This window comes from Cyprinodon tularosa, unplaced genomic scaffold, assembly GCF_016077235.1.
Source record: "Cyprinodon tularosa strain WSP-4 unplaced genomic scaffold, ASM1607723v1 ctg233, whole genome shotgun sequence".
NCBI classification, from domain to species: domain Eukaryota; kingdom Metazoa; phylum Chordata; class Actinopteri; order Cyprinodontiformes; family Cyprinodontidae; genus Cyprinodon; species Cyprinodon tularosa.
Genome location: NW_024038871.1, coordinates 832,178 through 903,791, shown reverse-complemented (window position 1 = coordinate 903,791; position 71,614 = coordinate 832,178). Strand labels below are relative to the sequence as shown.

The 71,614-nt window shown below is 43.3% G+C and overlaps 3 protein-coding genes across 3 annotated transcripts in view; 1 reads left to right on the top strand and 2 right to left on the bottom strand.

Annotated features, from left to right (window-relative positions):
* Positions 1-43,411: 43,411 nt before the first annotated feature.
* LOC119784753 (zinc finger BED domain-containing protein 4-like) lies at positions 43,412-46,369 on the bottom strand. The gene is made up of 3 exons (XM_038286958.1): positions 46,263-46,369; positions 44,932-45,605; positions 43,412-44,685 (listed from the first exon to the last, which is right to left on the bottom strand). Exons 1-3 carry the CDS (start codon positions 46,326-46,328, stop codon positions 43,614-43,616), a joined length of 1,812 nt encoding a protein of 603 aa, XP_038142886.1. The 5' UTR covers positions 46,329-46,369; the 3' UTR covers positions 43,412-43,613.
* Positions 46,370-50,036: 3,667 nt separating this feature from the next.
* On the bottom strand, positions 50,037-63,898 carry LOC119784787 (ladderlectin-like). The gene is made up of 7 exons (XM_038287027.1): positions 63,816-63,898; positions 63,608-63,673; positions 63,380-63,398; positions 60,791-60,885; positions 60,509-60,640; positions 50,448-50,550; positions 50,037-50,246 (listed from the first exon to the last, which is right to left on the bottom strand). The coding sequence occupies exons 2-7, from the start codon at positions 63,671-63,673 to the stop codon at positions 50,179-50,181; spliced, it is 483 nt and encodes a 160-aa protein (XP_038142955.1). The 5' UTR covers positions 63,816-63,898; the 3' UTR covers positions 50,037-50,178.
* Positions 63,899-70,066: 6,168 nt separating this feature from the next.
* Positions 70,067-71,614, top strand: part of LOC119784788 (galactose-specific lectin nattectin-like) — a 6,974-nt gene continuing 5,426 nt past the window's right edge. The window contains exons 1-4 of the mRNA XM_038287028.1: positions 70,067-70,124; positions 70,269-70,312; positions 70,455-70,520; positions 70,730-70,748. Of these exons, the coding sequence (XP_038142956.1) occupies positions 70,455-70,520; positions 70,730-70,748 (85 nt within the window). The 5' untranslated portion in view covers positions 70,067-70,124; positions 70,269-70,312. The remainder of the gene's footprint in view (positions 70,125-70,268; positions 70,313-70,454; positions 70,521-70,729; positions 70,749-71,614) is intronic.

Sequence of the window (71,614 nt, the reverse complement as noted above, 5' to 3'; positions counted from 1 at the left end):
AGCCAGTAGTATCCAATACACAGTCCAGAGCCGATCATACTAATTGAGCAGACAGGGGCGAAGCAAAACTCGGGATCCACAAGACAGAAACAGGTCACCTAACAGAATAAACAGAAAAGTAGTTTGAACCCTAGAGTTACTCTCACTAGAACAGCTAGAATAATCTGGCACTGGAAGCTTGAAACCAAACAGTATATATAGGGGCTGGAACCAGGTGGAAGGGATAAGAAATGATGATAGAACAGGCAGAGCTAAGCAGGTGGGTGGAATAAGCAATCAAGCCACCAGTGCCAGGACCATGACACTGAGTGAAATACTACTATCAGTCCACTGGATCTCTCCATAAAGCTCAGCATACCGTCTCACTAACCAGCAGTTTATGGACTGACCAACTTCATCTATCTCCACCCCACCACCTGTTTCAAGCCTGGGGGGAAACATCCTGTTCTTTACTGCTGTTCATGCATATCAAACAAGGGCTTATCAAAGGGCTTTGCCGAGGTCTGAGCACCAAAGACTTAAGTAATTGTATCAATAAATTCTTCTAATTGTCTTTTTTATTCCGTGCGAGTTTTTCAGATTGAACTATAGGTTGGAGTCGCAATATGTTGGGATAACGAGCTATTTGGCTTGTAGAGCTCTGTGCTCTACAAGTGTTTTTCTAGTTAAAAATTTTGCTTACCCATAACTAAAGCTTAGTTGACTTCTACTAGCTTTGTAGATAGTTTTAAATTAAACATTTTGACCTAGGGTTGAATCATTTTTGTTAATAAGTTATTTATTTTAAATAGATGTTGTGAGCATATTCCATTTGTTTGCTAATTTAAATGTTTGACCCTGATTGGAGCTTGAATCATACTTTCATCTGTTGCCCTATCATACAGCTAGTTGGGTGTTTATTCAGAGCCCATCATTTTAATGACCTTTCTCTGCACTGTAAAAATGGTCAGTCTGCTTTCTCCCCACTCTGTTTCATGTTGGCCAAAGTGACATGAAGCTGGTGTTTTGAGTCATGGAAAAGACTCATATATTCTACGCTTTGAAGGAAATCTAAAATGTCCAAGCTGGAGGGACAGCTATCCATAAAGCTTTCATAAATGTCACAGCAAGAGAAACAGCCAATAGCAATTAGGTGTTTTTGAAAAGGCCAGTTCTTCACAACAGAGACCCTGGTTAATGACACACAGAGGGAGAGAAACAGTGGAGCTGATCTCCATATCAGAGATGTTCGCTCTGACATTTGATCTGGTTTCTGTTGCAATTTTTTATTCTGTTCTTCATACAAAAGGTAAAGATTCATAATAGTCACCTGATTTTTTTAGACAATGAAAGTTTTATCCAGTAGGAAGACATGGATTATTTTTGTGAATATAAATGTATGGATGAAGGCAAAGTGGCAGTGGGAATAATGTCAAAGACCAAAGTTTGTGAAGTTGTGCTTAACTTTTACAAAACTAAATAGGAAAAGAAAATGATTGTAATACCAATGCTAACTTTGCAGAAAAGCATATAGGAAAGGTATTCCTCTACATTTTATCATATTACAAACACAAATCTTTGTGTATTTCCCCCACTTTATAAGTGCTAGACCCCAACAAAACATGCTGTTACTGTTAAGTACAAAAAAGAATATTTTTTTTCAAGATTTCTTGCAAGCTAAAGGATGAAGATCATCTACAAACACCAGTTTTCAATTCTTGACACAGGTTTTACATTTGACTTTAGTTTTGACTGTAATTAGACCATTCTGACAAATGATCACATTTTGATCTAAACCTTTCCATGGCTGCTCTCCATCTATGTTGGGCCTTTATGTTAATGAGGGGAATCACCATCTCAGATGTTTTGCAATATTTTAAATGTTTTTCCCTCCCAGGATTTCTGTTTTTAGCTCCATCTATATCAGAATGATCCGAACTACTGACCAAAAGGACAAGATGACGAATATAAGAGGTCGTGATGAATTGCCTTCACAGAGCGGCTGGGCACATCCTTTAAGATATAGTGAGGAGCTCAGTTACCAGGGAGGACCTCGGAGTAGAGGTCGTTGCTCCTCCACGTTGAAAGGAGCCAGCTGAGCAGATGCCTCCTGGTTGCCTCCCTCAGGAGGTTGTCAGGCATGTCCTAATGGGAGGAGGCCTTGTAGAAGGCCCAGGACATGCTGGAGGGACTATATCCCTGAGCTGGCCTGGTGTCGCCTCAGGGTCCCCCCAGAGCAGCTGAAGGAGGTGTGAGTGGATCGGGAAGTCTGGTACCTCTGTAAATTCTTTCAGAAATAAACATTAATTGTTGCTTGGCCAGCGAGCCTAAAGTATGCTGTGTGTAATTCAGTCTGGTAAACTGCTGCTGACTCCTGCCAGATCTGGCTGGAGTTTCAATGCATGATTCTCAACGCCAAAATTACCCATAATGCAGCAGCACTTTACTACTAGCGTTACAACAAACTGCCAACCACAATGGAGCAATGTTGCAATGAAAATCAAGTAAATATTAGAGAGCAAACCTTATATAAAGGCATATATATATATATATATATATATATATATATATATATATATATATACATATATATATATATATATATATATATATATACATATACATAATGCTCTATCCCGTGTTTTGTGTCTGTGTTTGAAAAATATGGATCAGTTAGTGAAGGAAACTCCGATAATAAACACTGGATGTCATGATGCGTGGTTGGTTTGCTAGCCCAAGGATGCAGAACTCCACAGACTCAGAGGCAGGATAAAGTCCAATATTTATTTGTGAACAGCTCAGGGTTCTGCCCTGGAAGGCAGAGGAGACAGAGCACAGGTTAAACTCAAGGGGAAAATAAACAAACTTAAACTCACAGGCTCGAAGACTCAGATAGGCAGGATTAAACAGGCAAGAGACTCTGGTTAGCTTCCGCGGCAAGGACAAGGACAATGACCCACGATCCGGCTCAGAGTGAAGCTTTCAAACAGTTTATATAGTGAGAGGTTAATCAGCAGAGCTGATTGGAATCAGCTGAGTGCTGAGAACCAGCTCCCAGAAGGAACCACAGAATAGGATCCACACCGCCCTCTGGAGGGCAAACCTTGGATCCCAACACTGGAAATGCGTCCCCTGAAGTGGTCACCTCAGATTCTGACAAAAAACATTGGAAAATTCAGTGTGTAACCACTGAAGTGACCCTGAGTAAGGAGTAAGATGTCATTAAACATAAAGTAGTTTTTTAAAGGAGAATTCCGGTTTTTAACACTTTTAGCCCATTTTCTGTAGTGTCCAGGATGAAATCGAATGATCGACACCAAAATTTTGACAATTGGTCCTGTCTCTGCTTTTTGGCTCATGCAGAATCCCCCCCTCGCTGCTTTAGAATGGCTTCCATAGAGCATGTCAGATAATGTCCTTAAAACAACCTTAAACGTTCTTTTTTTAAAATATGCTACTCACCGGGTCGTCAGCACTGTTCAATGACGTTCCAAAAAAAGTTTCGTAAAGAAAAAACGTTCCTGTAGTGTTTTATTTAGTATTTTGTAAATCCCATTGAGTTCTGTTGGAATAGTCAATATTCCCCTGCCACCGGAAACGGAAATGGGGCCTGTTTACACTGTTGTAGTCTTTTCGCTTCACTCTGTGTACTCCGACGTCGAGGTGCTAACGTCTCTGTTAAACACTTTAAAAAACGCTGAAAATGGAATACGAAAGGTGGATTCTTGATTCTCGACGTCGGAGTACACAGAGTGAAGCGAAAAGACTACAACTGTGTAAACAGGCCCCATTTCCGTTTCCGGTCTTGTTCCGTTTCCCAGGTCTTGTTCTTTAGAGGCACGCAGTGCAGGGATCTTTCCCTGGGAGCCGTTGCTCTGCAGTAAATCTCGAGAGATGCTTTTTCACGGCGCGTTTCTCTGACTCTGTCCAAAGCCTTTTGATGGTTATGCTGCGTTTTGCTGGAAATGAAGTAGAGAAAAAAATTGGTTAGGTATCAATCTGTCTCCCACTCCCCAGCTGTGTCTCCTTCCTGACTTGTTTTTTCTCTTCATGACTCTGTCCCAATCCTCTAATAAGGTCTGACATTGACATGACACTCTGGTTTAAAAATCTACCTCACTTTTGTAATTTTATCTAGAAGCAGTTTAATCTAGAACCTACCTTTGGTTTTCACATGATGCCTCTTTTCCTTTCTCTTCTGTGGTGAGGCAGGGTGGCCAGTGGCTGGCTGGGTGTAATGTCCTCCTCTGTCACAGATAAACATCACTATTAATCCATGTCCACCCTTTTATATATTGAAGGAGAAACAGCACATTCTGGGTTTGCTGATTCATAAAACTGTATGTAAAGAACGCATCTACATCAGAGCTGTCCTCTTGGCAAGACTTGCTTTTCTTCCTTGACATATGTTCAGAAAAACCATCCATCTGAAAAACAAAAACAATTCAGAAGTTACAATTCAGCTTTCTATGCCTCCACCCTGTGTCTCCTTCTGTTGGGTCCACAGGATTGGGTGCTGAGCTGTGTTAGGGTTTTTTCTTACCCTATCCTCCTCAGAGACTCCAGCCCAGACAAGCTTCCAGCTGGTTCCTATTGGACGCAATCAAGGAGCAGTATTTAGAGGAGTGAATCCCTGGTATGGACGGCAGTCGGTTAAAATTCCACATAGTGGTAACCTACCTTCTAGCTCTACCTAAACTGAACATTGTGCTAAAAGACTCAAGCTTACCTTATGTCCTCCTTCTCTCCTAGAAGCCTTGCTGTCTTCAAGCCGGTTCTCCACTCAGTCCTCCTAAATCTATCTTAGAACGCTTACCTGCCTGCCTTCTGGAGCTCTCAAGTCTTAAACCCCATCTCAGCCAAGCTCAATCCCTGTGGGCTCACCAACCTCCCCGTCTGCTCCTCTCTCTAAGGAACTGTAAGAAATCAGCATCTTCTCTTAAAAACTCAGTTCCTCCTGCCAACGATCCAACCGATCTCTCTTCCCGTGCAGTTCCAGTCTGAGTCCCAGTTATCCGAACCACCATGCTGGACCAAACCTATCTCTCTGTAAAATCTCAAAATAAAGATCTTAAAATGCTTCCTGACTCAAATTGTGTCTGCACCAGAGTCTACTCTAGAATCATGTCACCTTCTCCCTGACTTTGTCTCTCCCCAACTACAGGACTGTCTCAGAAAATTAGAATATTGTGATAAAGTTCTTTATTTTCTGTAACGCAATTAAAAATCATGAAATGTCATACATTCTGGATTCATTACAAATCAACTGAAATATCGCAAGACTTTTATTGTTTTAATATAGCTGATTATGGTGTACAGCTGAAGAAAACTCAAAAATCCTATCTCAAAATATTAGAATATCGTGAAAAAGTATACTAGTAGGCTAAAAAACTAATCACTCTAATCGTCTAATTAACTCGAAACACCTGCAAGGGTTTCCTGAGCCTTGAAAAACACTCAGCTTGGTTCAGTAAACTAAATCACAAGTATGGGGAAGACTGCTGATCTGACTGCTGTCCAGAAGACCATCATTGACACCCTCCATCAGGAGGGTAAGACAGAAATAAATTTCTCAGCAGGCTGTTCACAGAGTGCAGTTTCAAAGCACATTCACAAAAAGTGTGTTGGAAGGGGGAAATGTGGCAGGAAACGCTGCACAGCCAAGAGAGGCGACCGCAGCCTTAACAGCATTGTGAAGAAGAGCCGCTTCCAGAATTTGGGGGAGCTTCAAAGACAGTGGACTGAAGCTGGAGTCCAGGTATCAAAAGCCACTGTTCACAGACGTGTCCGGGAAATGGGCTACAATAGCCGTATTCCCATGGTCAAGCCACTTCTGAATGCAAGACAACGGACTTGGGCTATGGAAAAAAAGCACTGGACAGTTGCAGAGTGGTCCAAAGTCCTCTTTTCAGACGAAAGCAAGCTTTGTTTGTCATTTGGTAGTCAAGCTGCCAGAGTCTGGAGAAAGGCTGGAGAGGCGCAAAATCCAAGTTGCTTGAAATCCAGTGTAAAGTTCCCACAGTCAGCGATGGTTTGGGGAGCCATGTCAGCTGCTGGTGTTGGTCCACTGTGTTTCATCAAGTCCAGAGTAAATGCAGCTGTGTACCAACAGATTTTAGAGCACTACATGCTTCCATCTGCTGAAAAGCTCTATGGAGATGATTTAATTTTCCAGCATGATCTGGCACCTGCCCACAGTGCCAAAACAACCAGTAACTGGTGTACTGACCATGGCATTCCTGTCCTTGATTGGCCTGCCAATTCCCCTGACCTGAACCCCATAGAGAATTTGTGGGGTATTGTGAAGAAGAAGCTGACAGACACCAGACCCAACAATGCAAATGAGCTAAAGGCCGCTATTGAAGCATCGTTGGCATCCATAACACCTCAGCAATGCCACAGGCTGATTGCCTCCATGCCACGCTGCATTGAGGCAGTAATCTGTGCAAAAGGATTCCCAACCAAGTACTGAGTGCATTAATGGACAATTTCAAATGTTTGATTTTGTTTTGCTGTCATAATTTATTTTTTTTTACTTGGTCTGAGGAAATATTCTAATATTTTGAGATAGGATTTTTGAGTTTTCTTCAGCTGTACGCCATAATCAGCGATATTAAAACAATAAAAGGCTGGCGATATTTCAGTTGATTTGTAATGAATCCAGAATGTATGACATTTCATGATTTTTAATTGTGTTACAGAAAATAAAGAACTTTATCACAATATTCTAATTTTCTGAGACAGTCCTGTATGTTTCTTTCTCTCCATGAAAGATTTTACACAAGCACCACAAGGGGGAAGCATAATGCCTGATGCTTGATACTTACAAGACAACCAACAACACTCTCAATAATAAGGACATTTATGAAACCTTGTCTCCATTAGAAAAAGAACTCAGCAAACTATTAACCTGTATAGAAATACAGGGCAAAAGAGGCAGGATAGTACCAGTCTTCTTGGCTGACCGAATGAAGGAATCAGTCAACTTGTTGAGAAAAAAAAAAAGTCCACCCCCTCAGACAGATTCTCAATCTGAGAATAAGCCTTTCATTATTTACATGACATTATCTCCACCTCCCCAAATAAAAATAAACTAATTCAAGTCTGACACCATCCTATAATATGCAAACTCGGTCCTAAGAAGTGCCGCCACCAGCCCTTTGAACATCAGCTCAACATCTACTGAACCTGCCTCCTTCATTTAATTTCTCCTGGTTGCGGCACCAGCGGTGCTCCCGGCTTCAGCAGGCTGGGCACCCTTGGCTCGCCAGCCGTTGGCTACTGGGATCCCTCATCAGGCATTCACACAGGTAGGACAACCTGTGGTTGTATATCAGGTTGTCCTGCCTGCACAAATGCAGGGAAGCGCCAGCCTCCACCAGGAACCCCCCAAAAAGAGGCCATATAACAGAACTGTACAGGGTAACACCTGCAAAAAATGTGGCCTCTTCCGTACAGCAGCGACTGGGCATAGCCACTACCGTGGGAGGGTTTACTCCCCGCAGTCTGAGGTCCTTCCAAAGGAGCAGTGGTTGGAGGAGATGAGGAGGGTGGGGAAAAAAGATTGAAACTAGGTGTTTCATTTATGTAAATAGTTTTATGCCTAAATATTTGGTTTTACTATGTTAAACCTTTACCTTTTGTATATTGTTTCATCTTTTATTGACATTGAACAGCACAAACATTTCTGTGAATAAACACTGACTTTTATTGCTCAACAGTTTTTATTGAAAATAAAGCCAGTTTATACATGCACTTAAAGTGTAATGATTGCAATCATTTTCTGAAGAAAAAAAAAGTAATTAATTAATTAATGGTACTTTTACACAGATAGATAGATAGATAGATAGATAGATAGATAGATAGATAGATAGATAGATAGATAGATAGATAGATAGATAGATAGATAGATAGATAGATAGATAGATAGATAGATAGATAGATAGATAGATAGATAGATAGATAGATAGATAGATAGATAGATAGATAGATAGATAGATAGATAGATAGATAGATAGATAGATACAGGTGCTGGTCATAAAATTAGAATATCATGAAAAAGTAGATTGATTTCAGTAATTCCATTTAAAAAGTGAAACTTGTATATTATATTCATACATTACATACAAACTCATATATTTCAGATGTTTATTTTGTTTAATTTTGATGATTACAAATGACAACAAATGAAAATCTCAAATTCATCATATCAGAAAATTAGAATATTACTGAAGACCAATAAAAACAAAGGATTTATAGAAATGTTGGCCAACTGAAAAGTATGAACATGAAAAGTATGAGCATGTACAGCACTCAGTATTTAGTTGGGACTCCTTTGGCCTGTATTACTGCAGCAATGCGGCGTGGCATGGAGTCGATCAGTCTGTGGCACTGCTCAGGTGTTATGATAGCCCAGGTTGCTCTAATAGTGGCTTTTAGCTCTTCTGAATTGTTGGGTCTGGTGTATTGCATCTTCTTCTTCACAATACCCCATAGATTTTCTATGGGGTTAAGGTCAGGAGAGTTTGCTGGCCAATTAAGAACAGGGATACCATGGTCCTTCAACCAGGTACTGGTAGCTTTGGCACTGTGTGCAGGTGCCAAGTCCTGTTGGAAAATGAAATCTGCATCTCCAAAAAGTTGGTCAGCTGCAGGAAGCATGAAGTGCTCTAAAACTTCCTGGTATGTGGCTGCGTTGACCCTGGACCTCAGAAAACACAATGGACCAACACCAGCAGATGACATGGCACCCCAAACCATCACTGACTGTGGAAACTTTACACTGGACTTCAAGCAACGTGGATGAAGTGCCTCTCTTCTTTTCCTCCAGACTCTGGGACCTTGATTTCCAAAGGAAATGCAAAATTTACTTTCATCAGAGAACATGACTTTGGACCACTCACCAGCAGTCCAGTCCTGTTTCTCTTTAGCCCAGGCAAGACGCTTCTGACGCTGTCTGTGGTTCAAGAGTGGCTTGACACAAGGAATGCGACAGCAGAAACCCATGTCTTTCATACGTCTGTGTGTGGTGGTTCTTGAAGCACTCACTCCAGCTGCAGTCCACTCTTTGTGAATCTCCCCCACATTTTTGAATGGGTTTTGTTTCACACTCCTCTCCAGGGTGCGGTTGTCTCTCTTGCTTGTACACTTTTTTCGACCACATCTTTTCCTTCCCTTCGCCTCTCTATTAATGTGCTTGGACACTGAGCTCTGTGAACAGCCAGCCTCTTTAGCGATGACCTTTTGTGTCTTGCCCTCCTTGTGCAAGGTGTCGATGGTCGTCTTTTGGACAACTGTCAAGTCAGCAGTCTTCCCCATGATTGTGTAGCCTATAGAACTAGACTGAAAGACCATTTAAAGGCTTTTGCAGGTGGTTTGAGTTAATTAGCTGATTAGAGTGTGGCACCAGGGGCCATCAATTTTGAACCTTTTCACAATATTCTAATTTTCTGATATGATGAATTTGAGATTTTCATTTGTTGTCATTTGTAATCATCAAAATTAAACAAAATAAACATCTGAAATATATGAGTTTGTATGTAATGTATGAATATAATATACAAGTTTCACTTTTTAGATGGAATTACTGAAATCAATCTACTTTTTCATGATATTCTAATTTTATGACCAGCACCTGTAGATAGATAGATAGACTGGGGTTGAGGTTTTGCAGGCTGGGTAAAACTGCAGAAAGTGAGGGAGGAGGAGGTTTTTGCAGCCTCGTTTAAACACTGCATATAGGGACTGAGGAGGTTTTGCAGGCTGGTTTAAACTTTGCAGAAAGGGACTGAGGTGGAATTTTTGCAGGCTGGTTTAAACTCTGCAAATGGAGACTGACATGTAATAATAGATGTAGATAATAGAAAGAAAAAAAATAACACTTGCAGCTATTCACATCACTCTTATTTCACCGTTAAACCAGAGTTCTTATAACCAGCACAGATTAAATCAGGATTAGATCAAGATTTCACTCTTATCTGTCTCTCACCCAAGCGCAGCACCTCATTAAAGCGTCAAATGAAAAGTGGATGGGTTTTACTTTTAGACGTCTTGCAGTCCGGGCAAGGAAGCGGGGGAGGGACGGGCGGTGGAGGGGATGCGCAGTTCGGCCTCAGCTCGGTGCGGGTCCGTTCGTTTCCGGAAGAATTTTAGATCAGTCTGATGCTACAGCAGAGGAACTTGATGGGCTTTTAAAAATGGAGGAAGGCTACTTACGGTTATCGAAAGCAAGGGTGTTCCCCTGCAGATAGTGATTGGTATCGAGGTCCTCACAAAAGGGGGAGAATCCACACAGCGTTCAGCTTCGAAGATCCCCATCTCATCCAGTTCAGCAGGCACTATGCACAATGGGGCACTGCGATTCGTGATTTTTGACACAGGAAAAGAAAGCTACTTCCAGCTAGCTTTCTTTAGCATTTCACGTGAAAATGCGCCTCTCCTCACAGGCGCCAAAACCCAGGGAAAGAGACCGATTTCCTTTCTGCGCTTGGATTTAAACCCTGAACGACATCGGGGTATTTCCTGCTGAGATTTCAGCCTTCTTATCAGCTGAGCATGCAGTGCCAGGGCTGGAATTTTCCACAACTTTCCAGCGTTGCTACAACAAAGTAACGTCTATAGCAATGAATTTCAGTTTGTTTTTCAATGATGCTAAAGTTTATATTGTTTTTTAAATTATGCCCCTAAAGAGGAGCCATAGCAACCATGGATTCCTCTGCGGTGTTAGCATATTTAGGAAAAAGGCTAATAGCCTGTTAGCACTCTTAGCACCTCAAACTGACTATGCAAGGAAAATAAATGCATAGATGGACTTGGTTTAGAAACCCAAAAGGACACATTACATGGTCTGTACTTCACATTAAGGAAATATCTGAAATTCTTTTTTTGTTTATTAACCTTCCAAATGTAGCCTTATATTTCAGATTTAGCTTCAGACTTCCAGTTTTTAAAGATAACAAAGCTTCAAGAAGTCTGTGTAGAAGGAGTTCAGATTCCAAAATGGCCTCCCTGTAATCTTTATCAATATAACAGGGCGTCACGTCTTGTTTGGATCAATAGTTGAGTTGATTTTTATACTTTGAAATGGATTTTTATGTGAAAACTCTCAAGCAATAGGTCATCTTGCTCTGTTATTGTGATGATTGATTTGCAATGTTTATTTTCAGAGAAGAGAGTGGTTTGCTGGTTTAAACTCGAGAAATGGCTGTGGGGGTTTTGCAGATAATTGAGGGATAATTTTCGGTGGTAGAACTGGGTTGCAGGTTTATGAGATACGAGTTTAAATTTGCAGGACTGGATGGTTGTGAGTCGTAATAACTGCAAGAGGAGGATTTTGAGGCTGTTAAAATGCTAGAGAGAGGTGAGGGTTTTCACTTCAATAAAGACTGAGTTGGGCTGGTTTTTGCGGCTGGTAAATTTGCGGAATGAAATGAGAAGGAGTTTTTGCGGTTTAAACTTTCAGAAGGACTGAGTGATTTGAGGTGTTAAATGAAAGAACAAGATGATTTTGCTGCATTTACACTATTACGAAACGAATTTATAAAGCAGATAAAGAAAATAAATCAGTTTCACTACTCTTTTCACCGAAACCAGAGACTATAAACGCAAATTAAAATGGATGGTAATTTTATTTCTTTCTACCAGGCAGAGCGCATAGCAAGAAAGTGGAGGGGATGCGTCTTGCTCGGCGGACGGGGGGGTCGGCCGGAGGAATTGATTGCTAGCTCGTGCGGGCGGTTGAGATTTTAAATGATGAAGCAAGGACTTATGTCTTAAAGGGGAGTCTCTTAGTTTGGAGCAGGTTCCTCAAAGGGGGATCCCCATCACCAAGGGATCCACACACGTTCAGTCGAAATCCCATGCACATGCGGCACTATCATGGTTTTTGCACGGAAAGACTCAGGAAAGAGCTTTCCATTCTTAAATTTCACAAGCGCCCCACAGGAAAACCGGGAAAGAACGATTTCCTTTCTGCGCTTGGATTTAAACCCTGAACGACATCGGGGTATTTCCTGCTGAGATTTCAGCCTTCTTATCAGCTGAGCATGCAGTGCCAGGGCTGGAATTTTCCACAACTTTCCAGCGTTGCTACAACAAAGTAACGTCTATAGCAATGAATTTCAGTTTGTTTTTCAATGATGCTAAAGTTTATATTGTTTTTTAAATTATGCCCCTAAAGAGGAGCCATAGCAACCATGGATTCCTCTGCGGTGTTAGCATATTTAGGAAAAAGGCTAATAGCCTGTTAGCACTCTTAGCACCTCAAACTGACTATGCAAGGAAAATAAATGCATAGATGGACTTGGTTTAGAAACCCAAAAGGACACATTACATGGTCTGTACTTCACATTAAGGAAATATCTGAAATTCTTTTTTTGTTTATTAACCTTCCAAATGTAGCCTTATATTTCAGATTTAGCTTCAGACTTCCAGTTTTTAAAGATAACAAAGCTTCAAGAAGTCTGTGTAGAAGGAGTTCAGATTCCAAAATGGCCTCCCTGTAATTCTGATTAGTGCCGAATAAATAAAAAGGAAGACAGTGGAAGGGTGGACAGGAAGAATTAAAGGATTTGTTGTCTGGAATTCTAAATAAAAAATTGAAAGACTTTTGAAGGGCTCCTTTTTTATTACTTTTTTTATAGGAATATGAAATGAAATTTATTTACCTGAGTTGAAAAAGCTTCCATCCAAATATGCCACAGGTCGCCCTCCACCCTCCTCTGCTCTCTTGGACTGCCATGATGTGTTGCAGTTAGATTTTATTAAACTCTGCAAATGCGGTTTTGCAGGCTGATTTAAACACTGCAGACGCAGACTTAGGTGGAGGTTTTGCAAGCTGGTTTAAACTCTGCAGAAATGGACTGAGGTGGAGGTTTTGCAGCATGATTTAAATTCTGCAGATGGAGACTGAGGAGTATGTTTTGCAGCTTGGTTTAAACGCTGCAGATAGGGACTGAGGCAGAGGTTTTGCAGGCTGGTTTAAACTCTGTGAATGCAGACTTAGGTGGAGGTTTTACAGCATCATTTTAAACTCTGCAGTAAGGGACTGGGATTGAGGTTTTGTAGGCTGGGTAAAACTGCAGAAAGTGAGGGAGGAGGAGGTTTTTGCAGCCTCGCTTAAACACTGCATATAGGGACTGAGGAGGTTTTGCCGGCTGGTTTAAACTTTGCGAATGGAGAATGACGTAGAGGTTTTGTTGGCAGGTTTAAACTTTGCAGAAAGGGACTGAGGTGGAATTTTTGCAGGCTGGTTTAAACTCTGCAAATGGAGACTAAGGAGGAGGTTTTGCTGGCAGGTTTAAACTCAGAAGACGGAGACTGACATGTAATAATAGATGTAGATAATAGAAAGAAAAAAAATAACACTTGCAGCTATTCACATCACTCTTATTTCACCGTTAAACCAGAGTTCTTATAACCAGCACAGATTAAATCAAGATTAGATCAAGATTTCACTCTTATCTGTCTCTCACCCAAGCGCAGCACCTCATTAAAGCGTCAAATGAAAAGTGGATGGGTTTTACTTTTAGACGTCTTGCAGTCCGGGCAAGGAAGCGGGGGAGGGACGGGCGGTGGAGGGGATGCGCAGTTCGGCCTCAGCTCGGTGCGGGTCCGTTCGTTTCCGGAAGAATTTTAGATCAGTCTGATGCTACAGCAGAGGAACTTGATGGGCTTTTAAAAATGGAGGAAGGCTACTTACGGTTATCGAAAGCAAGGGTGTTCCCCTGCAGATAGTGATTGGTATCGAGGTCCTCACAAAAGGGGGAGAATCCACACAGCGTTCAGCTTCGAAGATCCCCATCTCATCCAGTTCAGCAGGCACTATGCACAATGGGGCACTGCGATTCGTGATTTTTGACACAGGAAAAGAAAGCTACTTCCAGCTAGCTTTCTTTAGCATTTCACGTGAAAATGCGCCTCTCCTCACAGGCGCCAAAACCCAGGGAAAGAGACCGATTTCCTTTCTGCGCTTGGATTTAAACCCTGAACGACATCGGGGTATTTCCTGCTGAGATTTCAGCCTTCTTATCAGCTGAGCATGCAGTGCCAGGGCTGGAATTTTCCACAACTTTCCAGCGTTGCTACAACAAAGTAACGTCTATAGCAATGAATTTCAGTTTGTTTTTCAATGATGCTAAAGTTTATATTGTTTTTTAAATTATGCCCCTAAAGAGGAGCCATAGCAACCATGGATTCCTCTGCGGTGTTAGCATATTTAGGAAAAAGGCTAATAGCCTGTTAGCACTCTTAGCACCTCAAACTGACTATGCAAGGAAAATAAATGCATAGATGGACTTGGTTTAGAAACCCAAAAGGACACATTACATGGTCTGTACTTCACATTAAGGAAATATCTGAAATTCTTTTTTTGTTTATTAACCTTCCAAATGTAGCCTTATATTTCAGATTTAGCTTCAGACTTCCAGTTTTTAAAGATAACAAAGCTTCAAGAAGTCTGTGTAGAAGGAGTTCAGATTCCAAAATGGCCTCCCTGTAATTCTGATTAGTGCCGAATAAATAAAAAGGAAGACAGTGGAAGGGTGGACAGGAAGAATTAAAGGATTTGTTGTCTGGAATTCTAAATAAAAAATTGAAAGACTTTTGAAGGGCTCCTTTTTTATTACTTTTTTTATAGGAATATGAAATGAAATTTATTTACCTGAGTTGAAAAAGCTTCCATCCAAATATCCCACAGGTCGCCCTCCACCCTCCTCTGCTCTCTTGGACTGCCATGATGTGTTGCAGTTAGATTTTATTAAACTCTGCAAATGCAGAATAAGGTGAAGGTTTTGCAGGCTGATTTAAACACTGCAGACACAGACTAAGGTGGAGGTTTTGCAAGCTGGTTTAAACTCTGCAGAAATGGACTGAGGTGGAGGTTTTGCAGCATGATTTAAATTCTGCAGATGGAGACTGAGGAGTATGTTTTGCAGCTTGGTTTAAACGCTGCAGATAGGGACTGAGGCAGAGGTTTTGCAGGCTGGTTTAAACTCTGTGAATGCAGAATTAGGTGGAGGTTTTACAGCATCATTTTAAACTCTGCAGTAAGGGACTGGGATTGAGGTTTTGTAGGCTGGGTAAAACTGCAGAAAGTGAGGGAGGAGGAGGTTTTTGCAGCCTCGCTTAAACACTGCATATAGGGACTGAGGAGGTTTTGCCGGCTAGTTTAAACTTTGCGAATGGAGAATGACGTAGAGGTTTTGTTGGCAGGTTTAAACTTTGCAGAAAGGGACTGAGGTGGAATTTTTGCAGGCTGGTTTAAACTCTGCAAATGGAGACTAAGGAGGAGGTTTTGCTGGCAGGTTTAAACTCAGAAGACGGAGACTGACATTGTTTTGTTCTTTGCCTAACAAAAAAATCCCAAACTGTGTCCAGCCGTTAGTCATTTATTGTTTTTAGCTCAGACATCTTACATGCAAACTTCCTGCCTGTCTCCCTTGCTCTGCAGCCTTAAGATGGTAATCACTCCTGAAGTTAGCACCAGTACTGACCCCTTGTGGTCAGACGTGGAACATAAATATCACCACATCCCCCTTTCTCTGAAACATAAAAATAACTAAACACATTACAGGTGTCAGTATTTACCATAGGCAACTTTTCATTAAACTACCTGAACTATTTATGTTATCATTTGTAGTAACAACAGCAACAGACATTATAACTTTTAGTATCTTACTGCATGACACAATAGCAAAGTAACTTAACTTAAACATTAATACCATAATACACAATACATTAACTTTTTTTTTTTTTTTTATAGATTAAGTCTCTCAGGTTTCTTGATATGTCTTGTAGATCTTCTTAACAGCGTTTCACCTGGAAGAGATGTGTTGGTCAAATTATCAGTGTATGTGTCAGTGTTGCAGTGTGCATCATGTGTAGAGATTGACTCCAATTCAGCTTGGGTTTGATTGAGCTCTTGGTCAGGAACAGTCTCTGATGTTGCTGGTGTTTTCTGGAGACTGCGCCGGTTTCACCTGATGATCTGTCCTTCTGGCGTTTTCACATTGTAGGACTGTGGAGCAACCTCTTGAAGAACAGTGGCTTTCGTCATCCATCCTTCAGGACTTTCAATTCTCACTGTGTCGTCCTTGCACAGTGGTGGAAGCGGCTTTGCTGTTCTGTCATAGAAAGTCTTTTGTTTCATTTTTTGATGTTTCAGCTTTTGTTCCAGCCTTGGGTATTTCTTTGACTTTACACAGGTTGGAAGTGTTGTTCGAAGCTTTCTCTTCATGAGCAGCTCAGCAGGTGACAGCCCACATTCCAGAGGTGATGCTCTGTAGCTCAGTAGAGCCAGGTAAGGATCGGAGTCACTATCTGCAGCCTTTTTTAATAGTTGCTTCAGGATGTGAACACCTTTTTCTGCTTTGCCATTAGACTGTGCATACAGTGGGCTAGATGTGACATGCTTGAAATCATAGATCTTTGCAAAGTCATGCCACTCTTTGCTCCTAAAGCATGGTCCATTGTCACTCATTACTGAATGCGGAATGCCATGTCTGGCGAAGATGGATTTGGCATGACTAATGACACAGTTGGACGATATATTTGAAAGTAATGCCATCTCAGGGTAATTTGAGAAATAGTCAATTACTACCAAATAGTCTTTTCCTTTCAGGTGGAACAAGTCCATTCCTACTTTGTGCCATGGTGCTGTTGTCACATCAGCTACAGTCATCGGCTCTTTTGTTTGTTTGTTTCTGTATTTCTGGCATGTCTCACATCTGCTTATCATGTTGTCAATGTCTCTGTTAAGCCCAGGCCAGAATACTGTGTCTCTTGCCCTTCTTTTGCATTTTTCTATTCCTAAATGTCCTTCATGTATTCTCTGCAGTAACTCTTGTCTAAGTGTACGTGGGATGACTATTCTGTTTTGCTTTAACAACAGACCATCAACTACACTCAGCTCACCTCTGACATGGTAGAACTGTGGACAGGATCCTGCAGCCCATCCATTCCGCATGTTCTCCATCACGCACTGTAGCTCTGGGTCTCTCGCCGTCTCGTCGATGATCTGCCGGGTCTTGGCGTCGGACACAGGAAGTGTTGCAGACACCATGTTGACATGCACCCGTACATCTTCTTCAGTCGTGCTTGCACAACTCTTGACCGGAGCTCTTGAAAGTGCATCAGCGAGAATGAGGTGTTTGCCTTGTGTGTAGATGAGTTCAAAGTCATACCTCTGCATCCTCATCATCATGCGCTGTATCCGTGGTGACATTTCATTCAGGTTCTTTTTTATTATTGCAACGAGTGGACGATGATCAGTCTCAGCTGTGAAGGTGGGTAGGCCGTATACGTAGCTGTGAAACTTTTCTAGGCCAAACACTAATCCGAGACACTCTCTCAATTTGGGCATATCTGCACTCAGTCTCTGTCATAGACCTAGATGCATATGCCACAGGCCTCCAGTGCTCACCTTCAGCTTGTAGTAGTACTGCACCGATTCCATTTTTCGAAGCATCTGTAGACACCTTGATTCTTTTAGTTGGGTCAAAGAATGTCAGCACAGGTGTGGCAGTAAGTGCCTCTTTGAGCTTTTGCCACTCGCGCTCATGTTTGACTGTCCAGTCAAAGTTGCTTTCTTTGTGGAGAAGCTCACGCAGGTTAGTTGTTTTTGCTGAGAGATTGGGTATGAATTTCCCAATGAAGTTTATCATTCCCATGATGCGTAGGACACCAGGTTTGTCTATGGGCTTTGGCATGCTCAGTATGGCTTTGATCTTTTCTTCATCTGGCTGTATGCCCTGAGCTGAGAGCTTGTCTCCAAGAAACACGATCTCTTTAGCAGCAAACTGGCATTTGTTTTTGTTGAGCTTTAATCCATTCTTCTGTATTCGCTCTAGAACATTGGTCAGTCTCTGATTGTGCTGCTGGATTGTGGACCCCCATACAATGATGTCATCTACATAGGCTCTTACTCCATCCAGGCCTTCGATGATGTGCTCGATTGCCCTATGAAAGATTTCAGAGGCAGATATTATTCCAAAGGGGAGCCTCTGAAAACAGTATCGTCCAAAGGGTGTGTTAAACGTACACATCTTGGTACTGCTCTCATCCAACCTCAGTTGCCAGAAACCTTGTGATGCATCAAGTTTGGAGAAGTATTTGGCGCCTGCCATTTCACTGGTGATCTCCTCTCGCTTGGGTATTTGGTAATGTTCACACTTAATGTTTTCATTGAGGTCTTTTGGATCCATGCACACCCTCAGCTCTCCATTTTTTTTTTTTACACAGACCATTGAGTTAACCCACTCTGTTGGTTCTTCAATTTTTTTTATGACACCAAGGGACGTCATCCGCTCCAGCTCTCTCTTCAAGCTGTCTCTGAGTGCCAGTGGGACTCTTCTTGCAGCATGAACAATTGGCTGTGCATTGTCTTTCAACTGAATTTTGTATGTGAATGGCAGCAAACCAAAACCTTTGAACACGTCGGAGAAGTTCTGCACAATCGCATCAGCAGAGTCAGACGAGTCAATTATGCTGGTATTGATTCGATACACTCTTTTCACAAGCTCCAGGCTTTCACAAGCTTTGTCTCCTAGCAGTGAATCGAGTCCCTCAGGAACAACTGAGAATAACAGGTGATGCACTTTATCCTTGACTGTTACTTTCAGCTTACATGTGCCTAAACACTCAATGTTCTGTCCATTGTAGTCTTTCAGTACGAGTGTTTTCTTTTGTATTTTTGGTTTTTCTCTCATTGTCTTCACATCTGACTTGATGATCAAGTTTGCTTTTGCACCTGTATCTAGCTTCAGTGTAATTATAGCCCCATTAATTTGCAGTGGTGCTCTCCATTTGTCTAATTTAACAGCATTTATCTGTGCTTTTGGTTCATCTTCACAGTTCACCATGGAAATAAAGAATGTGTCGTCTAATTCCGTATCTTCCACGACATTCACCGATTTTCCTCTCTGTTTCCCTTTTCTTTTAGAAAAGCACTGTTTGGCAAAGTGGTTTTTGCCCTGGCAGTTGCTGCATTGTTTGCCGAAAGCAGGGCATTCTCTGGGCTTATGCTGTGTGCCGCACCGTTTACACTGAAACTGTCCCATTTTCTGTCCACTATAGTTTCCTTGACGTGTATTGCGGTGCTTAAATATGGCGCCGACGTCTGCCGATCCACTCATGTTTGAATTGCTAGGTGCTGCTTCACTGAACGTCTGTACATGCTTCTTGCTAAGCTCGCTAGCTTGACCAATCTTCACAGCTTCACATAGGGTTAGCTCAGTCACCCTTAGCAGCCTTTCCCTAACCTTCGTATCCTCAATTCCAGACAAAATCTGATCCCTTATCATTGAGTCTGTGAGAGTGCCGAAATTACATGACTGTGCTTTTATTTTCAGGTCCGTAACGAAGTTATCAAAAGTTTCTCCTGGCTGCTGTAGCCTCGAACGGAAAACATATCTCTCGTATGTCTCCTTTTTCTTAGGAGAGCAATGAGCTTCAAACTTAGCTATCACAGTGTCATACTTTGATCGGTCTTCTTCCTCTTCATATACAAAAGTATTGTACACCTCAATGGCTTGTGGCCCAGCTACAGTTAAGAGTAAAGCTACCTTTCTCGAGTCCGGTTTGTTGTCCAGCCCCATTGCCTCGATATACAGCCGAAACTGCTGCTGAAACGTGCGCCAATTGTTATCGACATTCCCGGTCAGCATCAGGTGTCCCGGTGGTTTCACAAACTCCATTGTTGAATTTCTTGGCGAAGGCGACTGTTTTCTCAGAAAAACCGAAACTCTCTCACTCGGCGTCTTTCACTCCTGGTACCATGTTTTGTTCTTTGCTTAACAAAAAAATCCCAAACTGTGTCCAGCCGTTAGTCATTTATTGTTTTTAGCTCAGACATCTTACATGCAAACTTCCTGCCTGTCTCCCTTGCTCTGCAGCCTTAAGATGGTAATCACTCCTGAAGTTAGCACCAGTACTGACCCCTTGTGGTCAGACGTGGAACATAAATATCACCACAGACATGTAATAATAGATGTAGATAATAGAAAGAAAAAAAATAACACTTGCAGCTATTCACATCACTCTTATTTCACCGTTAAACCAGAGTTCTTATAACCAGCACAGATTAAATCAGGATTAGATCAAGATTTCACTCTTATCTGTCTCTCACCCAAGCGCAGCACCTCATTAAAGCGTCAAATGAAAAGTGGATGGGTTTTACTTTTAGACGTCTTGCAGTCCGGGCAAGGAAGCGGGGGAGGGACGGGCGGTGGAGGGGATGCGCAGTTCGGCCTCAGCTCGGTGCGGGTCCGTTCGTTTCCGGAAGAATTTTAGATCAGTCTGATGCTACAGCAGAGGAACTTGATGGGCTTTTAAAAATGGAGGAAGGCTACTTACGGTTATCGAAAGCAAGGGTGTCCCCCTGCAGATAGTGATTGGTATCGAGGTCCTCACAAAAGGGGGAGAATCCACACAGCGTTCAGCTTCGAAGATCCCCGTCTCATCCAGTTCAGCAGGCACTATGCACAATGGGGCACTGCGATTCGTGATTTTTGACACAGGAAAAGAAAGCTACTTCCAGCTAGCTTTCTTTAGCATTTCACGTGAAAATGCGCCTCTCCTCACAGGCGCCAAAACCCAGGGAAAGAGACCGATTTCCTTTCTGCGCTTGGATTTAAACCCTGAACGACATCGGGGTATTTCCTGCTGGGATTTCAGCCTTCTTATCAGCTGAGCAGGCAGTGCCAGGGCTGGAATTTTCCAGAACTTTCCAGCGTTGCTACAACAAAGTAACGTCTATAGCAACGAATTTCAGTTTGTTTTTCAATGATGCTAAAGTTTATATTGTTTTTTAAATTATGCCCCTAAAGAGGAGCCATAGCAACCATGGATTCCTCTGCGGTGTTAGCATATTTAGGAAAAAGGCTAATAGCCTGTTAGCGCTCTTAGCACCTCAAACTGACTATGCAAGGAAAATAAATGCATAGATGGACTTGGTTTAGAAACCCAAAAGGACACATTACATGGTCTGTACTTCACATTAAGGAAATATCTGAAATTCTTTTTTTTGTTTATTAACCTTCCAAATGTAGCCTTATATTTCAGATTTAGCTTCAGACTTCCAGTTTTTAAAGATAACAAAGCTTCAAGAAGTCTGTGTAGAAGGAGTTCAGATTCCAAAATGGCCTCCCTGTAATTCTGATTAGTGCCGAATAAATAAAAAGGAAGGCAGTGGAAGGGTGGAGAGGAAGAATTAAAGGATTTGTTGTCTGGAATACTAAATAAAAAATTGAAAGACTTTTGAAGGGCTCCTTTTTTATTACTTTTATTATGGGAATATGAAATGAAATTTATTTACCTTAGTTGAAAAAGCTTCCATCCAAATATGCCACAGGTCGCCCTCCACCCTCCTCTGCTCTCTTGGACTGCCATGATGTGTTGCAGTTAGATTTTATTAAACTCTGCATATGCAGAATAAGGTGAAGGTTTTGCAGGCTGGTTTAAACTCTGCAGAAATGGACTGAGATGGAGGTTTTACAGCTCGAATTAAACTCTGCAGTAAGGGACTGAGGTGGAGGTTTTGCAGGCTGGTTTAAACTCTGCAGATGGAGACTGAGGAGTACGTTTTGCAGCTTGGTTTAAACGCTGCAGATAGGGACTGAGGAAGTTTTGCAGGCTGGTTTAAACTCTGCAAATGCAGACTTAGGTGGAGGTTTTACAGCCTGATTTTAATTCTGCAGTAAGGGACTGGGATTGAGGTTTGCAGGCTGGTTTAAACTCTGCAGATGGAGACTGAGTTGGAGGTTTTTCAAGCTGGATTAAAACCTGCAGAACTGGACTGAGATTGAGATTTTACAGCATGATTTAAACTCTCCAGATAGGGACTGAGGTGGAGGTTTTTCAGTCTGATTTAAACTGTGGAGATAGGGACTGAGGGGCAGGTTTGGCAGACTGGTTTTAACTCTGCAGATGGAGACTGAGGTGCACATTTTGTAGGCTGGGTTAAACTCTGCAGTAAGGGACTGGGATGGAGGTTTTGCAGGCTGGTTTAAGATCGGCAGATAAAGTCTGAGGTGCACGTTTTGCAGACTGGGTGAAACTCTACAGTAAGGGACTGGGATGGAGGTTTTGCAGGCTGGTTTCAACTCTCCAGATAGGGACTGATGTGGAGGTTTTGCAGCCTGATCTAGACTCTGCTGGTGGAAACTGAGGTGCAGGTTTTGCAGGCTGGGTTAAACTCTGCAGTAAGGTACTGGGATGGATGTTTTGCATGCCGGTTTAAACTCGGCAGATGGGGTCTGAGGTGGAGGTTTTGCTGCCTTGGTTATTTCCTGCAGATAGGGCGTAACCGGGTGTCATTACCGCCAGTGTGAATAACAATCTTACTGTATTTAACCTTATCCTTAGTCAGTAGTTTCAGGTATGAGGTTGCCCGTTCTGGTCCAATTTGACTATGGTCCCTGGTGTCTCTAATGCCACGTTTCTGACTATGGAGCTGCCAATCACCAGAGTGGGCTTCTCAGTGGGTGTGTCACTGAGTGGGGAAAATCGGTTAGTAACGTGAACTGGTTGGTGGTGACCAGTGGCCAGAGATCCATGACTAAGCTTTCTGCGTACAGTTACCCAATCGCCTGGCTGTTCAGGCACTTTTGGAGGACAGCTACGTGGGGGGCCTACTTTAACTCCTGGATGTTTAACAGCCTGAAGCCTGGATTCTAACTCTGACACCCTCGCCTCCAAAGCTACAAAATACTACACTTATTACACATCCCATTATCACTAAAGGAGGCAGAGGAATAACTGAACATCTGATACAGAGAGCAGGAGGGAAGAAGGAAGAGTTGGAAAAGAGAGGGAGAAAGAGAAGCCATAGCGATGCTAAGCTAGCGCTAGCCTGGGCTAGCTACTTCTTACTACCAGAAATAAAACCGTGTGAACATGTGCTCAGTAGAAAAGTGTTTTAAAATAGTTCTGGACAGTTAGAGTTACTTAGATACAGAGATATCACAGAAAACATAACTTAATTCAGATGGATATAGTCTGGACAGCAACAACACTGTTCAACAGTCCAAACAGAAAGTGAACACAATACGTCTCACCAACAGCAGCAGTAGCATAGGGTGACCAGACGTCCCCGATTTCCGGGGAATGTCCCCGTTTTGGACCACCTGTCCCCGGCTAAAGCTGTCCCCGGAAATGTCCCCGATTTTACCGAGGCGAAAAATGTTGCGTGTAGACTGTTATTACGGTAGAGCTGTTGCGCGCAAAAATAGGTATTACGGTAGCTGGTTGCGCTGCTGATAACATAAAGATAAGGAACAGAGCGCACCACTAGAAGGGCGGTAATGATCCTTTTGGATGTCAGCTGCCATTAAAACACAAAGAAGAAAAAGAGCTCATCACTTTTAAAACAGAAGAAGAAAAAGAAGTGGAAGTTCGTTTTTTACAACCTGTGGCAACTGATGGGGAGCTACGCTGAGTGATGGTAAGTGTGTTAATCAATTAATTTTATTCTGATCGGGCTGATCTTGTGATAAATGTTTGGTTTGTGTCCAGGTTAAAACAATAATAATGTCATGATGCGTGGTTGGTGTGCTAGCCCAAGGATGCAGAACTCACAGACTCAGAGGAAAGATCAGTCCAATATTTATTTAAGAACACCGGTAATCTGCCCTGGAAGGCAGAGAGGACAGAAAACAGGTTAAACTCAGGGATCAAAAACTAAACTGAAAACTCACGGGTTCGCTGGTTCAGACAGGCAGAGAAGCACAGGTAACGGACATGGCAAGGCGTGGCAAACATGGCTAGGAAACACAAGGCTGAACATGGCTGTGGGTAACACATGCTACATGGCTTGGGAACAGATGGCTACGATCCGGCTCCGAGTGGAGCTGTGACACAGCTTATATGGGGAGAGGTTAATGAGCAGAGCTGATGGGAAACAGCTGTGCGCTGAGAACCAGCTCCCAGGGAAGGATCCATATCGCCCTCTGGAGGGCAAACCCCTGGATCCAAACAGAAACAGAAGCCAAACAGAATGGGATCCACACCGCCCTCTGGAGGGCAAACCTTGGATCCCAAACCTTGGATCCCAACAGTACCCCCCCCTCAAGGGCGGATACCAGACGCCCAAAAACAAAAAACCATAAACAAAAACAACCCACTTAGGGCGAACAGAGGGGGAAACAGGCATGGAGGGCCAGGCACAAAAAACAGATCAGAGTCCAAAAATCAAAACAACCCACCCGGGGTGGGCGAGGACAAGAAAGTCTCAGGGGACCGGCCGTGGGGCCGGGTAGCAAGGCTTAGTCTCAGGGGGCCGGCCGTGGGGCCGGGTAGCAAGGCTTAGTCTCTGGTGGCTGGCCGTGGGGCCGGCGGAAAGGCAGAGTCTCAGGTGGCCGGCCGTGTGACCGGCAGCAGGACAGAGTCTCAGGTGGCCGGCCGTGTGACCGGCGTCTCAGAAGCTGCAGGGGCCATGGAAGAGGACGCCTTCTCTGCTGCAGCAGGAAGCGCGGAGGAGGACGCTGTTTCTGCTGCTGTAGGAAGCTCCGAGTTGGACGCCGTCTCTGCTGCTGCGGGGAGCAACGAGGGGAACGCCGTCTCAGCTGCTGCGGGGAGCGTCGAGGAGGTCGCCGACTCAGCTGCTGCGGGAAGCGTCGAGGAGGACGCCGTCTCTGCAGTAAACTCCGGGGAGGACGCCGTTTCTGCTGCTGCAGGAAGCTCCGAGTAGGACGCCGTCTCTGCAGTAAACTCCGGGGAGGACGCCGTTTCTGCTGCTGCAGGAAGCTCCGAGTAGGACGCCGTCTCAGCTTCAGCGACACAGCAACAGGCTCAGCAGCAACCGACGACTGTGGCTCAGGGGAAGGCTCAGAGGAAAGCGTCGACTGTAGCCCAGGAGGAGACTCAGAGGAAAGCGTCGACAGCAGCTCAGGAGGAGGCTCAGGGGAAGCCGCCGACTGCAGCTCCGCCCCTGGAGCAGGGGAGACCACCGACTGTGGCTCCACAGGAAACCAGGAGGCTGCAGATTGCGGCTCCGGATCAGGAACAGAAAAGGCCGCCCATTGCGGCTTCACATCAGGAACAGGAGAGCCCGCTAGTTGCGGCTCCCGGTCAGGAACAGAGGAAGCCGCCCATTGCGGCTCCGCATCAGGAGCTGGGGAAACCACTGACTGTGGTTCCACAGGAGGAGGCTCAGAGTAAACTGCCGACTGCGGCTCCACCCCAGAAGCTGGGGAGACCATCGATTGTGGCTCCACAGGTAGACAGGTGGCGGCCGTTCGCGGTTCCGGATCAGAGACTGAGGAGGCCGCCCATTGCGGCTTCGAATCAGGAGCAGGGATCCCTAGACGCCCCCTCATCTCCTGCACAAAACGAATCCACTCCTCATCGACTCGTCTCAGCTCCGTCTCCACCTCTCGAAGGTAATTCCCTAAACTCCGGTGCATCCGCCTCCTTAAGAGCTGGAAGGCACGAAGCGGGCTCAGGGGCTAAGGAGGCCAATAACTCATGGTAGTGTTGCAGCTGTGCCTCCCACTTGGGAGGCAGCAGACTGCGCCGAGCGGGCCCCACCAGGTGAGCGTGGGTGGAGTCTGCTGGGCTAGCTTGTTGGCCGGATCGTTCTGTCATGATGCGTGGTTGGTTTGCTAGCCCAAGGATGCAGAACTCCACAGACTCAGAGGCAGGATCAAAGTTCAATATTTATTGGTGACTCAGGTCTCCCACCTGGGAGGCAGAGAGCACAAAAGCAGGTTAAACTCTTGTAAAGGTTACAGGCTCAAAAACTCACAGGTTGCTGGTTCAGACAGGCAGAGTTCAGCAGAGTCCCAGAAATCAGAAACGGGCACACATGGCTGGGGAATACAAGGCTTGGAACACAAGGCTTGAGAGCTATGGCTGTGGGTAACACATGCTACGATCCGGCTCCGAGTGGAGCTGTGACACAGCTTATATGGGGAGAGGTTAATGAGCAGAGCTGATGGGAAACAGCTGTGCGCTGAGAACCAGCTCCCAGGGAAGGATCCATATCGCCCTCTGGAGGGCAGACCCCTGGATCCAAACAGAAACAGAAGCCAAACAGAATGGGATCCACACCGCCCTCTGGAGGGCAAACCTTGGATCCCAACAAATAAAAAGTAAGACAAGACCACGAGTTGAGCATGAGTAAAAGACGCTGGGTTAAAATGTAGCAAAATGATTGAAAACTCCTTGTAAGGCGCTAATCTGGTACGCTGGTTCTCCAGGGATCAACAAGGGTTTGTATAAAGATGTTTTAGAATGGATAGGTGACCTTTAGTTTATATTTCAGATAGTTATTATAAGTAGAGTTATTTCAATTTGTTTTGATGATTTATGGTTGTGATTTATGAGCATAGACTTCCAGTTTTTGGTGTGCTTTTTTACTGCTCAGTTTGGATATATATGTCAATAACAGGAGAACTGAATAAGACAAGATCTACATGATCTGAGAATGATGGAGGAAGAGATAACCACCTGTTTAATGTTCATTTATTATGTGGTTTTTGCTTGTAGCTCCTAATATTGTGGTAATTAGCATTTTTAGTATTTAGATGAGATATTAATAATAATAAGTTTTCATGTTGCACATCCTAATTTTTTTGGAGGTGATTTTGATTATATAATGTCTCTGTTTTAGAATAATGTAAGATTGATGCTGGAGGAGTGAGGAAGAAGATAGAAAGACAGAAAGGAGATTGAATGAGAGAGGAGGAAACTAGGAACTCTGATAGAAAAAACGGTTGACAAGAAGGGAGAAAAATTTACTTTGAGGAGTAAAGCAGAGAGCAGGAAACATAAGAGGAAGCCTTAATGCACAATACAGAAGCTGTGAAAAGAAGGAAATTATATATGTATATGTTATTGCTGTTTATAAATATGGACTATTCTTGGATTATATACATTGTGTTGATGTTAAGCCTATTCTGCTGTTCAATGGCTAAACTTGTTTAAGACATTTAAAAAGGTTCTTTTGCTTTTTACTTGCTATGTCTTCTCTTATATTATTTTACCCAAATTACCAGGGCCACTGCCTCAGACCCTGTTCAGTTAATATTTCTGTTTCAAACATTTAAAATGTATAATATGTATTAATAAAGTTCAAGTGATAAAGCGTTGACATGATTTGAGTGATAAACTAACATATTGAGTGATGTAGTGTGCAAAGTATGCTGTGGAACACAGAGTGGCTGTATACTCAGGTTAGTAGGAAAAATGAACCTGCTACTTTGAGACACACAGGCCCCTGATGTGGCTAGGTGACAGTAAGAAACATAATGAACCTTTACCTGCAGGCTTGACTACTACTTGTTTTTTTATGTTAATGAAGAAAAAAAATATTTCTTATAGGTATGTACAGTAGATGTAAACAGAATAAGTATTTGTTGCACTTTTTTGAAGAGGTGGGGGAACTCTGTCTCAACAGACAGCCACAGGCATAGAATAAATGTTTGTATTTACTTTTCTAAATTTCTTTTCCTCATGTCACTCTCCCCGTAGGAGGCGGCAGAGCTCTTTGGGCCCGACAAAATTGGAAAGCCCTGCTAATGACCCTTGACCCCTCCGCTCCCACCCCCACCACTTTGCCCCAACCCAGAGACACAGTTCTAGTTTTCTACTAATAACACTATTCATGTTATTAATCTTAGGATATACTAAACGTTTGCAAAGGCACATTCCTGGCTTTTAATTAATTTTTGTTGTTTAAATATTAATAAATATGTAAAAATATATGAAACCATTACTGTCCCCGTTTCCTAATTTCATCTCGATAAGATGTATTGATTTTTATTCACGAGCAAGAAATGTCCCCAGATTTGATTTCAGAAATCTGGTCACCTTACAGTAGCACCCTCTAGTGGCAGGATGTATTCAGAGCAGTGCCCCACCCCTGCCTCTTCGGGTCATTAGATCACCTTTGTGTCATGCTAATTCCTGCATACAGGCCCCAGCTTGTCGGGGATAAACCAACAGTTAAAGGATTCAGACTGTGGTCTGAAGGGGCTTAGAGAAAATCCTGGATTCCTTTAAATGCCCTGGCTTGAACATGCTAAAATCTGCAGCAACTTATGACAACTTATTAAATAAGTATGCAATGACTGTGTCAGCCTACATCAACAAAAGCATTGAAGATGTCAGCATCACAAAGAATCACCCCCCGGGCAAACCAACGACCCTGGATGAATGGGAAGGTTTCTGCTTCCTGTCAACGTGGATCCAACAACAAAAAACAGCATCATATTTTGGACTGAGTGGACAACAAGGTCAAGACCAGTAACAAAGAAACTGCAGGATGGCAGTACGCCTGAAACTGGCATCAAAATCACAACCCTGGTGAAGAAAGTGGCTAGTATTGAAAAACTTGTAGAGCTAACAAAGTCAGAACTGCCCCGGATCTCTACTCATTTGTACGACATGTGGCACCAGTTCACTCGCCTTAAGCAACTGAAAGAAAATCTGACCCAGCATGATGTTGTAGTCCATGTTGATTACAGTGAAAACTACACCTGCAAATGGAGCAAGGAAATAAAAGATTCTCACTTTGGTGGATCCCACCAGCAAGTCACACGCCTTACAGGGGTGTTAAACTACACCTATGGTCAAGCTGAGTCCTTTGCTACTGTGTCTGCCAGTTTACAACACGATGCTGTTGCTACATGGGCACATTTGCAACCAGTTTTACATAACATCCAGCTACCTCCTGGCAAAATATATCCACTTCCTGTCCGATGGCCCAACATGTCAATATCGAAATAAGGCATCATTCTACCTCACGTCAAGGTAGAAAGGGTTTAAGACTGTGACGTGGAACTTCACTGAGGTCTCTCATGGGAAGGGAGCTCCTGATGGAGTTGGAGGTGTTCTTAAAAACCTCACAGATCGTGTGGTGGCCTATGGCACAGATATCACAAATGCTTCTGCTCTACTGGAGAATCTGGCAAAGCACCAATCTGTTAGGCTTTTTGAAGTAACAGAGGATAATATTGCTGCATGTGGGTAACTCGTTCATCTATTCCCGAAGTCAGTCCCAGGAACTATGAAAATGCATCAGTTAAGCACCCACATGCACAAATAAACCAATTCAGACTCATTTTATCTTGCTTGGCTTTTTTTTTAGCTTGATTTCATTTTTTTCAACAAAAAAACTATATACCGTATTTTCACGGCTATAAGGCGCACTTAAACGTCTTTTTTTTCCCTCAAAATGTGCGGTGCGCCCTATGGTGCGGTGCGCCCTATGTGTGTTGTAACTGCGAATTTTGAGACCACCTCATTGAGGAGATGGTGAAAGAGTGGCTGAATGTAAGGAGACCAGGTGTTTTTTTTCCACTCATCACCATCGCTGTTAATATGTAACTCCATGCGTGCCCATCTCACAGCTGATGTGAAAAACATGGTGAAACAAATTAACGCTGTGCTCGCTGTTATTCAACCGCTCGACATCGGTGTGAACCGTACGCAGCAGGTGCAGCAGAAGCAGCGTGTTTACATGCAAAGTCAATGGTTGACGCGCGTATAGACGCAGCAAAAGGTCCCGCAGCGCGTTTTGAGCAGCAGGCGCAGCGCGTCGGGAGCGTTTAAGCATCTGACGCACCGCCAACGCGCTGCTGCTGCTCGAGATGGAAAAATTGAAGTTTTGCTGCTGGAAGCGCCGCATCAACCAATCAGAGAAGCTGATCTGGGAGCTGACAGCGAAACAGACACAGCGCTCTGATGACATATGATATTAACGCAAATGAAAGGGCTGGATGGATGAGGAGATGATGAAAGCGTGGCTGAGGCAGGTGTATGTGAGGAGACCAGGTGGTTTTTTCCACGCATCACCATCGCTGTTAATCTGTGACTCCATGCGTGCCCATCTCACAGCCGATGTGGAAAAAAAGGTGAATCAAATGAACGCTGTGCTCACCGTTATCCCGGGGGGTCTGACAAAGGAACTTCAACCGTTCGACATCGGTGTGAACCGGCCGTTCAAAGTAAGGCTGCGAGCGGCGTGGGAGCGATGAATGACCGACGGAGACCACAGTTTCACGATAAGTGGAAGGCAGCGCCAGGCAATTAACGCCACTGTTTGCGGATGGATTGTAGATGCTTGGGCCAACGTGTCTGCTGGCTCTGTTGTTCAAGCTTTCGCAAAAGCCGGCATTATTTCTGAGGAGCCGCCCGGCACGGAAAGTGACTCTGACAGCGAAGAAGGGGAAATTGGCATGTCTGATTTAGCGCAGCTGTTTAATTCAGAAACAGAGGATGATGACTTTGATGGGTTTGATTAATACTTTGTAATAAATACATGAATAAAGCACAATCATACTCAGTTTTGCTCCCGCTCTATTTTTCTACCTGAAAACTTAATTCAACAGCAGCCTCTGGGCCGGGTCTCCTCCTCTTCAGCGCGGCGGCTGGCAGGTGTTTTTTCATCTAAATAATCTAAATCTTGCAGCTATATTTGCTGTGATCAGTGGGAATAAAGTAGTTTTAATATGTTTTTAAGTGAGAAAGGCCACCTGAAAACTTAATAATTGCAGTCAGTTCATCCAGATTATTATCCTGCCTATACTATTTCTGTCGGAGGCGCTCAGACCCCGACATACCAGCGGTACACCGACAGTAGAAATTCCTTCAACAGCAGCCTCTAGGCAGGGTAGCCTCCGGGTTCACCGCGGTGGCTGGCAGGTGTTTTTCATCTAAATAATTTAAACTGCAGGCACCAGGATACCGGCAATAAAAGCGTATTAATATTAACATATTCCGTCGGCAGGTTTCAGGATTTTAAGTTAATTTAGGAGTGATCACAGCACTCTGTCATCTGCGATGTGTCTGTCTCACGGCCAGCTCCCAGGTTTGATTAATACTTTGTAATAAATACATGAATAAAGCACAGTCATACTCAGTTTTGCCCCCGCTGTATTTTTAAATACGCAGTAGAGGTATTTAAAGGTAGTAGAGGACATGGAAATGTATATAAAAAACGCGCCCTATAGTCCGGTGCGCCTTATGTGTGTGTTAAATACAGAAATGGCACACATAACTGAGACTGCGCCTTTTAGTACGGTGCGCCTTATGGTCGTGAAAATACGGTAGACCTGACCTTTTTATGGCCTGGCAGATAAAATTAAACATCTCTCCCCAGGTTGTTGCCACTGAACCAGGAAATATTAGATTTCGAGAAGTCTCATGCTTCTGCAGTCACTCTTGTGACTGCTTCTCGCCAAAGGAGTTTGTTTTTTTCACTCAAAGGGACTCTGAAGAGACCATTAAAATAGGAACATGGGTCCTTGTCCACTATGACGGAGACCTCTATCCTGGCGCAATAACACCGGTAGGTTTAAGACTGTGTGCAAGTACTGGATTCAGATTTGCAACATATAATATGGAGGTAATGATCATGTAATAATCAAATTGTCGTTGACAAACGCAGTTGATAAAGTATTTTTTGCTTCATTAATCCAGATTGCCAGTGGACAGTATGAGGTTGATACAGTGAGCTGTGCGGGAGACAATCGCTTCTACATCCCATCATTAAGATTTGCTGGTGTGAAGGTGTGGTATTATTTTGATGACATCAAAGAAATTATTCCTGAACCACTGCCTACCTCTTCATCTGCAAGACACTTCTTTGTGGTGTCAGAAATCTGGACCAAGTACAAAAAGAAAGTTCAATGATTTATTAGCTACAATGGCATACTAAGGCAGTTGTAGATGGAAACAAAGGATGGAAAAAATTGTACCAAAATAATCTCAGATTTTGTAAAATATAAAAGTAAATTTGTGACTTTTGAAACTTAGAAAGCTGAGCATTTGTTTCTCAAACATTTCTGATTTTAATGTCAAATTTCATGTTTTTTTTGTAGTACATTTTTGACTTCTTTAACTTGACTTTAGATTCTGACATTTAAAAAAAAATTACTATCTACAATGGCTCTCTTACATTGTCATTTACCAGTGTTAATGAGAAGGGTTAAAAAACTAGAATATTCTACTTCTGAAATATGTTATTTCTTGTGTACTAGTTACTACTTGTGTCCTGAGTAGTGTTAGCTGAGTGGGGTTTTGTATTCTTCTTTTTCACACAGTGTTGTATCACTAGAAATTTGCTAGCGCAAAGTTGAAAAAAAAAATACAAGAAATTTGGTCATTTCCCTGTTGTGTTTCCTGTTATTTTGAAGTTGGAAATCTTTTTTCTCTGTGCCTTTCTTCTGATGACCTGTCATCTTCCTGCACCTTGTTTGCTTTTGGATTTACCCTAAATCCACCTCATTGTTTCCCATTGTCTTTTGTGAATTTTGTTCAAACAAATTGACTTTGAAATTTGCATCATTGTTACGGTGATCCATCCATCCATCTTCCTCCGCTTATCCGGGGTCGGGTCGCGGGGGCAGCAGCTTAAGAAGGGAGGCCCAGACTTCCCTCTCCCCAGCCACTGCTTCCAGCTCTTTCAGGAGGAATCCCAAGGCGTTCCCAGGTAAGCCGAGAAACATAGTCTCTCCAGCGTGTCCTGGGTCTTCCCCGGGGCCTCCCCCCGGTGGGACGTGCCCGGAACACCTCACCAGGGAGGCGTCCAGGAGGCATCCTAAACAGATGCCCAAGCCGCCTCAACTGGCTCCTCTCGACGTGGAGGAGCAGCGGCTCTACTCCGAGTCCCTCCCGGATGACCGAGCTTCTCACCCTATCTCTAAGGGAGAGCCCAGCCACCCTACGGAGGAAACCCATTTCGGCCGCTTGTATCCGCGATCTCGTTCTTTCAGTCATGACCCAGAGTTCATGACCATAGATGAGGGTAGGAACGTAGATCGACCGGTAAATCGAGAGCTTCGTTTTTTGACTCAGCTCTCTCTTCACCACGACGGACCGGTACAGCGCCCGCTTCACGGCAGACGCTGCACCAATCCGCCTGTCGATCTCCCGCTCCCTTCTTCCCTCATTCGTGAACAAGATCCCAAGATACTTAAACTCCTCCACTTGGGGCAGGAAACCCCCCCTGATCCGGAGAAGGCACTCTACCCTTTTCCGGCTCAAGACCATGGCCTCGGATTTGGAGGCACTGATCCCCATCCCGGCCGCTTCACACTCGGCTGCGAACCGATCCAGCGAGAGCTGCAGATCACGACCTGATGAAGCCAATAGGACCACATCATCTGCAAAAAGCAGAGACCCAATCCTAAGGCCACCAAAATGGATCCCCTCAACACCTTGGCTGCGCCTAGAAATTCTGTCCATGAAGGTAGTGAACAGAATCGGTGACAAAGGGCAGCCCTGGCGGAGTCCAACTCTCACCGGAAACGAGCCCGACTTACTGCCGGCAATGTGGACCAGACTCTGACACCGGTCATACAGGGACCTGACAGCCCGTATCAAAGGGCCCGGCACCACGGTCGAACGCCTTCTCCAAGTCCACAAAGCACATGTAGACTGGTTGGGCGAACTCCCATGCACCCTCCAGGACCCTGCTGAGGGTGTAGAGCTGGTCCAGCATTCCACGACCAGGACGAAAACCACACTGCTCTTCCTGAATCCGAGGTTCGACTATCCGACGGACCCTCCTCTCCAGCACCCCCGAGTAGACCTTGCCGGGGAGGCTTAAGAGTGTGACTCCCCTGTAATTGGAGCACACCCTCCGGTCCCCCTTTTTGAATAGGGGGACCACCACCCCAGTCTGCCAATCCAGGGGGACTGCCCCCGATGTCCATGCAATGTTGAAGAGTCGCTATTACGGTGATGAAAATATTTTTTGCAGTAAAATAAAACATTTTGTTAAAAATGCCTATTTTTGTGTATATCTTCCTCTCCGTGCACTCTGAAGTCCTTGGTGTCCAAAAAATTTGAAAAAAAAAAAAAGGTTTTGTGGTTTCAAATTTCTTATTGGAAATTGTTTTACGGTAATCAATTTATTTGCTCAAAGTTAGAATAAAATGCTTAAGAATACATAGAAAATCTGCATATAGATTATATTAGATTGAAAAGGAAAAATTAGAATCTATTTTATAAAGAGTGTTTTTATGTGTACATAATGTCTTTTCATTTTTGCTACGAGTTGAACCATGTTCGTGAGAATCACCCAGGGGTGCACATCACAGACAACCACACCTAGACTGTAAACACCACTTCACTGGTCAAAATGGCACATTAGCGCATGTACTTCCTGTGGAAGAGGCTTCGAAGGATTCGATGGAGGTCCAGCAGATTCTTCTCCACTGCCATCAGACAGCTGAACTATTGAGAAAACTCTAAATCATGTCACAAAATCTGCATCACACTAACGACACCAAACCAAAACACTGCATAATTAACTGAACTTTATAACCAGACATTCCAGCCATTTTGTCCTAGCTGCTGAGTCGCAGACTCAACTGTCAATAAACGCCATTATAAATCCCTTCAGTCTGTTTGCCTGAATTCTGGGTCCAAAGTTCTGAGCTCTGACACCAGAGAGCAAACCAACAGCTGAGAGTCTGAAGAGACAGTTAGATTGTAAAGCGTCGGATGTGGACCCAAGATTCACCACAACAGGTCAGTGACGATTTGAAAAGTTTATTGAGAACACAGGTGATAGAGAAGCTGACTCTCGGGCATACAGTTTCTGTGTGCAGACTGGTATGTCCTGGAGGGACAGGTTAGAGGCAGCACTGGCAGGTTTGAGCTGAGACTGTCTGATGGACTAACCTGTCTTCGCATGGAGTTCGGACTCTGAGGGTAAGCCAGGGAAAGGTAGTGTGTCCAGAGATTGATTAAAGGAATAGTACACCCAAAACATGATTAGCCTTCATTTTCTACTCACCCCCATGCTGAACAACACTCTGGAGTACTTTTTTGATATCTCAAATGCATCTGGAGATCAGGGAGGCTTCTTGCTGTCTGCTGACATTCAAATAATGGAGGTCTATGGTGCCCTAGACAGAAAGGTCCATAAAAGTCCACAAAAAACGTGTCAATATTCCTCCATACTGCTCGTCCAATGTATTCCAAGTGTCCTGAGTGGGTAGCATCCAGAATTTACTCGAAACAAAGTCATTTAGAATGTTTTTAGAGCATAAACAGTAGTGTATAGGATTTGCTGAAAGCGCGCGCCTGCACGTTCCTGACGCTACGGAAACCGTGGCAGACCAAACCGGATGAAAGTGCGCATTCAGCTCGGCAAAGAACTCATGCTCTCCCTCAACACTGAAGTCCTCAGACATTTTTCTTTCGTTGTTTTCGAACAGAGCCTCTGATTAAGAACAGGGCTGCCCGCACTGACGCGGCTCAGGGATTACGTCACACGCAGCGTCTTGCGCAGTGAAATCAGGACATTTCCTCACCTTCTAAAAAAAAACCCGGGACGCCCGGGACAGGACGTGAAATACGGATATGTCCCGGGAAATACGGACGTTTGGTCACCCTACTTTAATAAAGCTTGTTCTTGCAAGGCTACTATTAGCCATAGCTTTAGGCTAGGCTGTTATTAGCCGTAGCTTAGGCTAGGCTGCTTTTAGCTTAGCAGGCAGTAATCAAACATATATTTACCGCTAGCATCTCTTCTTTGAGTTCGTCTTGTTCGACTGCAGAGTCGCCATCGCGTCCAAGAGGAGTTTTACCCCGAAATCCAACATACTCCGCTCCAGATCGCCTGCACAAAGCAAAGCATACATCCTCCGCTGTGGTTCCAGACCGCTCCGTTCTGAGTTTCTTGGAGATCGTAGAGAGCATGCGCGAGATGAACCAGGGTTTCCGCGGATCATTAAAAATAATTACAATTTATTCATTTTTTTTTTTCAAGGCCTTAATTGGCACTAAAATTATTTAAATATGTTTATCGAAGTATTTATAATTCTTTAATAAAAAATGCTTATAAAAACAATTTCGTCCGATATATTATATCGCTATTAATTTGCGTGGAACTGATCATAAAGCCGTATGTTCGGAAAGGAGGCTCCAGGCGGAGAAAAAGCTAGATAATATATATACGTATATATATGTGTGTGTGTTTACATACATACAGGAGTCATGGAACTGTGCTTACAGCTCCTTCATATTTCATGTACACTAATAACTTGTGTTCATGGTTCTTGTTGATGGCATTAAAATCATTTCTAATAGCATTAAAATAGCATTTAATTAGAGTCACTCATTCCTGTATGAACCCTGTGAGCGCTTAATTTAATATGACATATTAAAAAAATCCCACCATCATCCAGCATATGTTCAGTTTCTGCCCAAATATATACATATATTTTTGTAGATTTTTGTAACAGAGATAAGGATAATTCAAAACTGCTTTTTTTGAATGAACTTGTTCTCTACTCCCAAACTCAGCATCTCTTTTCATTCCTGTAATAAGAAGTTTCTTTTGAATGGATTTGATTAAAGTTTAAGTCCCTCGGTATAAAATAAATATTTTGATGGAGATGAGAAATCTGCTTCCTCGATGGTGAATAACCAATAGTTTGGATCCAATCATTTAAATAAACGTTGTTAGTTTTTTTTTTTTATATATAAGAATTGTGCTATAATTTCTAGTCACCGATCTGTTGCTGCTATATTTTAATTTGACGAACCGGAATTTGTCGATGTTCTTTTTCCTGTTTGGTGCGATTGCAATTGCGGATCTTGACCTGGCCGGACCGGAGCGGAGCAAAAAATAGCTCGGCTCCGTAATTTGTCGGTGACGGACGGAGAAGACGTACGTGGACATGCGGAGGAGTAGCGGTGGATGTGGAACAGCTCTCATTGATTTCCATGAAAGACAAGCGCTCCGCACGACGTACGTCAGCGGGGCGGAGTGGAGCGGAGCGCTGACGGAGTATGTGGAATCTGGGGGGAAGGCGAGTTGAACACGAGACGTCGTCCAGCCATTGATCAAGTACCAGCAAAATCCAAACAAAGGAACTGGAGATAAAGTTCTTCTGAGTATAGCTCCTCTAATCACATACGAGGTCATTGTTATACGGAAGGACTCGCGAGAACAGCTACGTCTATAATGTTTTTTTTGTTTTTGTTTTTTTTCTTGCTTTATTGGCAATTCCCTGTAACAATACAGAGTAATTCAAACATCAAACAAAGATACACAGCAGTTGGTGACATTATAACTTAAAAAAAATTAGACATATAATGTAAAAAATAAATAAAAATAACACAAGGGAAACAAACATATAAATAAATAAACAAATAAATAAAATAAACATAAAATAATAATAGCTAGGGGTTTACATTGAGTTTATGGTCATTTAACTTTTTGTAGCTTCCTGTCCTAAACAGTCTTTAAGGAAACATATTAGAAGATGCAATATTGTATATGTGAGAGAGGAGTTGCTGTAAAACAATGGTTTACCACAGATTTAAAACTAGTAATAGCATAAAGAAATATGAAAACTCTAAAACAGTCTTTAGACTTTTTATCAGCAATTACTGTGGGTAGCACAACTTGTGTTACAGAAAATAGCAGGCTTTGGAGATATGTTCTGGAGAATCTTGATTTATACCATACTACAGAACATTTCAAAAGGCTTCTGACTTTTTCTATGTTCATAGGTGTAAATAATTGTCATGATGGGTACACTAAGAGTGACCCAAATATGCAGAACACCACTAGACGGACACAGGAGTAAAAGTTAACAAGTTTATTTGTTCACAAGCACACTGATTTGACTGGTTCTGGTTCGGGCCTGGAAACTGGTTCACCGGAGTCTGCGTGAGAGACAGTTCAGTTAGCGTTGCACTTTGGAGCTTGCGTTCTTGATTGTTACTGATTGTACCTTGAGGGTTCTTGTAGATAACTTTGAGAGGGTCACTGTTGGATCTGGAGAGGAGTTGATCAGCAGAGTCCGCTAGCTGCTTCAGCGTCTTACTTCTAGAACTAAGCAGACCTTGGTTTTGGTTTTTCCAGCTCTTAGTCCTGAGCTGCATGAAAAGTTCACTGAGGTTCTTCAGGTTTGGCTCTGAGGGTCGGCTCGGCAGGTTAGCTCTTCCTGAGCTCCACAGAGGAGAAACTGGTTTCCTGGAAGACAGAGACAAGGGTTAGAATCCAGGCTGGATTCAAAGTCACAAAGATTCACTGAGAGTCTAGGCTTAGGCGCTGACCAACTGGATCAACACTGCGGCGTTGAGGCAAGGTCTGAAGACAGCTTATGTAGTGGATCCTCTGATGATCTGATGGGCTGCAGCTGTGCAGAAGGCTCACTCAGGAGGATCCACGGCGGACTCTGCTGGAGAAAGGTGGAACTTCTCCAGCTCCCAACAGTACCCCCCCTCAACGACCGCCCCTTGGCGGTCCGGAAGAGGTCGAAGGGCAGGAACGCTCGTACTCCTTGATTAGGGCAGGGTCGAGGATGTACGAGCCCGGAACCCACTGGCGATCCTCCGGTCCGTAGCCCTCCCAGTCGACGAGGCACTGCCAGCCGCGACCTCGTCGACGGGAGTCCACGATGCGTCGAACGGTGAAGGCGGGATGACCGTCGACCTCCAGGGCGGGTGGTGGGGAGTCGGAAGGTGGGCACAGAGAACTCGAGACGACAGGTTTTACTCAGGAGACATGGAAGGTTGGGTGAATCCGGAGAGACTGAGGCAGTTGGAGACGGACGGCAGATGGATTGATGACTCGGGAAATCTTGTAAGGACCAATAAACTTGGGCGAAAGTTTTCGAGACATTCCCTTGAGGGGAATGTCTTGAGTGGACAGCCATACCTCTTGGCCTTCAGAGTACTCGGGGGCGGGACGTCTCCTGGAGTCAGCGAAGCGTTTGTTGGTCTCAGAAGAACGGTTGAGGGTTGCGATGGTATCTCTCCAAATCTTCTGACAGCGTCGGATGTGGTGATTGACTGACTGGACCGAAATCTCTCTCTCGTCTGCGGGAAAAAGTGGAGATTGATAACCGAGACTAACCTGAAAGGGAGATTGTCCAGTGGAAGCAGATTTGAGGGAGTTGTGTGCATATTCGATCCATGTAAGATATTGGCTCCAGTCGACGGGATTGTTGGAGGTGAGGCAACGAAGGGTTGATTCTAGCTGCTGGTTCATCCTCTCTGTTTGTCCGTTGGATTGAGGATGGTAACCTGATGTCAGAGAGGGTTTACAGCCGAGTGCAGAACAGAATGCTTTCCAAACCTGGGATATGAACTGGGGACCCCGATCCGAGAGGATCTCCTGGGGGATGCCATGTAAGCGGAAGACGTGTTTAACTAAGAGCTGGGCTGTCTGGAAGGCCGTGGGAAGTTTCCTAAGAGGGATGAGATGGCAGGACTTCGAAAAACGGTCAACAATGGTGAGGATTGTGGACATACCTCGAGAAACGGGGAGGCCGGTGACGAAGTCAATCGCTATATGGGACCATGGACGCGAGGGAACCGGAAGTGGCTGTAGCAGGCCAGAAGGAGGTTGATGTGAGGCTTTATTTCGGGCACAAGTGGAGCAAGCCAACACATACTCCTTAACATCTCTATGGAGGGTCGGCCACCAGAAGTGTCTTGAGATCAAAGCGACGGTTCTACTGACCCCCGGATGGGCGGAGAACTTGGCTGCATGCATCCATTGGAAGAGACGGGACCTGACAGAAGATGGGACATAGGTTCGGTTAGCTGGACCGTTACCTGGATCGGGTTCTGAAGTCAGGGCTGAGTTGATTAGATCAGTGATCTCCCAGTTAACCACTCCTACAGTGCAGGAAGCAGGAAGGACTGGTTCAGGTGTCTCAGGATGATCGGCGGAGTAAAGACGAGAGAGAGAATCGGGTTTGACATTCTTGGATCCGGGTCTGTAGGAAATAATGAGATTAAACCGTGAGAAGAAGATGGACCACCTGGATTGACGGGGATTAGCTTGCTTGGTTGACTGGATGTAAGCCAGGTTCTTATGATCAGTCCATACAAGAACCGGGTGCTCAGCTCCTTCCAGCCAATGTCTCCATTCCTCCAGCGCCAATTTGATGGCCAACAGCTCACGGTCTCCCACATCGTAGTTCTGCTCTGCGGATGAAAGTCTACAAGAGAAAAAGGTGCATGGATGGATCTTTTGATCCGTGTCAAGTCTCTGGGATAGGACCGCTCCAACACCAGAATCTGAAGCGTCCACTTCGAGGATAAACTGTTTAGCAGGGTCAAGCTGCATTAACACTGGTGCTCTGGAAAATAAAGATTTCAATTTCTCAAATGCAGATTGTGCCTCGGGAGTCCACTGAAAAGTGCGTTTGACAGAGGTCAGAGAAGTTAAGGGAAGGGCTGTCTGGCTATAGTTCCTGATGAACCGACGATAAAGGTTTGCAAAGCCCAGGAATCTCTGTAGCTGTTTGCGGTTCTCTGGAACTGGCCATTCTAACACGGCTTTTATCTTGTCCTCAGATGGTTTTACCTGACCGCCCTCGAGCACAAACCCCAAAAAGGTGACTGAAGACTTATGAAATTCGCACTTCTCTGCTTTAACGAACAGCTTGTTCTCCAGTAGTCTCTGTAACACAAGGCGGACATGTCTTTTATGTTCAGAAAGGTTCCTTGAGTAAATGAGTATGTCATCAATATAGACGAACACAAACACATTTAGAAAGTCTCTGAGGACATCGTTCACGAGGGCTTGGAAACAGGCTGGAGCGTTAGTTAAACCAAAAGGCATCACCAAATATTCGAATTGACCCAAGGGGGTTTTGAAGGCTGTTTTCCATTCATCTCCATCTCGGATCCTAAGAAGATGATATGCATTCCTTAAGTCCAGTTTTGTGAAAACTGTAGCCCCTTGTACAGGTTCGAATGCTGAGGCGAGTAGAGGAAGTGGGTACTTATTCTTTATTGTAATTTGGTTCAAACCTCTGTAATCAATACATGGTCTCAGGGAACCGTCCTTCTTACCAACAAAGAAGAACCCGGCGCCCAATGGAGAGGAAGATGGGCGGATTATTCCAGCAGCTAAGGATTCATTTATGTACTACTCCATGGTCTCTCGTTCAGGTTTGGAAATGTACAATCTGCTGCTAGGTAGTGGTGCTCCAGGTAATAGCTCAATGGCGCAGTCATATGGTCTGTGTGGAGGTAGGGACGTAGCACTGACCTTACTGAAGACAGGAGCCAGGTCATGGTACTCGGAAGGAACGGAAGAAAGGTCAGGAGAGTCCATCTCCCCCCCACCTCTAGGAGACCCCACCAAGGGGGCAGCCGAACGGAGGCATGTTTCATGGCATGCAGTAGACCATGATTCCAGGTGACGATCAGTCCAATTTATGTGTGGATTATGCTTCTTGAACCATTCGAAACCAAGCACCAGGGGAGAGCATGCAGAAGGAAAAACAAAAAATGTTATTGTCTCTCGGTGGTTACCTGAAAGAAGTAACTCGAGGGGTTGAGTTTGATGGGTGACTTGGTGGAGTCTTTTCCCGTCAATGGCAGAAACACTAAGAGATTGAGTCAGAGGAATGGTTTCTATTTGAAGTTGTTGGACGAGGTTCGAATCGATTAAATTCCGTTCACAGCCTGAATCGATGAATGCAGAAAAGGAGAGGCTTTGGTTAGCACAAAACAACGTGGCAGGAAGCAACAGTCGAGGAGATTTCTTAGTGTTAATTTGGCACGCCAGACTCCTCAGATCCTCTGGCGGGCCCGGGCTTTTGATTTAGCCGGGCAGGAAGCGATGAAGTGTCCACTCTCACCACAGTAAATGCATAATTTACTCAGAAAACGTCTTTGTCTTTCCTCAGGGGTGAGCCTGGTGTGTCCCACCTGCATGGGTTCGACATCTCTTTCACCAGAATGAGAGGCCTGAATAGGCAGAGGGAGAGACTGGGCCTTAGGTCTCTGTATGGGCAGCTGCTCTGTGGGGGAAGAACAACCAGTCACGTTATGTGAGGCAGAGGAAAGTGTCCCCTGATTTCTTGATTTAGAACTGTTTCTGGCACGGATTCTATTATCCAATCTGATCGTCAAACGAATTAATTCTTCGAGGGTAGCAGGTTCATCGAGAGTTGCGAGCTCATCCTTAATGTGCTCATTTAATGCCATAAAATAGGCTCCCTTCAGAGCGCTTTGGTTCCATCCGGAAGCTGCCGCTTTAACCCGGAAGTTGATGGAGAATTCTGCCACAGAAGAATTTCCCTGCTTTAAATTGAAAAGAGCTCGAGAGTCAATAGTTTGATCAGTTTCTTGATTGAATACTTGGGTAAATTCGGAGATGAAGTCAGAGTAATAGCAATTGAGGCTATCGTCGGAGGCAAATCTTGCCTGAGCCCACTCCAAGGCTCTTCCTGTTAGCTGAGAAAGGATGAAGGTTATCTTTTTATAATCCGTGGAAAAACTGCCTGGAGAGTTCTGAAAAATCAAACGACATTGAAATAAAAATCCTTTGCAATCTTTCATGTTACCAGAAAATCTCTCTGGTAGACTTGGGCGGAACTCGGATGACGTCACTGCTGGTGACCTCGGAGTAGTGTTAATTTTAGCAGCCATTTTTAAATTTAGTTTTAGTCTTAGTCCAGTTTTAGCATCGCTTGTTAGTTTTTATCATATTTAGTCGACATCATCCCATTTTTATTTAGTCTAGTTTTAGTCGACTAAAAGTCGAGCATTTTAGTCTTTATTTTAGTCCAACAAAACATAATTTTATTCGTTTAGTTTTAGTCAACAAAAACGGTCAACATTTTAGTCTAGTTTTAGTCAGGACATAATTTTAACCTTTTACTTTTTTGTCAGCAGATAATATTTAACATTTCCTAAAGTTATTTCACATTTCAACATTTTCTCATCTTTTTGATAAAAAACACAATTTTAAGGAACACATGCAGACATGGAAGATGTTCTGACAATATTTGCATATTTATTTTTAACATTAAGGTTCAAAGACACAAACACAAATGCTTGCAGTAAAAAATAAAATAAAATACACCTGACAAAGGAAATGAATAAATAAAATAAAGTGTCTTATGAACTTAACAGAAGTGCTGGCTGTTTAAAGCTAGTTCTAATAGAATAATAAAATAAATAGATTTGAGGTCAATGTTATAAAAAAAAAAAAAAAAACTCCAACTGATACCACAAAAGTGCTTTCCTGCCAGCTAGTTCACATTGTATAAAAAGGTACAATATTTAAGGTGAAACAAGGCATAGCTTGCTACAACGTATGAAATCTTTTTAACTTGCAAATAAACTGAACAGGATTAATTTTTAATTACAGTTGTACATGTTTTAACATTTAAACTACAAAAATCCAACAGTCATGCCAACAAAAGGCAAGACCTGTGTTCAATCCAATTCTAACATTAAAATGAATTCAAGTACCCAACTAAAATTGGTGCCAGAGCCCAAAACTCACTCTGTGTTTGTCTGTCTTTCTATGTTAGTCTGTTTCTCTGTCTGTCTGTCTGTTTGTCTGTCTGTCTGTCTGTCTGTCTGTTAGTCTGTCTGTCTGTCTGTTAGTCTGTCTGTCTGTTAGTCTGTCTGTTAGTCTGTCTGTCTGTTAGTCTGTCTGTTAGTCTGTCTGTCTGTTAGTCTGTCTGTCTGTTAGTCTGTCTGTCTGTTAGTCTGTCTCTCGGTTTGTCTGTCTCACATTGTCTCTTCACATGTAGTTACAACATGCAGAAGTTGCTCACATTAGTATAATGCTGCTCTAACACTGCTCTCTAAAGCTGCTCTTGTAAACAGTGTTTGGTGTTGTTGAAGGAACCTGAAAAATTATAGAATACTAATTATACAACCGTTCCTGATTGCCATCACACACGGTATATTTAGACCTTATTTAGCTTGAGAAAAGCACTTCTTTCCAATGTGGTTCTTGCTCTGTTGCGACGGCCAGTTGAGAGGTCACCAGTTACACTGAAGACGCGCTCAGCAAAGGCTCGTGACGCTGGCATTGCCAGAAGGTCCAAGGCCAAAGGTTTCAGAAGCTCAAACACAGTGTCATTCTGAGAAGACCAAAACTCCATCCCTTCCTGAGCGTCAGCAGCTTCGGACAACATGTCTTTGTATTTCTGAATCTCCTGCCTGATAGAGGCCCTGGGGGTCCTGGGCCTTGCTGGATGACTGGGACTGAAAAATCTAAATCTAGGCCGCTTTGTCAAAGGGGCTGTCTCTGTGGTCTCTGTCTGCCCATTTTCCTCTCTATCAGTCTCCTCCTCACGGATTCTTGGCGTCACACTGTGAATGATGTAGTCTTCAGCTTTTTTCAGAAGATCCTGAATTTCCTCGTTCTCATTCTGAACGAGGACATCTGCTGACACCCTGGGGTCAACTAAACATGCAGCTGCAGCAAGAGGAGAGAACCTGTTATCTGTGACATCAAGGAAAAGGCCAAAGCGTAGCTCCATATTTGCATTCATCTTCTGTGCTAGTGTAGCTGCATCCTTGTAGCTCTGGCATCGGGAGAACTCGGAGAGGTGACCTCTCAAGTCCAACAATGCAGGCACAACGAAGGATAGGGAATTGGTGTCGCTTTCAAGTACCTTTGTGTGTTCTGCAAATGGAAGCAGCAAGTCTTTCAGGATTGCCAGCTTTTGCCACTCACTGGGTTGCAGGCTGTCCCAGTTCATGCTCTCAGCTACCGATGCAACATGGTCCTTCACTTCAAGAGCACGAGACAGCATTGAATAGGTACTGGACCATCTGGTTGGACAGTCACTGGTGAGGGTGAGTCCACACTTTCCCAGTAACCGCTCTATGGCAACAGATGACTTGCGGAATAGCCTCACCAGGTGCCTGAGTTTGTCCAGCAGTTTCTTTATTGCAGGCTCCTTCTGGATCATGTTGACGACAAGCTGAAGGGTATGGACCACACAGGGTGTCCTCTTCCATGTTCCATACCTAATGAAAGGAAAGTGGAACACAGCATTAGCACATACTTATCGCTCATACACAATACTAAAATGTCTGATTACAGATGACATTTCAGAATACAAAACAGTGAAATCTTATCTATCTACTGCAGCAACAGTATTATACTAACACACGATGGCCAAATACTTTTTATTTTATCACATTGTATATCAGGCTTCCATAAAATGAGATAAGTTGTACTAATCCCTGCAAACATCATGCACACATACCGACCTTTCAATGCTTTCATCAACATCAAGGTCCTCTGCCTCTTCATCACTATCCTGGGGACTGTCCTCAAAGCTGGATTCGTTGTCCTTCTCATTGTTGCGAAGAAAAGCAGCAACCATGTTGCTCCCATTATCTGTGATGATAGTGAGGACCTTTTCTTTTGGGATTCCCCATTCTGTTGTGCACTCCTCCACAAGAGTCGCGATAGCATGAGCAGTGTGTGGGTGAGCCATTTGCTTTAGGCTGAGGAGTATGTGTTCTGCCTTATTGTCGTCTGAGTTAAAATAACAAGCGCTAATTGCAAGGTAGGAAGCTGTGAGACCCTTTTTGGTCCAAATATCTAAACCAATGCTTATTCTGCGTGCCACAGACAGTATTTGTTTGAATTTGTCCTTTTCTGACAGGTATATTTTGTCCACAATGTTTTCAATTTTAGCTTTTTTTGGAACAGTGAGCCTTTTATCAATCTGATCCATCATCTTGACAAAATCCTCACTTTCCACAGTCCGTGAAGGGAGGCCTGTTCGGCCTATCCACAGAGCTATGGCTTCCTCTTTTAAATGTTGGTCCTGAGAGTCAGCTTTGTACTTTGTGTGGGAAAGTAAGGAAGCTTGTATAGCTGGCCTGTCATTGTTTCTGGATGGCTGGGTGGTTGTTGGTGGTGGTGTATCTTCAATCTGGAACAGAAATTAATACAATGTCAGGATAGATAAACAGCATAACAGGAATTCCAAGTGTATAAGTAGTATATAGGTCTGTTTTTTTTCCTTAACAAAAACTAAGTCTCTGTAAACACTGCATTTGACAATCCATTTCAAACTCATACAATCTATAATTTTATGCAGGAATAAATTGCAGACATTTTTATGTGTGTATGCATTTTGGTTGTATTGATATTGAAGCCAATTCAAATCAAATGTACTTATAATAGTAATGTGCAGATAAAAAGAGAAGCATTGTTTTAGTTCGTTTTAGCATTTAGCATAGATGTGTAGCTGCCGAGGTGTTTTGTGTTAACTATAGTTCACTTGCAGCTCCTAGATTTCTAAAACGTCTGTCTGCTTTAATCAAACTTGCAATTTAACTGAAACTATAGTTGCCCGGCCAGTATAACATATCTAAGTTAGCATAAATTTAACTTCACATACAATTCTTTCAACAAGTGGCTACGGTCGCTAAGTGCTAACAAGCTAACATAACGTAGCCACTAGCCAGCCTGGATACTAAATGCTGTGAAAGTTAGCCAGCATCAGTTAGTTTATCATTGGGACATTATAACCGTTGATTTAATGTTATATTATAAACAATCACCACCGATCTTTCTGTTAACTTACCGTAATGTCTTTGTGTTGAACTGCGATGTGTCGCTTCAGGTTTGTTGTGTTTTTCCCTGCAATCATTTGGCCACATTCCTTCCCTTCGACTAATATCAAGCATTTCGTTTTTTTTCTCTCCTTGAATGAAGCGAAAATGTGTCCAAACATCAAGTCTCCGCTTTCTCCCAAGCCCCGTACAAAGCATGTTTCGCGTTTAACCTGTCGCCGCCTCGCCGTGAATCAAGCTTCTCTTTGCTCCATGTAATGTGCAGGCTACTCTGAGCCCGCCCCGCTCCAGGTTTGAAAGTGGGTGTGTGTGGCGGAAGAGCTGAGTGACAAGGAGGAGGCGGAGGAGGAGAAAGGATTTGACAAAACCATAAAATAATATGTAATTTTCGTCTCGTCTTTGTTCGTAGACTAAAATGTTCATAGATTTTAGTCCAGTCTTTATTTACCGAACTGCATTTTCGTCTCGTCTTTATAAGTCAACGAAAATTACTTCTTATTTACTCCCAGTTATTGTTAAGTAGGGGGGATTTTCGTCTCGTCTCGTCTAGTTTTCGTCCGGTGAAAAATGTGCGTCAATGTGCGTTGACGAAAATATTTTCGTTTAGTTTTCGTTAACGAAATTAACACTACCTCGGAGGAGGAACTGGACCCGGAAATGATTGAGGTGCCGGTGCAGCATTAGCGCTGTTCAAGTAGTTAGCATAGCTCTGAAGCATATGATTATGAGTATCAACCAAGCGATATAACTCACGGAGCGTTTGGGTTTGTCCTTGAATTTGGGCATACTGCTCCTCCAGGCGACGGGTGAGGTGATCTGCTGGGCCTTGAGTTTGGCCGCAGTGTTCTGTCATGATGGGTACACTAAGAGTGACCCAAATATGCAGAACACCACTAGACGGACACAGGAGTAAAAGTTAACAAGTTTATTTGTTCACAAGCACACTGATTTGACTGGTTCACGTTCGGGCCTGGAAACTGGTTCACCGGAGTCTGCGTGAGAGACAGTTCAGTTAGCGTTGCACTTTGGAGCTTGCGTTCTTGATTGTTACTGATTGTACCTTGAGGGTTCTTGTAGATAACTTTGAGAGGGTCACTGTTGGATCTGGAGAGGAGTTGATCAGCAGAGTCCGCTAGCTGCTTCAGCGTCTTACTTCTAGAACTGAGCAGACCTTGGTTTTGGGTTTTCCAGCTCTTAGTCCTGAGCTGCATGAAAATTTCACTGAGGTTCTTCAGGTTTGGCTCTGAGGGTCGGCTCGGCAGGTTAGCTCTTCCTGAGCTCCACAGAGGAGAAACTGGTTTCCTGGAAGACAGAGACAAGGGTTAGAATCCAGGCTGGATTCAAAGTCACAAAGATTCACTGAGAGTCTAGGCTTAGGCGCTGACCAACTGGATCAACACTGCGGCGTTGAGGCAAGGTCTGAAGACAGCTTATGTAGTGGATCCTCTGATGATCTGATGGGCTGCAGCTGTGCAGAAGGCTCACTCAGGAGGATCCACGGCGGACTCTGCTGGAGAAAGGTGGAATGTCTCCAGCTCCCAACAATAATAAAAACTATAAAAGAGCAACTTTGCTGTTCTCCATAAATGTTGGGAAATTTTTTTAAAAGTTTGTTGCATAAGGGCGTGCTTTGGTTGCCCAGTGTTTAGTGCACAAAACCCATGTACAGAAAGATTCCTTAGTCCTCGACCTGGATGACCCGGGTTCGCATCCTTGGCCGCATGTGTCTCCCTCTCTCATACCCCCTTTCCTGCCAGCCTACTGCCAAAAAAACGAGACACTAGTGCCGTAAAAACTCCAAAACGTGCTGTAAAAACTCCCAAAAAAAGGCTCTTGCATAAAACCTTCTACAACACAATGCTGTTGATGGTAGATTGTTTTGAAGGGTCAGACAGGAAAGCTTGGTAAACAAATCTAACATATCTGAGATGCCGATACCATTTACGGTGAAAGAAAGGACAACGGAGAGAAAATGTAGAGAATAATGAGGAGTGCTGCTAGAATTTCAGTTCCCAGATCTGTGTTTTCTATTACTTCTACAACCACTAAAACTTATGTTATAAATGTACGTTATTGGCAAGTGAAACCCTGTCAGAGCTCTACTTAGATATCAGCCCAGTTACAGTTTGCCCTGCAAAAATAATCTGCTCTCTTGAAAATCTCAAACTCTTGCCACATTTCAGGCATCGAACATAAACATTTTTTAGTGCAGAATCAACAACTAGTTTTACCCAATCATGAAGTGTAATTAAATATATTGGATATTTTTAATTTTTTTAACAAATAAAAAACTGAAGAATGGGGTGTGCAAAATGAATCGGCCCCTTTTACTTTCAGTGCAGCAAACTCTCCCCAGAAGTTCAGTGAGGATCTCTGAATGATCCAATGTCGACCTAAATGATACTAAATAGAATCCACCTGTGTGTAATCAAGTCTCCCGATAAATGCACCTGCTCTGTGATCGCCTCAGAGGTCTGTTTAAGGTTCAGAGAGCATCATGAAGAACAAGGAACACATCAGACAGGTCCGAGACACTGTTGTGGAGAAGTTTAAAGCTGGATTTGGAAACAAAAAGATTTCCCAAGCTTTAAAAATCCCAAGGAGCACTGTGCAAGGAATGCACATTTTACCTTGCTGATTCTGATTCACATTTTACCAACTGATTCTGATTAAAACTAATTTTTGAAATAAATTATTTTGTGTATTTTTTTACATAACATTTGCCATTGCTAATGGCATACACAGTAATCTAGCGTACTTTAATTAAATAAATCAATTCAAGCTAAAATGTAAGAGTCTATAATTAGGCCATACTGAGCCTGATCTATTTGTACCATCTATTTGGGGGATATTTATTGCCACACTTTGGGCCACTTAATACCAATTTAGCATCAAATAAATGAGGCAGCCTACCTCGGCATTGTTGCTGACCTTATGTCCTTATGACCACAGAGTACCAATCTTCTGATGGCTACTTCCAGCAGGATAATGCGCCATGTTATAAAGTGAATCATCTCAGACTCATTTCTTGAAACTTAAGTAATTGTGAATTGAGCATATTGACAGACAACATTTTATTTTTTATCTTAAATGCAATTTTTTTTTAAAATAATTACTGCTCTAAATGTATTGCTCTGTCAGCTAAAGATCTGTTTTGGTCTCTATACTTTAATTAAATAAATCAATTCAAGCTAAAATGTAAGAGGCTATACTGAGCCTGATCTCTTTGTATCAGAGATTTTCTTACCTTTTAGAAAAATGACACGGGGGGGTAAAACTCCCCCTGCAACCCTGATTTGCATTTGTATAGCTCACAGCATGTTCATTTACATGTTAAAGCCTCCCCTAGAATTCCATGGGGGGGAGGCATGGGGGGAACACTGCCTAAGAGAGTCCACGTCAATTTCTGACAATTTACGGGAGTTTTCGCCGAAGCCTGCAAATTGCCGTAAACTGCCGCTAACCTGAATTTCCACGACAATCTACAGTGCCGCATATTGACGAAAATCCCACTTTTCATGCAGTGACATCAGAGGAGCTGCCAGGGAGATGAACAGGAAGAAACAATGGCCAGTCAAGGATAGGATCTAGAGACTGAGTCTGAATCCCAAACTGGCCCCTAAACACTAAACCTCTATTTGGACATTCCCTCCGAGGGTCCACCACATTAAAGGCCATCCCAAACCACGTGGTGGGTAGGACGAGCGGACCATTCATGTCGCTGCTGTTTGACCATTAGATATCCCTGAAGATTACCCATTGTGCGTTTAAATTGAACAATCAGATTGCAGAAAAAGATAATTGTTTATTGAAGTGATCAACTTAAAGGACAACAAATTGTTCATGCAGTTTTCCAGCAGTGGTGTAACCAAGGCTTCACATATAGTTGAAATTAACATTGCAAGCAGGAAATCAGAAGAAGACCAGTTATTGGACTGTGGCACAGATGAAGGGAAGCTTATCGGTGCAGCTTTGATCATTTACATAACCGTTCTCTGTAAAAACACAAAAAACAAATCCGGTATATTAATCTTTGTAAAATTACCTTTGTTTTTGATCCTTTATGTATTTTGAAATAAAGATGTATAATAATTTGGTTAGCAACAGAACATTATGAGCAGCAGATGAAATTCAGGATATGGAGACTGTACAGAAATATAAATGCCTTTCCAACAGTTTAAGTAATTATTACTTACTGATGTCCATGCACCCTTCATCTCCACCAAAGTTGTTTGGTTCGTTTTTAGCCCAGGGAGCAGAGACAAACTTAGAACCGTCACTCCACATCCAGATGCCATCCTGAAAGAATATCATTTGAAATATAAGTTTCCGTGAAAAAAAATGGAGCATAGTGAACAAACTGAGACCTTTGTCAACCCTGAAGAAAAACAGAACTTCGTTTGCATCACTGCACACTGTGAAAAGCAAAAGCATCATTTCAAGGCAATTACGCAATACAAAGCATCAGTTAGAGCTGCTCCACTCAGGCGCATCGCTGCTCCGCAATGCCATTAAACAGTAGCTGTAAGTTAGAAACGTGTCTGGAACAAGTTAAATACGTTGATATGCATTGGAGATAAGTTCTTGACAAGTTACGCATTAGTTATGCAAATGTTACTCATAGGTTTAGGATAAGCTAGACACCACGGCTTATGAATAACTTACACTTAACTAATGTCAACGATCCAATGACTTGCCTGTACCTTATGGCCCATGTATGGCATACGCTGGCATAGGTTGGGAAATTTTAAGCACGCTGAAAATTACTCGACGTACTTACTGTATGTTGACGTGTGCCAGTGTGTTTCAGAGTGCTTCAGCATACTTCAGAATGCTCATAACTTATACAAAACGTACCCATAACTTATCCAACGTATGCAAGCGTTTTTGCTAGATTTTCCGTTTGTCAGGCATACACTCGTCTAAATCGTTAAGTTGTGAAAGGGGCTTTATCCACCCATTTAGCACTTTACTTTCTCAGCATAAAACTGAAAATACTTGCATGATATTCTGTTATCTTTCTACATTGATATAGCCTTGCTCTTTTTTTGGAATAGTGAGACAACTACATGACTTTATCACAATTTATATCTCGTTTGTGTTAAATAGCTTGAAAAGTTTTTTTTTTTTTATTTACCATTCAAGCCTGTCAGTCTTTAAAAGTATTTATTTATTTATTTATTTTTATCTAACAGAAAAAAAATCAATCATATTCACATAGATTGCATTTGGGTGTTTTTACTCACGTGTCCCACTATACTCACCAAAATGGTGTAGATTAATGGAATTTTTTTACTTATATTGTCTGTGGTGGATGATCCTCCCACCATCTTAAATGCATTCCAGCTGTAATGGTGGGGTAACCAAAGAACTGTCTGCCGGTATCTTCTTAAAATCCTAAATCCTCAAGGAGTACAGCTGAGCCTTCAGAATCATTTAAAATGACCAAGTCGATTCAAATGAAAAACTAAAACCATACAGAATCTGTATTAACAGAGCTGTTGACAGATTTTCTCGTATAGTCATATGGCTGCATGTAATTCCACAAGTAGTAATCCCTGGTTATAGCTGGGTACTGTCATGATTGGTTCTCAAATGGAGACCAAATTATGCAGAACACCACTTGATGGACACAAGGATGAAAGTTTAACACATTTATTATGCACAACACACAGAATGTACTGATGACTGGTTCGGGCCTGGGTTCTGGTTTCACCGGAGTCTGCGTGAGAGACAGAGCGGTTAAGGACTGCTGACAGGATTTGATTTCCAAGTGAGCTGTGATTGTACCTTGAGGGTTCTTGAGGTTCTCTTTGGGAGAGTCACTGTTGGTTCTGGAGAGGTGTTTATCAGCAGAGTCCGTTTGCTGCTTCAGCGTCTCACGTCTAGCTTGAACAGACCTTAGCTTTGGTTTCCCAGCTCTGGTCCAGAGCTGCTTGGAGGTTCTCTGAGAATCTTCAGGGTTTGGCTCAGAGGGTCGGCTCGGCAGGTTAGCTCTTCCTGAGCTTTCACGGAGGAGGCACGGGTTTCCTGGAAACACAGAGATAGTGGTTAGAATCCAACCTGGATTCAAAGACATGGAGATACTCAAAGATCTAGGCTTTAGCGCTGACCAACTGGAACAACACTGCGGCGTTGAGGCAAGGTCTAAAGACAGCTTATATAGTGGATCCTCTGATGATCTAGATGAGCTGCAGCTGTGCAGGAGGCTCCCTCAGAAGATCCACGGCGGACTCTGCTGGAGAAAGATGGGATTTTCTCCAGCTCCCAACAGTACCCCCCCCTCAACGACCGCCCCTTGGCGGTGCGGAAGAGGTAGATGGGCAGGAACGTTCGTACTCCTCGATAAGTGTAGGGTCGAGGATGTACGAGCCTGGGACCCACTGACGATCCTCCGGTCCGTAGCCCTCCCAGTCGACGAGGTACTGCCATCCGCGACCTCGTCGACGGGAGTCTACAATGCGGCGCACTGTGAAGGCCGGATGGCCATCGACCTCCAGGGCGGGTGGTGGGGAGTCGGACGGTGGGCACAGAGGGCTCGAAGAAACAGGCTTGATCTGGGAGACGTGGAATGTAGGGTGGATTCGGAGGGACTGAGGTAATTGGAGACGAACAGCTGAGGGGTTGATGACTCGTGAGATCTTGAAGGGTCCAATGAATCTCGGGGAGAGTTTTCGAGACATCCCCTTGAGGGGGATGTCTCGAGTGGAGAGCCACACTTCCTGGCCTTCAGAATACTCAGGGGCGGGGCGTCTCTTGGCGTCGGCGAAACGTTTAACTGACTCGGATGACTGGTTGAGTGTGGCGATGGTCTCCCTCCAAATCCTCTGACAGCGACGGATGTGTTGGTTGACGGACAGCACCGATATCTCTCTCTCATCTGCAGGGAAAAGAGGTGGTTGGTATCCGAGACTGACCTGGAATGGGGACTGTCCAGTGGATGCAGAACGGAGAGAGTTGTGGGCGTATTCTATCCACGGGAGGTATTGACTCCAATCCACGGGGTTATTGGAGGTGAGACAGCGGAGGGTGGATTCCAGCTGCTGGTTCATTCGTTCTGTTTGGCCGTTGGATTGAGGGTGGTAACCTGAAGTGAGGGATGGTTTGCAACCGAGAGCAGAACAGAAAGCCTTCCATACCTGTGAGATGAATTGTGGACCTCTGTCCGAGAGGATTTCCTGGGGAATGCCATGAAGTCGGAAAACATGTTTAATAAGTAGCTGGGCTGTCTGGAAGGCCGTGGGAAGTTTCCTGAGGGGTACTAGATGGCAGGACTTCGAGAAACGATCAACAATGGTTAGAATGGTGGACATACCTCGGGAGACAGGGAGACCGGTGACAAAATCAATGGCTATGTGGGACCAAGGACGCGAGGGAACAGGTAGTGGTTGAAGCAGGCCTGAAGGAGGTTGGTGTGAGGCTTTGTTGCGGGCACATGTGGGGCAAGCCAACACATACTCCTTTACGTCTTTGTGGAGTGTGGGCCACCAGAAGCGCCTGGAGATGAGAGCAACTGTTCTACTCACTCCTGGATGAGCAGTGAATTTGGCGGCATGCATCCACTGGATCAGACGGGACCTGACAAAAGATGGGACATATGTACGATTAGGCGGACCGGTACCTGGATCTGGTTCTGTGGCTAGGGCAGAATTGATGAGGTCCGATATCTCCCAATTGACCACTCCAATGGTACATGAAGCTGGGAGGATGGGTTCAGGTGTCTCAGGATGATCGACGGAGTAGAGACAAGAGAGAGAATCGGGCTTCACGTTCTTGGATCCGGGTCTGTAGGAAATGATAAGGTTGAAACGTGAGAAGAAGATTGACCACCTGGATTGGCGAGGATTTGCCTGCTTGGTTGACTGGATGTAAGCCAGGTTCTTGTGGTCAGTCCACACAAGAACCGGATGCTCAGCTCCCTCCAGCCAATGTCTCCATTCTTCCAACGCCAACTTAATAGCCAGGAGCTCTCGGTCACCCACATCATAGTTCTGTTCTGCGGAAGAGAGTCTACGAGAGAAGAAAGCACATGGGTGTATTTTCTGATCAGAGTCGAGCCTCTGGGAGAGAACCGCTCCAACCCCAGAATCTGAAGCATCCACCTCTAGGATGAACTGTTTTGTTGGGTCAGGTTGAATCAGAACGGGAGCTCTAGAAAACAAGGATTTGAGTTTCTCAAAAGCAGCTTGAGCCTCGGGAGTCCACTGAAAAGTTCGTTTAATGGAAGTCAGAGAGGTTAATGGAAGGGCGGTTTGACTGTAGTTTCTGATGAATCGACGATAGAAGTTAGCGAACCCTAAAAACCTCTGTAGCTGTTTTCGGTTTTCAGGAACTGGCCAGTCTAAAACTGCTTTGATCTTGTCTTCTGAAGGTTTTACCTGGCCGCCCTCGAGCACAAACCCCAAAAAGGTGACTGAAGGTTGATGGAATTCGCACTTCTCGGCTTTCACGAACAGCTTATTTTCCAGTAGTCTCTGTAAGACAAGACGGACATGTCTCTTGTGTTCATTGAGGTCCTTGGAATAAATGAGAATGTCATCAATGTACACAAAAACAAACACGTTGAGGAAATCTCTGAGAACATCATTAACCAAAGCCTGAAAGCAGGCAGGAACGTTTGTTAAACCGAAGGGCATCACCAGGTATTCGAATTGACCCAAGGGTGTCTTAAAGGCTGTTTTCCATTCATCGCCCTCTCGTATCCTAAGGAGATGATAGGCGTTTCTTAAATCCAGCTTGGAAAACACTGTTGCACCCTGTACAGGTTCAAAAGCAGAGGCGAGAAGAGGCAGTGGGTATTTATTTTTAACTGTGATCTGATTCAAACCTCGATAATCAATACAAGGTCTAAGGGAACCATCCTTCTTACCCACGAAGAAGAAACCGGCGCCCAATGTAGAGGATGAAGGGCGAATTATTCCAGCAGCTAATGATTCGTTGATATATTTTTCCATTGTTTCTCTTTCGGGCTTGGAAATGTTATACAATCTGCTGCTAGGAAGGGGTGCACCAGGTAAAAGTTCAATGGCGCAATCGTATGGTCTATGTGGAGGTAGGGACGTAGCACTGACCTTACTGAAGACAGGGGCTAAGTCATGGTACTCAGAGGGAACTGAAGAAAGGTCAGGAGAGTCCATCTCCCCCCCACCACTAGGAGGCCCCACCATAGGGGCAGCAGAACGAAGGCAGGTTTCGTGGCACGTAGTGGACCATGATTCCAGAAGACGTTTAGTCCAATTAATGTGAGGGTTATGCTTCTCCAACCACTCGAACCCGAGGACCAGCGGGGAACATGCAGAGGGAAAAACGAAGAAAGTTATTGTCTCTCGGTGGTTACCTGACAGAAGTAGCTCGAGGGGCTGGGTTTGGTGGGTAACACGGTGGAGTCTTTTCCCGTCTATGGCGGACACACTGAGAGGCTGAGAGAGAGGAACGGTTTTAATCTGGAGTTGCTGGACGAGGTTAGAGTCAATTAGGTTACGCTCACAGCCTGAGTCGATGAAAGCGGAGAAAGAGAGACTTTGGTTATCACAGAAGAGCGTGTCAGGCAGCAACAAACGAGGAGATTTTATTGTATTTATTTGGCCCGCCAGACTCCTCAGATCCTCTGGCGGGCCCCGGCTTTTGATTTTGCCGGGCAGGAGGCGATGAAGTGTCCACTCTCGCCACAGCAGATACATAGTTTACTTAGGAAACGCCTCTGTCTCTCCTCAGGAGTGAGCCTAGTGTGTCCCACCTGCATTGGTTCAAAATCCCTTTCCCCCGAATGAGAGGCTTGAACAGGCAATGGTAGAGACTGGGATTTAGACCTCTGAGTGGGCATCTGCTCTGTAGAGGGAGAACACACAGTCACGTTAAGAGAGGCAGGAGAGAAATTACTCTGCTTCTTAGAACTGTTTCTGGCTCGAATCCTATTATCAAGTCTAATGGAGAGGCGAATTAAATCCTCGAGGGAAGCAGGTTCGTCGAGGGTTGCTAGTTCATCTTTAACCTGTTCATTTAATGCCATGAAGAAGGCTCCCTTCAAGGCGCTTTGGTTCCATCCGGAAGCTGCCGCCTTAACCCGGAAGTTTATTGAAAAATCTGCCACCGATGAATTTCCTTGTTTAAGGCTGAAAAGAGCTCTGGAATCAATAGTTTGGTCAGTTTCCTGGTTGAAAACCTGGGTAAATTCAGCAATGAAGTCAGAAAAACGGCAATTTAAACTGTCGTCAGTGGCAAATCTTGCCTGAGCCCATTCCAAGGCTCTTCCAGTTAACTGAGAAAGAATGAACGTTATCTTCTTGTGATCTGTGGAAAAGCTACCAGGAGAGTTCTGAAAAATCAACCGACACTGGAATAAAAATCCTTTGCAATCTTTCATGTTACCGGAGAATTTCTCTGGAAGACTAGGGCGGAACTCTGATGACGTCACAGGTTGTGACCTCGGGGGAGGGACTGGATCCGGAAATGGTTGCTGAACAGATGCAGCATTAGCGCTATTCAGGAAGTTAGCACAACTCTGTAGCATTTGGTCATGAGTTCCAACTAGATGGTATAACTCACGGAGCGTTTGGGTTTGTCCTTGTAGTTGAGCATCCTGTTCCTCCAAACGACGGGTGAGGTGATCTGCTGGGCCTTGAGTTTGGCCGCAGTGTTCTGTCATGATTGGTTCTCAAATGGAGACCCAATTATGCAGAACACCACTTGACGGACACAAGGATGAAAGTTTAACACGTTTATTATGCACAACACACAGAATGTACTGATGACTGGTTCGGGCCTGGGTTCTGGTTTCACCGGAGTCTGCGTGAGAGACAGAGCGGTTAAGGACTGCTGACAGGATTTGATTTCCAAGTGAGCTGTGATTGTACCTTGAGGGTTCTTGAGGTTCTCTTTGGGAGAGTCACTGTTGGTTCTGGAGAGGTGTTTATCAGCAGAGTCCGTTTGCTGCTTCAGCGTCTCACGTCTAGCTTGAACAGACCTTAGCTTTGGTTTCCCAGCTCTGGTCCAGAGCTGCTTGGAGGTTCTCAGAGAATCTTCAGGGTTTGGCTCAGAGGGTTGGCTCGGCAGGTTAGCTCTTCCTGAGCTTTCACGGAGGAGGCACGGGTTTCCTGGAAACACAGAGATAGTGGTTAGAATCTAACCTGGATTCAAAGACATGGAGATACTCAAAGATCTAGGCTTTAGCGCTGACCAACTGGAACAACACTGCGGCGTTGAGGCAAGGTCTGAAGACAGCTTATATAGTGGATCCTCTGATGATCTAGATGAGCTGCAGCTGTGCAGGAGGCTCCCTCAGAGGATCCACGGCGGACTCTGCTGGAGAAAGATGGGATTTTCTCCAGCTCCCAACAGGTACTTATTGATGAAGTGAAAAACAGGAGCGGAGATCCAACGAGTATCAGGTCAGACCTCGGTACAGAGAACCGTTCAGGGAAACAGATGCAGATATTTTTAAGAAGTAATCATGGAGACCAATTTTCTGAGAGATGGCTCAAGTAATCATAACAACATATTTAGATAGGATCTCATACTTATGAGATAAGATCTCATAATTACAAGATCAGTAGCTCGTAATTATGAGATAATCTGTCAGATTTAGTTTTTTCCTTGGTAAATGCAATACCTGATGCAAAATCTAATATTTACTCTTCATTTTTGGAATTTCAGCTGTAGGAGGAGTCCACTCTACTGCATTTCTTTACGGATTTAGTTATGTACCATCCTGTGTATCAGGGGTGCTCACACTTTTTCAGCATGGGAGCTACTTTTGAAATGACCAAGTCAAAATGATCTACCCATTATATTTATTGAGAAAAATATATTGAGGATTCTTACAACTTATTTTAATGTATAACCACATATGTTGAACAACACAACATAACTATGTACATTCTTTGCCATTTTCTGAGTTCACTCTGATGACTTGCACTGAATTGAATCAGCCAAGGATATATAGTCAGGACAGTAGCACATTTTCAAATGCTCATCAGTCATAGTGGAGCGGTACTTGGACTTAATTATCTTCATGTAGGAAAAGGCTGACTCACATAAATAAGTGGAGCCGAAAAATGCAGTCAAGGAAATAGCACATTTCCTCATGTTGGGATACTTTCCCTCTGCTAGTAAGTTCCAGAATTGTCCATAAGCTCTGGACTTTAGCTCAATGTCAGCTTGTAGTGTGAATATCTCATCTTCCACTCCAGAAGAGTTCAGGTGAAATAGTGTTGCAATTTTTGATGAGAGTGAATCAATCTCCACATCTTCCCGAAAAGGAAAACACATGAATGTTGCAACTGGCTCCAGCAAAGAAAAGTCTTGAAAGCGTTTTTCAAACTCTGACATACAGTTGTCAATCTGTTCTGTGTAGCGTTCACTGTCAAGTTGCACACAGGCCTTCCCCTGCATCTCTAGCTCTGACGCCAGGTTCTGGAAGTTTGCCAAATCATGACGCTGCAGCTTTGAGGACAGATGTTGCAGTTTGCGTTTGAAAGCATTAACTGAGCTGATCATATTGATCACTGTTTTGTCTTTTCCTTGCAGCTCTAGATTGAGGTCGTTCAACATGTTTGTCAGATCAGTTAAAAATGCCAAGTCTAACAGCCATTCACCGTCACTTAGTTGTTTGTATTCTGCATGCCCAGTTTCACGGAGAAACTCCTTAATCTCTGGGCAGAGCTCTCGAAATCTTTGCAGGAATTTCCCTCGGCTAAGCCACCTCACATCAGTGTGTAGCAACAAGTCAGAGTGGTCGCAGTCAGCCTGCTCCAGATGTGCACGGAACAACCGTCTTTGAAGAGACTGGGCTCGAATAGCACAGGCAATTTTCGTTGCGACATCCATGATTTCTTTCATGTTGAGCATTTTAGCGCATAATGCTTGTTGGTGGATTATGCAATGGTAATTCAGAAAATCTGGGAAAGCATCGTCCTGCCTACACTTGGCAATAAATCCATTCAAGTGACCAATCATTGCAGGTGCGCCATCTGTGGTGATAGACACCAATTTATACACCGGCAGCTGGGTTTTCTCAATAAAGTTTTTAAACGACAGAAATATGTCCTCTCCTTGCGTCTTTTCTTTCATGGGCAGTAATGTTAACAGTTCCACCTTTGCAGTCATATCAATAAACACCATACGAATAAAAACGCACATCTGTGCTGTGTCACTTACATCCGTAGATTCATCCAACTGCAGTGAGAAACACTCGCAATCTCCGATGTCCTTCCACATTTGCTGCGTTAAGTCCTCAGCCATGGCTTCACAGCGCCGTGTAACTGTACTCCTTGACAGCTGGAGAGCTTTGATCGAAGACAAGATTTCTGCTTTATTTTTAAAGTCCCGGACCAATGAGTCCGCTGCTTCAACGAATGCCTCTTTTACCATCTCTCCATCTCGGAATGACTTCTTGTTTTTAACGATGATGTGACTTACTCGGAACGATGCTTCGGTAGCAGCTTTAGCTTTGGAAGTAACTTGTGTGAAAAATAACTGCTGTCCCAACAACTGGGATTTTAGCTCCTTCACCTTTGTCTTTCTCAGCTCGCTTTTCGGTGGGAATTCAGTGTCGTATTTTCCATGAAGAGTCCGAAAATGTCGCTCCACATTTCCCTTCTTTGGTATTGCGAGGGTAGATTGGCAGATGAGACAAGCGCACTTTGAAAATGTCATTGTGAAAAAAAAGTCCTCCTCCCATTCTGTATGAAAGTGATACATTTTTTTCTTCTTACTTGGTCCAGCTTCCCCACTCATTTTCATAACCGAGCGAAAAATTAGGATGCAAAAATTAGCAAAGTTAACAAGCTTGTCATCTGATTGGTTGTCATCTGATTGGTTGTCCTGTGTATCAATCAAGTGTCGGTTTGGCTGATAGGCTGACGTCTACTTTTTATTCAAAACAATTCAACTTTATTTGCATAGCGTCAGCTCATGACAATCTCGCCTCACCTTGTCATGCGATCTACCAATAGTACCTTGGCGATCGACTGGTAGATCGCGATCAACGTATTGAGCACCCCTGCTGTATATGGTGTGACACATTTAGTGCTCTCTGCTCTTGTACATTTGTAAATATATATCTCAATTATTAACACTTTTCTCTTTATTTAAATGATATTTGTCAAGAATTGAAGAATCCTTCTTTTAATTTAATGTCTGTGTATTTCATCAGCTTATTTAAAAACAGGAATAGCTTTTCTTTTCTTGACTAGTTTTGCTGTTATTTCTAATCAATCTTTGCAGCACAACAAAGATGGTTTTAGTTTTTTATTCTTACCTTCACTGCATCATGAGCTCCAAACCAACAGTTCTTGTGCCGTCCTGCGGTGTAGATGAGATCTATGAGGAACTTGTACTCGTTTTTGCTGTGGAAAGAGGCCAGATGTCCACCCAGCGAGAGACAGTGACTAGGAAAAAAAGGCAGAACTACAGCCGATTAAATCTTACTCTGCACAGTAAGACAATAGGTGCTGCTGAATTTGAAGTTTCATGTAAGTCTTCTTAATACTGAACTTAACTCAGTATTTGTAACTCTTTACAACCATTTCAGCTGCTGTACCTCAGCGTCAGCCCAGCTCTTTTCATCCTCCACAAAATGGAAACAGCGATTTTCGTACCAACTCCATCCAGGAGGGCAATCATCACAATTAGCAGCTGGAAAATGTGTGAAGTAAAAAGATAAATACAAGAAAAAATGTTCAGCATTATATAAAAAATTAAACACAGTTCAGCAGCTCTATTGTATCCATGTGTTTACAGCAAATGATCCAAATCTGTTTAAAATTTAATGGAATCTCTATTACACCAATTAAAATTGGTAACTATATTTATCATTTGTTATTGTAAAATAATATTTTAATCAATATTGAAGTGATTCTATCTTTTTTTTTATTATATCATTATTTTTATAATGTAATTTTATAAATTCAGATGAAAATCCTTTAAACTAACACATCTCATGATTCTGATAAAACTATTTTATTGAGATTTCTCTTGGCAGCATTAAATGTTGCTGCTCAATTAGTTATTTAATTTGTAAACTACATGCAAGGAGTGTTCACATGATCAAATTCTTTTCTAAATTTTTCATACGACTGCATGGCCGTAGTTTTTAGCAGGTTGAAGGTTCTAGGTTCGATTCTCACCCCAGGGTCTTTCTGCATGGAGTTTGCATGTACCCACCATACATTCATGGGTTCTTTCTGGGTACTCCGGCTTCCTCCCACAGTCCAAAGACAAGGATGTTAGGTTAATTGGTATTTATTAGGTGGGATTATGTGTGCGCATGGTGGTAAGTCTGTGCTTCTGTATTCCCTGCGACAAACTGGCGACCTGTTCAGGGTGTACCACACCTCTCAGTGACGCACCCACTGAGAAGGACACCCTGGTGATTGGCAGCTCCATAGTCCGAAACGTGGCATTAGAGACACCAGGGACCATAGCCAAATGTTTGCCGCGGCCAGAAGGAGCGAGGGAGGTCACTAAAATTAGTGTTGCTTCCCTGTGTAAGTTTGTCAAAACAGTGTTCGATTCTGTATTTTTTTCTTGTCCCCTCCCTGATCTGACCAGTGTTGACATGTTTAGCCGCATGTAATAATTTAACCCCGTCTCATCTAGGTGGTGTCGAGAAGACAAGGTGGGCAACATTGATATAAGGCAATCTTTTTGGGGAAAACCTGGTCTGATTCGGAGAGAGTGCATCCAACCCACTGTCTCCCTCCTTGGATGATGACGCTCTTCTTTCTAGGAATATGGCCAAATTTATCAGTCCAAAACCTTGACATCCCAGGGTGCAGACCAGGAGTCCTAATTTAATATAGCTTATGTTATGTTAACCAATCATTACTCCACCCAGACAGTGTCTTGCCCACGAGCAAAGTCAAATAAATAGTAAAAGAATTATAAAAATGGCGGATGTCCCCCTGGACGCCTCCCTCGGGAGTTAAAATGAGAAGGATTTGTCCCCTTGGAAGAAAAGGCTGTAGCGCCCCGGGGGCCTCCTCACCGGTTCTTTTCCTGGGAGCAAGTTATTTACTACTCTTAACTCAAACTTGGTAAAACCATATAAAAAAGGACTATAAAAACAGGAGTAAAAAAGTAACAGAGTTTATTCCAGATCAGGTCGTTACAGGACAGAGAAAAATACTTAGAGCTTGCACAGCTGTGGGCTCAAAAATCACGTCCGCGAGCGTCCGGCAAAGTTTGAGCCCCGAACAAGGTCATCTCCTGCTTCTTATACCTTGTGAGTCCATGTGTTGCATCATGTTGATGTTGAGCTGGCCGTATCAGAAACTAACACGCCATCCATGTCTTGAACTCCATGCAGCTTGCTTCTATGCTTCAGGGTTACAGATACAGCAGCTCTCCTATCAGACCGGCTCCAAGATGTGCCCATATCCTGTGTATTCTTAAAGACACGAAGGCTGTCTTGATTAGATGACCTCCGTACACACCGTGACATCCACAATGTGATGGAAGGCCTTCTGCTCTGTCTAACCTGACTAACAAAATAACAATGCACATGATGTATAAAAGAATAAACCTAACACGCTGGAGAGACTATGTCTCTCGGCTGCCAACAGAGCTGGAGGAGGTGTCTGCGGAGAGGGAAGTCTGGGAGTCTCTGCTAAGCCTGCTGCCCCCGCGACCCGGTTCCAGATAAAAGCGGGAGACGACGAGTACGAGAATTATAAAGGAGTAAGCCATGATAATCTAATTAAAATTACTCCAACTTGGGAAGTTAAAACTATTAAAGGGGATTTATTTAATGTGAGATCACCTTCTTCAAAACGTCTGCTAGTTAATTACTTGATTTGTGATAATCAAATTGATTGATGCTGCCTTACAGAAACTTCATCTTTCATTTTCTATTCTAAGCTTTTTTGTTTATTCAATATTATTTTTAATATTTAAAAACCTGTTATTTCCCAGCTTCAGCATCCATTGATGACTGATCAACAGGCTTCAGCTGAACTGAAATAATCTGGATCAGGTGTATCAAAGCAGGGAAACATCTGAACCAAGCAAGTTTTCCATAAAGACTTTTTGGTTCAAAGTTCTTTCCACTTTCTAAGTGGAAAGAACTTTCCACAATGCAATCTTTGTCATTTAGGTGAAATAAACTCCAAAATGAAAATGAATCACACACCTCTCAGCTGACATTCTGCCTGTGGATGGAAAAAAACAAAAGTTTAGAGCAGAATTAGAAACAACTCAAATGTTCTCAGTGAATACTAACTGGAGGCACTTGTGGTTAAGATATCTCCATCTAAACTACCTCAGTCACCCAACCTTTGTGTAGGTAGACTTCCATTTACTTTAGAAGGCAATTCTCATGATAGAGACATGGCAGTAATCTTATTTAAGTCATACTTACATCAGCTCCAGCCCAGAGTCCAAAGCTCAGTCCAAGAAGAAGAGTCAAGGAAAAACCTGAAGCCATCTGTGGAAAGAACCGTTGGGACGTTAGAGTGTTCAGAGAATTCAAACACAAAATGCAATCTGTGCTGCAGACCAAGTACAGCAAATCAATTAGATCAAGTCTAGATGAAACAGCATGAGGGACAGCAAGGTTCCAACTTTACCGTGTTTTAGTTATTAGTTGAAGAGTCTGTTCCAGGAGCAGTTTCTGGTCACAGGATGTCAGAGAAATGGAAACGCAGACTTTATATATGTCTTTGACTTTATTTGCATCTTATCTATAATCACATTCTCAAATATTGTCTCAGCTGAGCTGATATTATTAAATTAAAAAAAACTATTGACTCCAAACCGTTGAAATGTCATGTCTGCCCCAAGGCTGTTTGAAGTAGTTGAACAAACAAACATCTCCAGTGGGTTTTCATGTACAAAGTCTCCCAGAAGTTCCGAGAGTCTCCCTGATCTAGATAGTTGTTCACGGATGCCTGCGAGTCAGATAAATTATCCTGGATTTTATACTATGTGAGGTGGTGTTTTTTTAATGCGAGTGAGAGCGTGCAGGCAGTACAATAATTCATGCATTATGTGCAGATTAGAACTACTTTGATTGCACAGGAACAACAAGAGAGAGCAGGGTGCAGGGAGGAGGCTGCTTGTGAAACCTGTTCAGCGTATCTGTCCAAAGTGATGCTCTGTTCAACCAGCGTTCCAGGCGACTGGTTGATCAGAGAGCTGATTGGATCAGTCCGATAAGTTTCTCTGGGTTACTCTCTGGCAGTCGCCTAGTTACCACTCAAAGCTGTGCATCCTGGGAAACGGCAGAGGTTGAATCCTCGAGTAAAACACTAAAATATAGGAGTAATTTTACAGCAGAATATACTAAAGTATATCCACGTCTAGTGAAGGTGAGGAACAGTGGCGGATCTAGACCAAATGTACCAGGGGGCCAGGAGGGGGCCAGCGTGTTTTCATGGGGGCCCAGAAAAGCATTAAATAAAAAACAGGGCAAGGGATTCAAATATATTAAGAGAGCTGCATGAAGGGAAATTTCTATTCAATTAGATTTAATAATAAAAATCTATTTCTTATGAGGTCAATGTACATTTATAATTTAGGAATTAGGAATGAATGCGTAAACTAATAATCCAAACCGTTGAAATGTCATGTCTGCCCAAAGGTTGTTTGAAGTAGTTGAAAAAACAAACATCTCCAGTGGGTTGTCAAGTACAAAGATGAATGTATATTAATTTAGACTTGTTTTGCAGCCAAAATACCTGGATAGAGTTATATAATGGATGACTGCTTTAGTTTGGTCCAGACTGCCTAATAAAAAATACAATGAAGGAAAGACAGCAACAAATCTAGAACCAATTAAGCTAAAATGTTTCACAAAACATTTTATTTAGACTTACACTTTTTGCATTTAACATAATACACAGTAAACTTAAGTTACTTGATGATATGATGTACTGATTTTCACCTACAATCCCAAGACTAGCCTATCTTTAAATAGTAAATGTATTATTTTTTTTCTGTAAATGTTATAATCTATGTTACACTAAAAGCATTGATTGGACTAAAAGTGGTGTTCTATGTCTTAAAAATATAATAAGTGGGCAGATCTATACAATTAAGACTATACAAAGTGCATTTCTGTTTAATGAGCCAAATTGAAATAAAACATTATCAAATTAATTACATGGAGTTAATCACATTTCTTAGTACTCGTATTGGTACTCTGTATCGGCAAGTACTGAAATGTAAGTACTTTTAATGGTACTCGGTTTGACAAAAAATCTGGTATTGTTGGATCCTTATTACAGAGGGCACTAGTGTATTGCTTGAATGGTATTAGATCAAAGTAGGCAAAGTTTTCTATTTAGGTGAAATCACCTTGCAACAGGTGAAGATGAAGTCTAAAAACAGGTAGGACCTGTTCATCATCTCATGGGGTTCTTCCTTATGTTGATTCTGTCATCCATTGCGCAGTAAATAATAAGTGTGTTTGTGGCCGTTTGGGATGTTATCCCAATAAATGGCCGTTATTAGCGGTTATCAGTTCCAGAGGATGGCTTCAGACTTTGCCTCCTAACTACCAGTAGGATCAGTAGGTAGTTATCACCAAATGAATCCTAATCCTAACCCTGAAGTAATTGTTTTTTCACACAGGAATTATATTAATCTATTTGTGTGTAATGTGAAGAAAAATTAAGTAGTTCTTCAAGAACTGTAAAAGAAAGTGTGTGCCTTATATTATACAAACCCAAAAACAAATAAATCTCACATCCTGTCTGAATCCTATCCACATAAATGTTTAATTCTTTCTGAATTAATGCATATCATTCTTTAAAAGGATCCCTGTCACTACCACTGCATCGAGGACGTCAGCACAACAAAGACCATCACCACCCGAGCCAACCAACGGCCCTGGATGACTGAGGAGGTCCGCCACGCGCTAAAAGCACGGAACTCAGCCTTCAAGTCTGATGACAAGGAGGCACTGAGGACAGCTAGAGCCACCCTGAACCGTGCCATCAGGTTAGCAAAGCGGAACCATAACCAGAAAATCCAGCATCTGTTCCACGACGCCAACAACACCAGGAGCATGTGGCAAGGCATAGGGGCGATCACAGACTACAACACGCCCCCTGCCCCGGTGGATGAAGTTGATGCTGACTTCCTAAACGGACTAAATAACTTCTTTGGGAGGTTCGAGGAACTAAATCGCACTCCAGCAGTGAAGGCTGTCCCACATCAGGAAGAGGAGGTGCTCTGCCTTGACACAGCCGACGTGTGGAAGACGCTGAGGGGGGTCAACCCGCGGAAGGCCCCAGGTCCCGACAACATACCTGGGCGGGTGCTCAAGGAGTGTGCAGGTCAGCTAGCTGGTGTCCTCACGGACATTTTTAACACCTCGCTGGAGCAAGCCACAGTGCCGGCATGCTTCAAGTCTGCCTCCATCATTCCAGTGCCAAAGAAACCTCAAGTCACCTGCTACAACGACTACCGGCCCGTCGCACTGACTCCCATCATGATGAAGTGCTTTGAAAGGCTGGTAAAGGAACACATCGTCTCCAGTCTCCCCCCAACACTTGACCCGTTCCAGTTTGCCTACCGGCGAAACCGCTCCACGGAGGACGCCATCTCCTCTGCTCTTCACCTGAGCCTGGCCCACCTGGAGGAGAAGAACAACCAGGTGCGGATGCTGTTCCTGGACTTCAGTTCAGCGTTTAACACCATCATCCCACAGCACCTGGTGGAAAAGCTGGAACATCTGGGCTTCAACACACCCCTTCGAAACTGGCTGCTGGACTTCCTCACCAACAGGCCTCAGTCGGTCCGGGTCGGTCAGAACACCTCTGACGTCATCGCCCTCAGTACGGGCTCCCCTCAGGGCTGCGTCCTGAGCCCCCTGCTGTTCACCCTGATGACATATGACTGCGTCCCCAGGTTCACCACCAATCACATCGTGAAGTTTGCGGACGACACAACGGTGGTGGGCCTCATCAGGGACGACAACGACCGGGACTACAGAGAGGAGGTGGAGCAGCTGGTGGGCTGGTGCAGTGAAAACAGTCTGATCCTGAACGTGGAGAAGACGAAGGAAATCATCGTCGACTTCAGGAAAAACCGCCCCCACCATGCTCCACTGCTCATCAACAGCTCAGCTGTGGAGGTGGTCAGCAGCACAAAGTTCCTGGGGGTGTACATCACGGACAACCTCACCTGGACTGTAAACACTTCATCTCTAGTGAAGAGGGCACAGAAGCGCTTGTACTTTCTGCGGAGGATGAGGAGAGCCCGCCTGCCCCCGCCCATCCTCACAACCTTCTACAGAAGCACCATAGAGAGCGTTCTGACCAGCTGTCTCTCTCTGTGGTGTGGAGGCTGCAGAGCCTCTGACTGGAAGAATGTGAGGAGGGTGGTGAGGACAGCAGAAGGATTCATTGGGGCTCCTCTTCCCTCCATTAAGGACATTTCATCACAGCGCTGTGTGTCCCGAGCCCGTAATATCATCAAAGACCCCTCACACCCCCACCATGGACTGTTCTCCCTGCTGCCCTCTGGGAAGAGGTTCCGCAGCATCCGCTGCAGATCCACCAGGTTGTGCAACAGCTTCTTCCCCACTGCCATCAGACTGTTGAACCTTTGATCCACAAACCAAACTCTGCACCTATTGCACATTATCGGGCATCAAATGCTGCTGAACTTTTAACTTTTAGCCCTTTAATTGTTCATCTCATCTCTATTTTCAATAACGCATTTTTTGCACAAATGCCTATTTGCACTGAACCACTGCATTTTGCACACTGTCTCTTATCCTCTGCACTGTTCACACTTTGACCACTGCTGCACTTTTTGTATTTTTGTATAACTTGTGCCATTTGAAATATCAATGCAATGTTCATAAGCTGTATGTAACGCAATTTCGTTCTGTATGCACTCTGTGCATACAAAATGACAAATAAAGAAGTCTAAGTCTAAGTCAATCGGACATGCAATGTTTGTCTTAAAACCTAATGTCTCTAACGGACCTAGCGAATGATTTTTTTTATGTACACTATGCACAAAACTGTAACATATCTCTGCTAATTCAATTAGTTAATAAAAAAAAATTGATTGGCTTTAATGAAAGCAGACATAGAGGAAACTCTGTTCCAGACATCCCAAGTTCCAAAAACTCATTACAGGGAGATGCATATCCTCAAACCCAGGACATGATCTACAGGGGCCCTGTGGATCATGTCCTGGATCCTGTACTGAGGACATAATGCTGAAATAAATTATAATGATTATATGCCCTGGAACAGACATGGTTACTGATAGGTCCTTTGGATCTATTCAATTTTATTTCTTTTCATATTCTGTTTTACTAATTATTCAAAAACAATAAGGTGATAGCTTCAGTGGTATTGATATAGGATCCCAGTTTTTAATCTGCTAAATGTTTTTTTTTCCCCCACAACAAATGAAAATATGCCCTAATTTTTACAGATGAATTTAACAGTTTTTCTTGAGTTCTAATGTAAATTTAATGGAAAACTGTAATTTTAACTTATATTAAAGCTACAGTGTGTAATAATTACAGGGATATACAGTCAGAAATGTAATATATTATACATAACTATGTTATTTATCATCATCTACGAGCTCAGCCTCTTAACCTTAATATTTGCGTTGCGTTAGAATTGGTTATTTATAATTACATAGGAGCGGGTCTCGCAGCCATGGAGGCAGACATCTTTGCGCTACGGCAGCGCAGAGCCAACAAACTAGCGATTGCGAGATCGCCAAAACGTCACAACGATGTAGAAAAAATAACGGGTATATTTATTATCTTAAGTCTACATGAAATCTATACCCTACACAGACTAATGAAATACTATCTGTAAAATTATCTATGTAAACAAACCTCATCACTTGAGAAGGTAGGTGATGTGGACGTCGTGGAAGACATTTTGTCCCGTAACGCTCGCCGTACTGTTGGGGGGGAGAAGCGGTGGGGGGGAGATGTTCATGTTGCTGCGGTCTGCAGTCTGGACATTAGATGTCGCTGAAAATTACACACTGTAACTTTAAGTCAAAAATATGTAAAATTCCTAAATTATAAATGTACATTGACCTCTTAAGAAATAGAATTTTTATTGAACCTAAATTAACAAAAATTTCCCTTCATGCAGCTCTCTTAATATATTTGAATCTCTTGCCACGTTTTTTATTTCATGCTTTTCTGGGCCCCCATGAAAACACGCTGGCCCCCTCCTGGCCCCCTGGTACATTTGGTCTAGATCCGCCACTGTTCCTCACCTTCACTAGACGTGGATATTCTTTAGTATTTTCTGCTGTAAAATTACTCCTATATTTTAGTTTTTTACTCGAGGATTCAACCTCTGCCGTTTCCCAGGATGCACAGCTTTGAGTGGTAACTAGGTGACTGCCAGAGAGTAACCCAGAGAAACTTATCGGACTGATCCAATCAGCTCTCTGATCAACCAGTCGCCTGGAACGCTGGTTGAACAGAGCATCACTTTGGACAGATACGCTGAACAGGTTTCACAAGCAGCCTCCTCCCTGCACCCTGCTCTCTCTTGTTGTTCCTGTGCAATCAAAGTAGTTCTAATCTGCACATAATGCATGAATTATTGTACTGCCTGCACGCTCTCACTCGCATTAAAAAAAACACCACCTCACATAGTATAAAATCCAGGATAATTTATCTGACTCGTGGGCATCCGTGAACAACTATCTATATCAGGGAGACTCTCGGAACTTCCGGGAGACTTGGGATGTCTGCTGTTTAGTGAGCAAACCTGCTATCGACTAGATTAGCTCAGCTTTAAACAACCATGTGGCAAATAGGACATTACAACAGTTTGAATATACACATTGATCTTTGTTCAGGAAAACCCACTGGAGATGTTTGTTTGTTCAACTACTTCAAACAGCCTTGGGGCAGACATGACATTTCAACGGTTTGGAGTCAATAGTTTTTTTTAATTAAATAATATCAGCTCAGCTGAGACAATATTTGAGAATGTGATTATAGATAAGATGCAAATAAAGTCAAAGACATATATAAAGTCTGCGTTTCCATTTCTCTGACATCCTGTGACCAGAAACTGCTCCTGGAACAGACTCTTCAACTAATAACTGAAACACGGTAAAGTTGGAACCTTGCTGTCCCTCATGCTGTTTCATCTAGACTTGATCTAATTGATTTGCTGTACTTGGTCTGCAGCACAGATTGCATTTTGTGTTTGAATTCTCTGAACACTCTAACGTCCCAACGGTTCTTTCCACAGATGGCTTCAGGTTTTTCCTTGACTCTTCTTCTTGGACTGAGCTTTGGACTCTGGGCTGAAGCTGATGTAAGTATGACTTAAATAAGATTACTGACATGTCTCTATCATGAGAATTGCCTTCTAAAGTTAATGGAAGTCTACCTACACAAAGGTTGGGTGACTGAGGTAGTTTAGATGGAGATATCTTAACCACAAGTGCCTCCAGTTAGTATTCACTGAGAACATTTGAGTTGTTTCTAATTCTGCTCTAAACTTTTGCTTTTTTTCATCCACAGGCAGAATGTCGGCTGAGAGGTGTGTGATTCATTTTTCCTTTTCATTTTGGAGTTTATTTCACCTAAAGGACAAAGATTGCATTGTGGAAAGTTCTTTATAGCTGAAGCCTTTTGATCAGCCATCAATGGAAATCAGTGGATGCTGAATCTTAAAATTTGAGGACATGGAGCTCCTGGGTGGAAACTCCTGTTGTAAATATCTATAAAATCTATTTCAGTGTGTAATTATTTAAAAATAGAAACACTGCAATATTAGCAAAGAGCAACAGTTATGAAACTAAAGAACAACTAATTACAACAAAGATGAAAGAAAAAAGATATCAGTCCTTACTCTTTTAATAAAGTAAAATCAAAATGTTAACAAAAGAAGAAAAAAAATTAAGGTGAAAACAGACCAAACAAAAATTGGGTTTTAATCTAGCCGTCAATATGATGACGGAGAGATAAATGGGGTAAAGCTGATTAGTTGAAACAAAGGAGGAATTTAACTGTATGGAAAGCAGCGAGCGGGGATAATAAAAGAAAATAAATACAACCAATACAGAAGGAGCCACAGAGACGTAAGTAAAATAATAATTAACGGAACATTAATCAAAAATAAAGGAAGCAGAAGGTCACATTCTGATAAATTATTGAAATAAAAGAACTTAATTCATAAAACCTACATGTCAAAGGAATAACTTTTTTATTGTAATTTTGACATTCCGGAGGGATTTTGCCTCATGAAACAGCAAATTTGTGTTCTTGTTTTAATTTTATTTAACTTTTTCTCCTACTGTGGGGCTGTAGTGCCACATGAAATTCAACAAGTGTGTCAAGCCTCAGAACTATGGACCTAGAATTTCAAGCAAACATACAAATGTGATTCACAAAAGACGTTTCTTT

Bases quoted from the DNA above. Each gene is read 5' to 3' on its own strand.
- LOC119784787 (XM_038287027.1), bottom strand. From the start codon at position 63,673: ATGGCTTCAGGTTTTTCCTTGACTCTTCTTCTTGGACTGAGCTTTGGA. The intron at 50,551-60,508 runs GTAAGAATAAAA...ATATTCTTTCAG, and splicing joins GAGCTCATGATGCAGTGAAG to GATGGCATCTGGATGTGGAG. The intron at 50,247-50,447 runs GTAAGTAATAAT...GTGTTTTTACAG, and splicing joins TGAAGGGTGCATGGACATCA to AGAACGGTTATGTAAATGAT.
- LOC119784753 (XM_038286958.1), bottom strand. From the start codon at position 46,328: ATGATTGCAGGGAAAAACACAACAAACCTGAAGCGACACATCGCAGTT. The intron at 45,606-46,262 runs GTAAGTTAACAG...TTTCTGTTCCAG, and splicing joins TTCAACACAAAGACATTACG to ATTGAAGATACACCACCACC. The intron at 44,686-44,931 runs GTCGGTATGTGT...TCCTTTCATTAG, and splicing joins GTTGATGAAAGCATTGAAAG to GTATGGAACATGGAAGAGGA.